This window comes from Cinclus cinclus, chromosome 13 (assembly GCF_963662255.1).
Source record: "Cinclus cinclus chromosome 13, bCinCin1.1, whole genome shotgun sequence".
NCBI classification, from domain to species: domain Eukaryota; kingdom Metazoa; phylum Chordata; class Aves; order Passeriformes; family Cinclidae; genus Cinclus; species Cinclus cinclus.
The window spans coordinates 12131737-12191256 of NC_085058.1; the positions used below are offsets into that span (position 1 = coordinate 12131737).

The 59520-nt window shown below is 43.2% G+C and overlaps 1 protein-coding gene across 1 annotated transcript; it reads right to left on the reverse strand.

Annotated features, from left to right (window-relative positions):
* Positions 1-3396: 3396 nt before the first annotated feature.
* On the reverse strand, positions 3397-44909 carry HOMER2 (homer scaffold protein 2). Its single transcript, XM_062501707.1, has 11 exons — positions 44880-44909; positions 40221-40258; positions 34803-34959; positions 18239-18370; positions 12102-12194; positions 10977-11003; positions 10694-10878; positions 9016-9172; positions 6742-6852; positions 4674-4754; positions 3397-3585 (listed from the first exon to the last, which is right to left on the reverse strand). The coding sequence occupies exons 1-11, from the start codon at positions 44907-44909 to the stop codon at positions 3397-3399; spliced, it is 1200 nt and encodes a 399-aa protein (XP_062357691.1).
* Between the last annotated feature and the right edge of the window lie 14611 nt (positions 44910-59520).

Sequence of the window (59520 nt, forward strand, 5' to 3'; positions counted from 1 at the left end):
GAAAGGTAACTCAGTCACCCAAGGTGAGGCACAGCTCCCTATAAACCTGTGCTCAGGCAGGTCAAAGTGGAGCACTGACCAAGGCATTGCTGACAGGCACAGGAAAACCAGCACAGCCTTGTGTAACAAATAAAGGCAAACTCTGCAGATCCTCTCTTGGACAGGGATGAGTATTTCTTGGTCCTGGCAGTGTTTAGTGCCATCCATAAGCAGGTGTCTGCCAGTTGAACTCCGGGTGCCCACAGTGACAGGCAAAATTCCATCTGTGCACACAAGGAGGCTCAGTGCATCATAGGATGGTGTGTGGGTTTTAGTGGGGGAAAGCTGGCTGCCCTGGTGCTCCCATCAGGACAGAGGAAACATTTCAGTGCTGGGATGAGTCTCAGAGGAGCAGTGTGAGGCTCTCAGTTTGGCACACAGGTTAGTGCTGGGCCACCAGAGAGTACCAAGGAATAAGCAGTGTGTGACACCATCGGTGCCCTGGGGAGGGGACAGGGACAGCTGGAGAGGGCAGCTGCAGTTGCTGCCCAAACACTCCTCAGAGCATGCACTGCCATGCTTCTTTTTTTCTCTTGAAGATGAAAAATCCAATGAAAGAGATGGAAAGCCTAAAAGAGATGGTGTTTTGGTAAGTTTAATGATTATACATAGAAGCTCTCAATTTACTGCTGTTGGGAAGGAAAAAGAAAGAAGGCAACTATAAAAAGACGTTGGAGGCTTGAAGGACAGGGTTTCCCACAGCATAAAGCTGTGTGCAGGCATCCCTAACAACTCAACATCAGAGCAATAGCAGATATGCAATACATACATCTGGGGCAAGATAGAAGAGGCAGGGCAGGGAATTCTTTAAAGACACTCCATTGTTCTTCTGGTGGGCACTAAGCACCCAGAAACGACTGCCTCTGTCAGAGCTATGCACTGCTTAATGTGCCACCATTAAACTCCATCTGTTTAATCAAAGCAATCCCAGGGAAACACTTCTCTTGCAATTTAAGAGTGGCTTAATACATTCCTAATGAACTGGATCTGAGATAGACCTGACTGAAGTACAAAACAAAGATCTGGATTAAGCCAAATAATGTAATTTTTTTCACAGAGTCTTCTGCATTCTTTGACTCAGCATCATTTTAAAAACACAATTTAGGTTAAAACAAAGAGAGAAGCCCTAAGATTACTCGGGAGGAAAAGGAAGACAGGGCAGGGTCCTTGGTGCAAGAGCAATGAACCACTGTGAGGAATGAGGGCCCTGACTGCCAGTATTGCTTGCAGCTCTTAATTGTGTTATCCTGTGCTTTCCAGCTGATGCAGGGACCAAAAAACAGCATGGGAGGAGAATAGAAGCAGGATGAGCTGCCTGCTAAATTATGGTGTATCTGACTTTCTATCAAATAAAAAGACTAAAAATGGAGACTACTTGTGCACAACCACACAGATTCTGACGTCATTTTCAATTTTGAGAAGTCTGATCTAACCCTACATTATGCAACTGTTGAATCTTCCATGCTGGCAAAGTCTAATTTTCATACGCCTACGTGCTATGTACCTGACTTTTATTTTTATTTTCAAATATCAACAGCCTAAAACAATTTTTTAAAAAAGATACTTAAATGGTCATAATGGTTATGAAAGGTCCTAGCTTTACATCCATTGTTTCAAACGTGCAAAACAAAAATACCCAAAGTTCATTCTAAAAACCAGGCAATGAAGATAATGAAACAGTAACAGATGAAATGAAAATTCAAGGGACAATTGAAGACAGATCCCATCTCCACCATGGGGATTATATATTCATCTGCAAAAAAGCATTCAATGCATGTTTCATCTACAACCCACCTTTCTTTTAAAGGTCACTTTAATAATCAAGATGTGCCAAAAAAAGAAAAAGGCCCTGAAATTCCAAGAAAAGCATGGCCATTTTATATCAGTCGCTGCTGGAAAGCACTAACACAGTGCTTAACCAAGCTGTCATCTGAATCAAGCAAATAACAATGTCGTGCACACACGAGTACCTTCCTGGATTAATTATCATTAAAACACTCTCAAAACAGATTATGGAGAAAGAAGATAAAGAAGTTGAAGGAAGTCCTAGGGGAAAGAGCAAATCTTGGGCTGGATTCTCCTCTCTGGCCCTTTTAACAACCCTGTCTGTGATAAACTGAACTTCCTTCTCACTGAAGGCCAGGGTATGACCTCACATTTCTCAAAACACTCTTAGAGCTGCTGAATAATCAGTTCAAGAATAAAAGCATTTCTGCCTCTCAGGTTGAGGGAGGTTTTTGGTACAATTTAACTTGGTGACTAACTCCTACCCTAGTGCCAGAGAATGCAGAAATCAAAGAAAATTACTTTGATTTCACATGGCTATTGCCCTGCCAGTCTCCTGGGCAGAAATTTGGGTGTTTGTCTCCTGGGTGTTTGCTTCTGAGCAACAACTTCCAGTGACATTATGATGCTCTTCAGACCCACGTCTCCTTCCTCATTGCTGCAGAAGTCAATCAACAACAATCAAACTACATGCAGAGGGATGCAAGTCCTGTAGAAACCAGCAACGTATCACTTTTAAAAATAAATACCCCAGACACAGGTGGGCATTTTTCAGAGATGCACATCATGATGGAACTACATGGGCTCAAAACTGAAGGCCAGAGAAGAGGTGATGCTGCTAGGCAAGAGAAGCTGTCCTCACTGACTGGTAAGACACATGACTTTAGGAGCTGAAACTCATTTCTGCATTGTTGACTTTGTGCTGTATAAGTCCAGGCAAGCACATGAAACCTCTATCAGAGGTTATCTGAAATCCACTGCTTTTTTTTTTTTTTTTTGGTGAATCAGGCCTGATGGGCATGGTCCCTAAAGATACTGGTAGCTGTGAGAAGTGACTCTCCTGACTGCAGCTCATCACAGGCACATTTTACAAACTGCAGGGGCTCCAACTAATCTCTCTGCTCCACCACAGAATAAAGTCAATTCTGCTAAGAGTGCTGACAGTCCGGACAAGAAAAAGATTTCTTTTCTGTTTCTATGGTTGCAACAGCCCTTGAGAAAGATATAAATTTCCCTGCAACAACTAACTGCATATTCATTTTAAGGTAGATCTAGTTCCAGATTCCTGAGACAGAACCCTTTACCTGTTCCCAACCCCACAAAGCCAGAGCAGCAATATAGAAAGTTTCTAATCTCAACAGAATTCAGTGAGCAGCACGATCGGTTTGGTAAATAAACAAACAACAAAAAAAGAAACCCACCAAAAAAACCCCACAGCAGATTTTCAGCCTCTATGTACAAAACCAATGCAAACAAGTGGAACATTCTAGTTGTATTTTGTAAAACACACGTTTGGGATCAACAAAACATCAAACATCCAGACCCTAGATTACAAAAAAGATCTATTGCCATCTAATTGTCAACCCCAAGTTTAGACAGTCCTTGTCGGAAATCATGTAATTCATCTATCTTCCCATCTAGTACATCTAAAAAATTCTTTAATTCAGTTTTAAGGTTGGTCTGCCTATGTTTGTTCTCTTCGACTTCTGTCCTTAGCGTTCTGACTTTCTCTTCAAGATCTTTGTTCTTTTTCTCAGCAGCCTTAAAGACAAAAGAGACAACAAGATGAATCATAGATAACGAGGATGAGCAGCATTTCATAGACTAAAGCAACAAATGGCAGTTGGGCTGTGAGAGTTTGCTCCAACTTCTGTAAACTGATTAACACAAGCACCTCTGAGAGCAACTGACATGAGCTTGTCAGATTAAATGCCCACGCAGGAAAGGACACAGATTAACTGGAAAAGATGCTTTGCATCAGACTTTGTCATTTGGTTGATATCTTCAAATTCAGCTGGATTTAAATTGTGCACTGTGCATACATTTCTGTCATTGCTACAGTTGCAGAATTAGATACTGTGCCATCAATTACATACAGAATTATCTACGGTGGTTTAACCTTGAAAAACAAACTTAGAAAATACTGTCTGAAGAATAAAGTTGCTGTATTCAGCACTTTGGGATTTATTGGTATTTTTATAAAGTTCTACTTTGCATGACAGATTATTTATTGATTGGATTTTACTTCATTGATGAGACTGCTCATTTTTGTTCTCTTTTCATATATTAATTTATTGCTTTTGCACAAGACCCGACTCAAGGAGGCAATGCCCAAAGTCCAGCTGCTGGCTGGGGCAGGGCTGGGGCACATGCCAGTGCTGCTGGAAAGGGATGACAGCACACAGACACATCTCAGGTGAGCTTTAACCCTGGTGGTGAGCAGCTATGCTCATTTGCTTCTTTCCCCAAAGCCTGCCCTGGTGCCACTGCAGCAATTAGCCCCAGGTCTTGGGGAGCTGACTGACACACATGGCAGTAGTGCAGCCCCACGAGCCCAGAGCAGCAGAAACATGGGATACAGGACAGCCTGGAACTGCAGGAGATGGATGCTACATGATCCCAGGCAAACCAATTTCTGTAATGGAGCTATTTCATCACTCTCATACTGGGAATGACACTGTGTATTTTGCATGTAATTAGCACTTTTTGTCTTTACAAACTGGTGCTCTTTTGCCTTGAAACACAGAGAAATGCATACATTGAACAGAGAAATGCATACAGCTATGAGAAAAAAAAAGTAAAGGAAAGGTACCAACTATTTTGAAACTAATTTCACTGCTAAACTGTACCTGTAATTGTTCAGATACAGATTCACATTCTGACATTAGCTCTGGTATAATTTCACCCTGCTTTCGGAGCTCTTCCAGTTCCTTTGAAAACATAAAAGAAAAAATATTAGTGAAAGCTTCAATTTAAAACATAATGGAAATTTGAAAAGGTGAAATGGCTTTGCATATTTTATTGTATTCCGCACAGTATTTGGATGGAAAATAATCAAAATAACCTGCCTGCATTTCAAAATTGCTAATTTTCTACAAGAATGCATTTTTCACTATATTTTTTACTTTGCATTTCTAAAACAGGTAATGTAATCCAATCTCTTGCATGAATTCCATGAATTATATTAATAAAATCTTAACCTAAACCATAGACCTATGCAAAAGATGTATTAAATACCAGAGAAATCTAAACAGCTGTAATGCTACAAGCAATTTATAGATGGTAGCAAAGAGCAAATGAGACAATTTCAGTGATGTACGACAGCAAAAAAAAAAGGCCAATGGCTTTACCAGCTGCACATGTAGAGACATCATTACAGAACACAGGTGTAATGGGCTTTCCTCATGGTACAGCTCTGAGAACCACCACCTACCCCCTCCCCCAAAATCTGTATTTGGTTCTTGCCTCACCACCCAAGTTGAGCAGACTTGACGAAGTGAGTTAATGGAAAGAGCAATAGCAGAAATGCCTCTGTTGGAAATCAAAATGACTTGAAAAAAAGTGCAAGATCCTCCTCCAGAAACTGCCCATGTAGGTGATGATCTCCAGATAATGCAGGGGCGTACCCCTGGACTACCTGGACTTGTGCAAAGCATCTGACACTGCTCCAGACAAAAGCCTTGTCTCAAAATCAGAGCAATGTGGATTGGGTGGAGGAACCACTTGGTGGACAAGCATCTCCTACATGAGGAGGGCATCAGGAGCTTCTCTTACATGGCACTGCCATGAGCAGACTTCATGTGGGTTTGGATTCCAGACCATGAAAGATTACTTCTGGGTAGTTTAGGGCTAATCGAGAAGATACTAATGTAAGCATGAATTTTTAAAACAAGTTAGTATATTTTCAGAGTAAATGGAAGACAGGCTTGTAAAACTCACAAGTCAATCAATTTTCTGGTTCATTTGGTACAGTAAAAATGTTAATCTTGAGGAGAATTCTGGGAGAGAATAAGGGTTGTTATATATGCTATTGTCACAGAAAGGTTGAGAAGACAGTGTTACATTTTCCTTTGAAATACAGGGCTGAAAAACACTACATTCATGACAGTGCATCAAAATCCATCTCCCTAAACTATTTCCTTGCACCACCACAAAACCCCTTAACATCAGTGCTTTTAAGAGCCCCAGCAGAGATGCTGTAATGGCACATGGCGAACTTTGCTGCACTGCTTTTTCTCTTCAGCCAGCACAGAGCATTTGATCACTGAGACATTATTTTCCCCACTGTTCTGGGGTTCCAAGCCATCAGCCTCCTTAGAAAAATTAACACCCTGTAATGTCAAAAATGACAAACTGGGGTACTCTAGATGAATGTGAATTTCTCACTCTTGGCATTAGTCTTGAGATCAGAGTGAAACCATAAGCCAGCAAGGCTGCAAACTATGAGCCATCCAGAAAAAAAACCAAAAAAAAAACCAACAAAAACCAGGACTTATTACACACATGCCAAATTATTTTGTAAATGATGTCTTTTTAACTGCAATCCTGATGTCTATGGGAAATTTCAGCATGGGGAGAGTCAAATGAATCTGTTCTCAGCACACATCTGCCTGCCACTGGGCATCACTGGGTACCTGGCTCTCCTAAAAGGGTAACTGTTGTGTACATAAAAGCATCCTTTTCTAACCCCTGCCAAATTACAGCGTGCAGCCACAGCTCGCAACACATCATGAAACTTGGATGGAAAAACACTACCAGACAAAGGACTGTACATGGAAAACCTAGAAATAGGCAAAACCCCAAGACACCAGGCTGCTTCTGGTGGTAGTGAGCCACTCCATAAATCTACACCCAAAGAGAGTAGCAGACAGCCCCACTCAAACATGAAAATGCTATTTCTATGTTCAGAGCACTCACCAGCTCTTTGTCCTGAAGTTCTGTTTCCAGTTCCTGCAGACGTCTACTCAACTGTGCATTTCTTTCCTTCTCTTTATTTATTTCATTGCACTGTTCCTCCAGTTCTTCAATCTTTAAGAAATGTCAGACATTAGGTGTAATTTTTCGGATTTCTGAAAATCTGGGGCAGAACACAGCTGATGAAATGGACACGGGATTTGTTTCCTAAATCACAGCATTTGATTCACTGCAACCAAATTATCACTTCTTTCCTTCAAATGAGTCAATTTACACATCCACTAGGAAACCCTGGGTCTGTATTTATTCTCTTATTAGTCTCTCTTATAACTACTCAGGAATGCACAAAACACTGAGCTGCTAAAATAAGTAGAACTGGGGATAAAATCTGCACTTCATTCCTATGAAGCCAAAACAAGTCTACACGGAATGGGTTTTCTTAAGACAACAAGGAGAAGAAATCTCTTGGGGGATGCTTATTATTCTAGCTGGTATATGAGGGACACAACATCAAAACTTTGGGGGGAGAACCAGTTCAGAGCAACATCTGCTGCTTTGTTCTCTCAAAGCCCAGGGATGCGCTTTGCTCTCTCCAAACCTCCTGCTGCCAGCTCTGGACTCATCTCCCAGGAGATGCACTTCCCACAGGCCAATGGACCAGCTCATTAAAGTATATACTTTAATTCTCAGTTTTGTGGTGCTTTGGGATTATAGCTTCCCTCATTTGAAGGTAGAGCGATATGCAAAAAATTGTGACCCAATTAATAAAGGAGAAGGAACTTCCCAGGGCACTGCAGTGGTGCAATGTGAGCACTGAGCAAGGAACCTACTTGGGGAAAACCTCAGAAAATCTCCCTGTATAGAGAAAGACATTATAAAGACAGCATTGCTGCACAGTCTGGCTGGTCACCAGCAGGGTGACTTTGAAGAGGCAGCAAGGTGGTATTTTAATAATCTCTTCTTCTCTAGTACAGCTACTGGGATACGGCATGCACTGATGAGAACAACTCTTCCCTGCAACAGTACAGAAAGGGATTTAACTACCCTGTAAATTATATGCTATGGGATCTTTTCCCATAACATACTGTTCCAGTCTGTCACTTTTCCCCTATCTCCAAGAGACTGGATATGGGAACCCAAATCAGGTAACAACTAACATTAATTTGTTAATGTAACATCAGTCAATACAGCTCTAGTTTGACCGCTGTGTTACCACTGTGCACCTATAAAACACAACTGAATAGACAGTGAGTATTAACCTCAGAAAAAAGGTTGTTCCACAAGGATTTTCAGTGTCAACAAACAACCCAAACCACCTCCAACACTGAAATACTACTTGCAGCCTGACACACAAAAAGACATGAAATTCCTTCCCTCTTCAAAAGCAAACACTAAACAAAAAGATATCCTCACCAGATCAATACAATCTGATCTCTTCTTCAAATGTCCCAGTGATCCATCTAAGCAGCAGGAAAAGAATCCAGCTTTTCCAAAAACATTTAGGATGAATAGTGTGAAAATATCCCTGCAAAAGCAGTGCTCCTGGAAAGCAGGATCCCTTGTGCCCATAGGGGCTGCTGCAGATAGCACAGTATTATCTGAGAGATGGCACTAACGACTACTCTAAACCAAGACTTCACAGATTTAAATTCCCCAGTTGTTCTCTGCTGTAGCCATTGCTAACCCTCCACCTTACACAACTGAGAAATGTACTCAGTAATGAAGGGGAGAAGGCTTTTGATGATGTCTGTTGGCTGGTTTCTGGATGAGATGTGCCAGGTGTTAGTGCTGGAGGACCTGGCTCACAGCTCACAGTGCTGAGGAAATAACTCGCATCTCATTCCCCTGCACACTGCTGGGGTCTGCTTCTAATACTGAGTGGTTCCCAGGCTGAGTTCCTGTGGATAACCAGGCCACAACCTTGCCTTCTGCTCATCTGTATCTGGCAGTATTTAAGTGAGCTTTGAAAGGGACATGCAATAGCAGCCCCACTTTTAGAACCTTTCTGGTTTCTCACCCCAGCCAGCAAGCCCTGCTGACACCAAGTCTCCCAAATCCCAAAGTAGGGAACTTCACGTGATATGGCAGCTCCTCTGCTCCCTCCCTGCCCGCTGTGTGCAGAAGGAAACAGCTGCCTGAACTCCCCATCCACCTCCCTTTCAAAGACAACTCCATCTCCCAGCACACACAGCGAGAAAGCTGCAGAGATCCCAGAGAAAGAGCAATGGAGGGAGCAGCCCACCGGAGGGGTGGCTCTCCTGTGGCATGTTCTGCTACCTTGCCCCTCAGCTGGTCGTTCTCCTCCTTGCAGGCTGAGAACTGCTTCTTCCAGTGCTCGATGCTGGCCGCAGACTCCTGCAGGGCTGTGGACAGCCGCGCGTTGCTCTCCCGCAGCGACTGCAGCTCCGTCTCCCACTTCTTCACGTTGGATGAACTGAGGAAAACAGGACACCATGAGGTGGTTTCACCTTGTATTCCTGCGAGTTCTTAGTCTTTACCCGTCTGCAAACTCCCCCACCGCTGTGTGTTCGCCATTAATTTGCAATAAGAAGAAGAGCACTCAGATGTGTGCAATTGCCTTTAGCCATTACATGCCTACAGAGAACAAAAGCCTTAATTTGACTGTCTCTGTCAAAACAAAGGGATCTACCAACTCCAGCAGCAGTGGCCTGTGTCTGGAACAAAAGCCCTGCAGTCAGAGCAGGCTGTAGGGTCCAGCTGCCCATTTGCACACAGGGGTCTCACCCTGGAAGTGCGTGGTCCCTGTCACCTCCTGAGCTGTGTGGCTGCAGCACCTGGGGCTGGGCACCTGGCACCCCTGCAACACAGCCACTCTGCACATCTACAGATGGCACAGCAATTCCAAATGGAAGATTTCAGGGGGTTGACATGATCTATATTTGAATTTATTTTAATGCTGAGTCTTAACTATAAAAGTGTTACATAATGCTGCAGAATTAAACTACTCATTCCCCAAAGCTTCGAGCTGTAGCACAGAGCACAAGATTAGAGGGTGAACAGGAGGAAGGCTTTGAAACTCCCTGTGTGCTACTTGCTGCCTGCCTGTGGAGGTGTCTTCAGCAAGAGGAACGAGCTAACACTACTGTTTAAAACAGGTTAAGCTATTGAAATGTCAATAAAGAGAGACGTTGTACTTCAAACATAATATATGCAACCTTGGAATTGTTCACTGGATAATGCTGCTTACATGATGCTTTGTTTTTTGAAATACCTTTTTAAGAGTAGCTTGATCTTGTTAGATTTTCTTTCCATTCACAGATACACATTCACATGCAAGAGGCAGAAAAGGCAAGATCCCAACAGAGAATTATTCTATTTTAATGTTGTAAGTTTGCATATTGCAACGCCTGTATTTTCACTACAGCTGCAAATTACTCTTCTCAGCATTTTCAAATTATTTATCAAAGCAAATAGCAAAAAATGTGATTTCAAGGGGCTCTGTCCACAATTTAGAAATATCCCCTAAGACTTTCAAACACTCTGATGAAATTATACTTCTCACTTCAACTTTGTATGGCTGAGTTCATTCCCTTTCATAATTTTAAATATCCATATCTATTTTCATCAAAGTAAGTGTAGCAACCTCAAAGAGGAAGAAAGATTGGCTTCACATGTTATCAGCAACAATTGCTCCCCTATGGCTTTAACATTATTTCTGTAGTTCTAAAACTTCGTGAAAGAAGATGGTTATAATAGCTGGCATCAGCAGAATAAAAGAGAGCTTATTTCTTCACAAACTACATCAGGAATAAATGAAATGGGAAACCTTTCTCAACTGGATACCAGGAGGTACTTGCTAAAATCTGTTCATTCATCCATTCTGTGGCACCATTTTAAATTAGTTACAATCTGAATAATTTCCGTGAATATCATTATCCATCAGATAATTACAGCACACTTTTCTAATGCAATTTAGGTTCTATAGGAACTTCACCTTTGGGCTAGAGCAATTTTTAATTTATCATTCTCAGATTTGAGATGTGCCTCAGCAGGGCCACCATGTGATGCCTTCTCGTCGTCTGTGCCATTCACACTTGAAGCTCGAGTGGAAGAGGGTGTTTCACGTCCAGACTCCTGCAGCACAACACACAAACGAACACTGGGTGTCTCCTGCATCTCCTGAAAGACCACAACACCAATTTCTTTGTAATCTTGATCCCACACCACTTGGCTGAGACCTCGGCTCTCCTGGCAGAACAGTGGTAACACACACATACCCTTTTCATCTTGGCTGCAAAGCTGGTCTGTTTAAAAAGAATGAAAAAATTACAATGATACACAAATGGAAGTTTAACGTGTTCAAAACTTTTAAAAAGTTTTTTTTTTTTTCCCTGATAAGGCTTGTATTTTCTAAGAGTTGTTTGGTTTTTTTAAGATAATGAAACAATACAATACACAAAGTACAAACAAACAAACAAATGAAAATAATACTGCTCCTCCAAAGACACACTATTCACACACTGCTTGGTGCTGAGAACCAACAGAGAACAAACAAAGTGAACTACAGAGACCATGACCAAAGTCTTTACAAAATGAATATCCAAAGTCAGCCACTCAGATTGATATATGCTGGCCCCACAAACAGGGGTGGTTGCAAGACTAAAACCATTCAGCAGCTTTTTCTGATCATTCATCCAAATTCCTCTCTGATCAAAATCTGTCTAACTTTCCTCCAAATATTAGCCCAGGCCAGGAACACCTGCTGAGCAGGGTTCACTCTTACCTAAAGCAATGCACACAGAAATACAGCCAGCCATGTAGAGAGACTAGGACAACACTCAGCTTCTTCAGTTTGTAGGAAAGCCAGAGCTGGCTGGACTGAGGCACTGGGTGGTACAAGGTGTGCTGCCTAGGAGAGTGTACTGTGCAGATAAACAACACAGGCTTCTTCCAGTCCCCTACAGCACTGCCCTGCTCCCACCACAGCTGCCCACCAGTCACTGCTCAGTCAGGCAAAACAAATGCCCACAGAAGTGGGTTGGACAGATGACAAAAAGAAAGATATCGATGAATCTCATTTACTGTCTGCCGAAGCACTTACTTTCCAGTGACTCAAACCATGTTTAACATTACAAATCAAAAGATGTATAGCTTTCCCTCTTATTAAAAGCATTCTAACAGCTCAAGGACTGCTGAAAAAAATTTAAATGAAAGTAAAGGGCAGGGAGGGATGAAAAATATTCCTCTGACAATGCTAATGTCCAGCAGCTGACAATTACCTTCAGCAATCTCCATTTTCTATACTTTAAGCTGGCTGCCAAAAGCTGGCACAGTCCACTTGAAAATTTAACTTTAAATTATTTATGCTGTCTGTGTACAGGTATTAAAGCTAAATTACAAACCTGTGAATGATTGCTTGAGGTCTCAATTTTCTCTTGAGATCTGTCTCTTGCAAGTTTGGCAGCTTCTTTTACTTCTTGGAACTTCTCTGCAAACTAGAAAAACATGAAAGATATTTATTAACATGATTTATCATCTATTAAACCATTAAGATTGCTATCTTCATATGGTATAGATGTCCAAAAGTGAACAACTAATCTTACTAATTTAGAATTTTTGGCAAGAAAAAAACATTAATTCTTTGGCAAGATGGTTCTTCCAAAAGAAATGGGGGTGATGTTTCTAAAAGAGGGACATCTCTGTAACTCTGGTAGTAAAACCACAGTAAAAGCCCATGGGAGAAAAGAACATTTGGTGTCTTCTGGTTTGATTTGGTCCTGTTTATTTCCTCCCTCTTCTCTGTTTCCCTTGGTGTTGACAGTGTATCAAAGACAAAAGTATCAAAGACATATGTTTGGATAAAAATATTATCAGTCTTCTATTTCTGAGAACAAGTGAATTCAATTAAAGAATGCAAATAAGTTCATCTGCAGGAGGTAAGCAAGGGATTATCGAGACATAGGAAAAAGGAGATGAAGGTAGATCTCAATATATGATGGAGTCATATGGAAACACAGCTTTTCTGCTCTAATTTTCTTATTACTTTCAAAAATAAAGGTAAAAGACTTCAGATAAAGGCTAGAATGCTTCCTGTAAGAGGGATATATCAAACTGGGGGAGGTGAGAGGAAGGAAAGATAAGGATTGAAGGTAACAATCCCAACCTCTGAGTTTCTGCAGGACATCTGCTCCAAAGCCAGCCTGGCATTTTTGAAATGCAAGTATTATCACAGCCAGCCAGGGTTGCAGGGCTTCAAACACTTTAAACAGTGTTTAAAATTTTAAAAGGAGGATTACAGAGATGGAAAAAAATGTATAATGCATAATTTATTTTTAAAATTATGATGGATCTGCTATAAGGATAGGCAACTTTATCTTTCAGCTAAAACTGCTTCGTCTTGCTTGCCTGTGTTTTGAGAAACTTGAAATGCTAGAAAGGCAAAACATTTTAAAAGTAAAAATATAAACAGACGTATTTATTGCACAGATTATGACAAAGGGATTGCCATTATACCCTTAGATAATTCAGAAAACTCGTGAAAAAACTGTAAACAAAAGCATGAAAAAACATCCAATTTTACAGTTGAAGAATAGAAAGAAACATTATTCACTTAGTAATCTTGCCTTCTAACTTCAGATTTACAGCAGGTATTTAGCATTCTCTCTCAGTAAAATGCTGGCACTGTAGAGTATGATTAAACAAATCTCCTTTTGGTCTATAAGAAACCTGGATTTACATGTGGAGGCACAGATGTTTCATGCAACACACACAAATGGTAGTTTCCAACAAACACACACACACACACACACACACACACACACATATCATGGCTAAATCCCAGGGCACATTCCAAAAGGAGACTGACATTCTGGGTGCCCCCTAGGACGTGTGGGGATGCTGGTGAGTGAGGATGGAGCTCTGGGATGCAGCTGCTCCCTGTACCACAGCAGACATTGCACATGCAGAGCGTGTGCCCTTGCATGGCAGCAGTTGCCATCTGATGGCATTGCAGTCACTACACGCACAAATGACTTGATTACCTCTCTAGCACTCCACAGATCGTTAAGAACAACCACATTACATTTGTGCCTTTAGTGATTTAACTCTAACTTTACACAAAGCGTCTCTCCCGCTGTGACAGAGCAGCTATAACCAGCTGATTATTTCTAAAATATTGTTTCAATGTTAAGTTCTACATTTGTGTTTCTTGTGGATAGTATAAGGCTGTTTCGAGTCTGTCTTTTATAATAAATCTTTCTCTTTTACAATAAATCTCTTCATCTTATGTATGAAAAATTTATGAGGGTTCTTCGTGGACGATATGAAATATGGACAAAGAATTGGAAGTGATCTATCAAATTTTATTTTGCAGCTATCTTTGTAAAGCACACAGGAGACTGCTGTGAAAAATTATGTGAGCTGGGAAGAAAAGGACATTTTTCCACATTTCCATAATAAAAAATCGCATATGATTGAGCAACGCTAATCTTCAATACTAACCCAGTGCTGACCCCATTGCAATGAATTATTTCAGTCGTGTCTCTAGTTCACCAACACATGTATTAAACACATTTGCATTTGGAAAGTGATTGCTGTTCTGAGAGGGGCAGTGCCAACTCCAGCTCTGCAGCATTGCAACATCCACTGCACAGGAGCAGAGCAGGAGGTTCTGGAGCCACCCAGAGCCCGAGGCTGCCTGAGAGTGTGGCACAGCCACTGAGCCAAATTACCAAGAGAAATCAGCTGATTTCTCTCCAGTAACCAACTGCTTCTGCTCCAAACACAAATAAATGACAAATAACTGGTACCACAAAATCATGTCCCACCTCCAAGGTCTAAGTTGACTTTGAGCCATCAAACCATTATGGCAAAAGGGAGTGTTTAACGAATGTCAAATTCCTAATGAAAAGGTGCATTCAGTAAATGAAAACTCAATAAGAATGGTCTTAAGGGGCAATGAAAATCTAAATACCCTAAACCAACTACAAGAATTCGCAATGTTTCTTCTCCTTAGCTCCATGCTTGCCCTCTGGCAAAGCTCCCAAAATCAGCAAAAAAAGCCCCAAACAAAACTGGAGAGATGCCAAGTGAATACCACTCCAACAGTCCATCATGGATTGTAGGACATGTCTTCCCACGCCCCAGGAAGCAGTGTGCCTAAGCTGCAATATGGAGAAGATTTGCTGCTACCAACACTTGTGAAGCCTTTTGGTCAGGCAGCTGCAGCCACAAGAACTGCCTGATTAGGAGTCTTGGCCAGTGGAATTTAATGGGGACTTGAGGATGCTACTGTGCATTGTACAAATTATTTAAAGGCTGTTCAAATCCACAGTCAGTTTGTCAACAGGAGAAATATAGATATATATATATACACACATATATATGTGTATATATATATATATTCAAATAGACCTCCTTAGCATTTTATACATTAAAAAGCATGATTTTGCATGCATACATTTTAAGCTCCTGGTCTGGCATTATATTTTACGTCTCCTACTGACAAATTGTGCCAGCATCAGATGAAACAGCTGCTCCCACCCAAAGCAGGCTCATAAATATTTCATTTCCCTCTCGGTTTGCAGGAGGCTGGGTGATGTGAGGGCCTGGGGAGCACGGCTGTGCTGTGACCCACAGCACACACACGCTTTTCCCGTGGTTCTCCCGGGATGAGCCCTCGGCACGGGGCAGATGGGCTCCCAAAAAGACTATTTACCCCAGAAAGTGCCCAGCAATTCGTTCTATCCCAGCCAGGGCGTGCCCAGCTCTGGTGCCAGCTGGACCAGTGGCGGTGCTGGGGCAGGGGCACACTCTGCTTGCTGCCCTGCAGTACAGTGACTGGCACACACAGCACACACCGTGTGCAGACAAATAAAGTCCAGGGCTTCCCAGGGGCCAGAGGCAGCTGCTTTATGATGTGCAAAGTCTGGCTTTACTGGGTTTCTCACCTGTATAAATCTTTGTCCCTATGCCCTTGACTACCTGCAGCTCCTCATATATAGCACGGCTGCCTCAAAGCACCCTGAACGACAGCAGAAATCTGCTTTAACCATTTGGTGTGCAAATTTCAGCACTACCTGTGCAGCACCAGCCCTGCCTTTTCACACCCACACTGTCAGTATCCTGTGATTCCTGCCTCTGCTTGGCTGAAGCAAGGTTGGAACAATGCCTTGAGACCTTTCTGAGGTACAGGGTAGGAAGGTGGAAAGGAGGGGTCAGCGAGTCCTGCAAAATGGGAAAAGGACCCTGAGTAGGACATCAGCTTTAAGCCCTGGGATTCTCCCAATCAATGTGAATGGTAATTAGGTTACTGGGTCATGGAATGCAGTTTTCATTAATGGCTCATGTTTAATTTGAACTGCTTTTCCCTACAGATATGGATTAATGCTTTAAGTATCTCAAGAGAAGCAAAGCATTAGAATGAGGCAGTATCTTTTATTAGGCCAAGCAATATACTTAAAAATGCAGGCATTTCTAGACATGCTAGCCTCTTCTCCTGCCTCATTATTTTCTGTTGCTTTCAACAGACATTTTTCAGCTTTATTTATTTATATTTATTTTAAGCCATGGCTATTGATTTCTGGTTTAGGGGAGTTTTAGTGTGCCCTTCCAATTCCTGACTAAGCACTTCAATTATTTCCCGTAAAATAGGCAAGCTTTAATTTATATTTTTTATAAGAGTGTAATGATATTAATATAAAATGAAACTTGATTTCACTATTCCCAATACACTTATATAGCTGTAATCTCACTCTCAACTCTGATCTTTCTTACTAATGGCTCAATAATTAAACTGAGAAGCATAGACAATAAAGGAGTACCTTTGTACCATTGCTTTGCATGGTGGTAATAAGCCAGGTTTTCTTATATTTTTCAACTTGGTAACTCTCAGAGGTTTTTTTGGGTTTTTTTGGTTTTTTTTTTCTTTTTTAAAAGATCATCTCAAACTATTTTCAGAAGTGCTCCTCTCACAATATTCTGACCAGAAAAGGTCTTTCTGCTGATTTGGAAAGCCTTTCATGCAAGCAGAAGTTTGTATTTTGGGCAGTGGGCTCTTCAGCAGTTCATGCAAACAAATGTGCAAAATTACCTGGAAAGAAACACTGCTGGTACCCCTGTACCCACCCAACATGCAACTGCTATCACAACATGGTATAAGAAGAGCTGATACCAGCAATGCATTTCTTCTGAGTATGTGTTTGATAAGGTCTGCAGAACATGGTAAAATTTCTCTGATTAGGGTGCAAGGTCCTCCAAATGTACCTCCCGCCTTACTATAGTGAACCCAGTGCCTTATTTTATTATTTACCTCTCTTCTTCTGAGCCAGACTCAGCACCACCTGCTCCAAGTGGTCCTTGGTCCATGTTCAGACCTAGACTGCCACTGAGGCACTGTGGGTCTCCTGCCATGTTGCAGAGGTGTAACTTGAATAATCCAGGATTAAAAATTCCTATCCAGAGGTGCTAATTCTCCCATTCAGCGTTCAAAGGTTGCATTATATCATGTTTATCTGTTACTCAAAACAAAATATTCCCCTAGGTCTAGGTTTTAATTCTCCCCTATTCCCACACATCTTATTAGCTACTATGAACACCTCTTTGCCCCAGGAGTGAAGAATATGCATAGGTGAAATGAGCAGTCCTGTACACCTGAGTAAGCATCATAAAACATTACCATCTCCAGCAACTCATTTTTAAACAAGCCTTGCACATCATGCCTTTATCGTCCTTAAAGAACTGATTAATGCCATGGCACTTTTATGGGCATCCCAAATCCAAAAATAATTTAACATATGAATAACTTTTACAAGAAACACTTGCAAAAATGCAATTCTCTGGAAATTGTGAAAATCTGTTAAGCCAGACTTAGCAAAATTAATTCCTATAACAACTAGCTTGACAGTGAAGTCCTTCAAGTGCAGTGCTCTGCCTTTGCTGCTTTAGACACCACAAGAAACACTTTCTCCTGACCCTCTTCTTATTAAAGCACAGGAGAGGACTGCAACATGAGAGAGAGGCTGTGGCATGCCCAAGGACACCCTGCTGAGGTCACTTATGAAGCCCGGTGGCAAGCAGCCAATGCTTCAGGAGTCAAGCGTGTGTTAGATAAGTAGGGCTTTTTACCACAGGAACAATCATCCCAGCTGCTTGATAAGCACTTGTCAAGACCACTACTCCAATGACAGAGCATTTCCAGGGCTGGTTATTCAGAACAAGATGCTGCTCTAGCCTTTACAAGCCTGCTGATGTACCCAGCCCCTAGTCCAGGGGAGTGTTTCATTAACACCAAACTCAGGATGAGGGGTTTGGTGCTAATGCAGAGGCAGTTTTGTCAGCCGAGCCTGACATCAGCCCGACCTGGCCACTCATCCCCTGCCACCTGCAGAACTCACTGCCACCCACAGACCACCACAGGCAATTCCAGAGTCGAGCGAGCTGCAGTGCTGGAGAGGACCTGCAGAGACACACAGGTTGGAGATGTGCTGCTCTGCATTAAGAAGGAACAAGACAATTGCAGCAATCCAGTGAGCTCTGGTACCTTTGTCAGCTGCTGCTCGGAGGGGAAGCCCAGCCCAAACACAGTGTTGGCTCTGCTGTCTGCCCACTGCCCAAACTTCTGCGACGTTTTCGTGAAGGTCATGTTGGGAGTGATGGTGCTGTTTATGATCACCTGGTCACAGACACAGCAAAAAAAAAAAAAAGTATTAAAATGTACAAGTCACGTCGGAAATGCATATCCTAGCAACGGTATCATCCAAAACAATTAGCAGTCTAAATTGGGAAATTGCTGTGTTCAGAAGATTTTTTTTCCCAAAACAGTTTTTTTCCCTGCCTTTATTCTTGCAGGAGTTCTGATGCTTTGTCTTGTTTTTCAAAGTACCATCACAGCCCTGCAGTTAAATGTGGCTGCTGGAACATCACTGAACTCAAAGCAGGGTCAGGAGCCACAAAACTACCCTGGCAGAAATGCAGATGCAAAATCCTCTTTCTTTATATTTTTTGCATTAGGAAGCCATACAGCCACTGCCCCAACAGGCATCTGCTCAGGGCCTCCAAGCAGGGCATCCACCAGTAACACCTGAACCCAGACCTGAAGGACAGAGACCTATTTCTGCATTTTTCCATTTGTCCTCAGGCCTCCACAAGTAGGATGCCAGAGACATATCAGAAGTTTAAAACAAAACCAGACAATAAAAAACAAGACAAGGAGAAGATGATAGCTTAACAGTGAGTTTAACTTGGGAGGGTGGTGAAGCACATCACCAGCAATGCATATGCAGTATCAAATTTGGGCCTCAGAACAAATATTTTGCCTCTTTACACGTGTTAACTAGTATCTGCTTCATCACCAGCAACCCTGAAAACAACAGTGTTTCTTGTAACTAAAGAAATAGCCAACAAGAGGAAGGCTGCTGGATGAAGTCTCTGAGGAACTTAGTGGAACAAATATAAAATGTAATCTTGCTAAAAGGAATGAGGTGTATGTCAGCTCATTATCAAAAATCTTAACTTTATTTTCAAGAGACATCATAATATGAGTCTGGTGACTTCTTCCCCTAGAAATTAATTCATGTACAATGTTCTTTCTGCTAGCAGAATAAGAGCTTTCTTTAGTAATGCATACCATCATTTCCAAAATGCAAATTATGCTGCAATTAAGCCCAATCTGTGGGACAGTTTAATTAACATGATCAGGAAGTATCCTGGCAACATCATTTACTATGTATTCCAAGCAGTTTTTTCCTAAACTATCATTTATATTTAGTGAAAAGTGTGAATTAAATTTACCAGAGGAAGATCCCTACTCGCTTCCACCCCCTCCCTGACTTTGGACCACTGTGATGACACTTTCATTTGCTTTCTTGAAAAGCACTCATTTCCCTCTTTTTTGCATCATCACTTTCAAATAAACCTATGATTTTCTGCCATTGCCCACCACTGGAAGTTTCACAAGAAGGATCAAGACAGAGGAGAGTCAGATGAGTGGTACCCCTGAAACTGCCCTTTGCAAGGGAAAAAACAGGGCAAGAAAGGAGGAGAGATGACCCTGCAACCAGCACAGGCCAACACACTCTGTGAAGACAACACAGGAGCTGTGGCTGCTCCATCCCTGGGGTGCTCAGGGCCAGGCTGGGTGGGGGGCTCTGAGCAGCACTGGTCTGGTGGAAGCTGCCCCTGCCCATGGCAGGGGGTTTGGAACTGGGTGATCCTTGAGGTCCCTTCCAACCCAAACCACTCTGTGATTCTGTGATCAGTTTTCAGAGTCAACACCTCTCCTTGAGAGGCTGGTGCACAGGCAGAGGTATGAGCAAAGCTGCCCAGATGTCTTCTCCTCCAGCTAAGTCGTGCCATAGGAACAGCCAACATAAAATCTAAGTGTCATTTCAGTGATGTAAATTAAAAGAAAATCAGAGATTTTATGTAGGGGTTTGACAATGCAAAGGGACTGTGATAATACAAGGACAGAGAGTCAAAAGAACAGGAGGAAAAGCTAGCACCAACCCCAAAATTCAGCATGCTTTCCAGAAACTTTAAAGAAAGTGTTATATGCATATTTTTGTTAAAAAAAAATAAATCATACATCGGACATATGAAGCATTTACAAATGTCTGGCTTCTCAAGTTAGAGAATTTATTTCAAAAAACTATAAAATTCCCAGAAATTTCAAGTCATAGAAAGTATTATTTCAGTCCTGCTGTGCCTATCAACTTAGGCATCTGGAGGAAAAAATAATAAAATGACCAGTTTGATTGAAAGGCAAAAGCTTCACTGACTGATAGCTGGCCCTGAGAAGAATAAAATTCCTCCATAGTGCCTACAATAATCATTAAGAAAATACAAACATATTAAAAAACATACTAAAGTTATCTTTTACAACACAGTTCAATGTTATGAGATGCGATAAAAGAAATAATGAAGGCTGCAAACTGTAAACCAAGGAACACCTTATTGAACAATGAAATGCACTACATTAGCTGAGCAACTTTGAAGTTAATTTTTTTCTACGGCCAGTGGAGAATCCAAGGAAAGGTTGTGGTGAGCACACACCTCCAAGAAACTGACAGTTCATCTGTTAAATTTATAATAAGCTGCTATTAGTGAAACTGCCTGGAAGCTGTCTCTACCTTTCCCCTTAAATCCTTGTCTGTCAGTCAGGCACTTCAGAAATGCTGCATTCCTACGGAGAAGTGAAAACCTAAGTAGGAGCTTAGAAGATTAAATCAGAGCTCATGTTTCTGTGAGTTCAGAGGAGATGGATGCTGCAGGTACATTGTGCTTATTCACCCCCTCTTCCTGTACACTCACTGCCCCACAGATCTGGCCATCATTTCAGAGCAGTGACACTCCACTGGCAAGGGAACAATCATGTTGGTTGTGTTTAGGTGAAAGAAAGGGTGCTATGATTTCAAAGAACAATGAACACTGAGACTTGCCAGGTAACCCAGCACAGCCCCACTCCTGTGATCGGCTCACTCTCAGCTATGTGAGACCAGGAGAGTGCTCCCCACCACTCCTCCGTCCTCTGGGCACATGGGCTCAGCTGGGGCAGGAGGCAGGAGGAAGCATTTGTGACCACCAAATGGGAAAAGTCAAATAAACTGTGATTTTTTTTATTTTTTTTTTTATTTTCAAATTTTAAAAGAAGGAGAGACATAAAAGGGCATTATTTTGCTGCAGGCAGGATGAGACCCCAGGCTCCCCTCCATTCCTACCTGCAAACCAGCATGATCATTCTATAAGAAAAGGCCACTCATCAATTCAAATGAGCCCTTATGAAACACTTTGCATTTGGCCCTCATTGATATAAGCACACATGGTGAAATTCCAGCTGCATCCTAAAATGAAATAAACTTGTGGACTTTCATCCAGAATAATGGATTCAGAAGACAAACTAGTCTCTAATCAAATGCAATCAATCCCTGAAGTGGTTAAAGAGTTCTCCCTAAAGACAAAGGCAAAGAGAAGTATAATATAATAAGCACCTTACAGAATAATAAACCCATTCATCATACTCAGTTGTCTACGTGTGGTTTAAAAAAATCTGCCTTTGCTCTCACCTACGTGCAAATGCATCAGATGGTAAACATTCCTGATACACCTGCATGAGCCAAGCAAAATCTCATACTAATTTTGCTTCCTTTGGGAGAAGATCAAACCTGAGAGATGTAAATTTTTATGTGAAGACGACACAGAAGTATGTTCACAGCACGGGCAGCATTACCTTACTCAGAAATTATTCCAGACATTCAGGAACAGACTGGCTACACTCATCAGATAAAAGTGAATGCAAATAAACTGGAGTGGAGCAGAACATTCATGGGCTCAAACACACCCATCCTGCTGCCTTCCCACAGAGAGAAACTGCCAAATAAATCAAGAAGGAAGAGGTCACAAGACGACCTGAGCGCGTAGAAGGAGCAAAACGCATTGGCAGCCCCTGGTGCTCATAATGGATGAGCAGAGCCCCAAAAGCGAACGCTGCCTCTTTGAGGGGGACACTTCCAGCATCCAAAGGGCTCCACTCCCGCACAGCCCGCACCACAGCAGTGCACAGAAGGGGAACAGCCGATGTGGCCCTGGAAACACTTTCCCAGGTGTATTGTCCTCCTTTACAGAAGGCGAACAGGAGCGCTGGCAGCTGGAGCGCACAGCGAGCGCGGCTTCGCCAGCTCGGCTCCCAGCGCGCATCCCGACCCCGCCGCCTCGGCTGCCAGGGTCACAGCAGGGAAAAGCAGCCAGGAGAGCGAGCTCAGCTCCAAGGGGAGGAGAGCAGCACTGCAGAGCGCCTTCGGCACAGCCCCGAGGAGGAGGAGGAGGAGGAGGATGCACACCGGCAGGAATGTGCCAGGACACGCACCCAAAGGGGTGATGAGCCACGTCAGCCAGCCCTGCCACCAGCTTCTCTGCCTAGGAAAAGACTGAAATAACAGCTATGAAATAGCTAATAAATGTATTGGCCAACGTGTTTTCAAACTGTGTTAAATTAAATCACCTTATTCTAGGACAAGAGCGCCAGATTAGGAATTATTCTGGATTTTCCCCTTTAAATTCACGTCACCTATTACTCTGAAATAACCACACCTCCAGAAAAGCCCCAAGGCTCCAAGCCATAAGATCTATTCCTTAAGACTACACTAAAATCTCCCCATTTCATTTTCACACCTCTTAATATGTGCTTCCAGTTTGCAGCCCTCGTGAAATTTAATTTCCTCAACCCACCAGGCTGCTAATCTTCAGTAAAGATGTATCCTAGTCTAAAAACAGAATTGCAGAGGGAAAGAAGCTGCTAATCCTCTGGCCACAGCTAACATAGGCTCAGCAGGTTCTTCCAGCTCATCAAGTCGACATGAATCAGAAGGGCTTGTGACACCGGATGTGAAGATGAGGAGTCAGAGGTGGATTTACAGAGAAATTCTTCCTTTATCCCAAATATTCAGCAAGACTTTTGTGGAATTAGCCCACCTACATTTCCATGATCTGTATTAGCCTTTGCACTATCTACCATCCTTCCTACCTCTGCTTCTAGACAGGATGTAACATCTTTTCACTGGTATGTCACTAGTGATCAACTTCTCATTTCTACTCCTAGAAAGCCAGTGTGCACACACACACATTGTTAATCAAGACAGTGTAATAAAGGGAAAAAAGAGAGTCCCTTGCTGAGACCACCATGCAGAGTAAAGCCAGGGAAGCACAAAGACATACAAAACCAAAAATAGCAACAGCACTTGTTCTAGCTTTGCTTTATCTGCCGCACCCGACACCTACATGGCACTTTCCCTGAGACAGGCTGAGGGTATGGAATAACTAGACTGGGAGCGCTGCAAGTGTGCATTAAGAAGAGCACTGGGTTTCTCCACTTTGCTCTCCCTCCTGCCCCACTACCCCTGGGTGCACAATGGGGGAACTGAGTACGGGGTAGGCACAGCTGGCAGGAGCCACTTCCAGGCTCTGCTCTGGTTACCCTTCCTTTATCCCTACAGTGCAGTGAGCCTGGCCTGCTGCTGCTGCTTTTCAAGAATTTCTGTTCTACACAGTTAACCAGGACAGCAGCTATTTCACCCATCACTGGACTCCAAAATCTTCCACAGCTACACCAGGTATTCCCGTGGGACGTGGGAGTGGAAGGGGAACAGCAGCAGTTCCTGCCAAGAGGGAGACATCAGGACATCCTGCAAGGCACACAGGACTTGCTCCAACCCTTGGTATTTACCTCCCATCCTGAGCTCCCTCTGCAGAGAGGAGACTCCTTGTATGGGTAAAGCCTCTCATGTGCTGCTGCTCCTTGTTTTATGGGGAAAAGGGCCATTTCCACAGCTGAACACAGTGCCTTTTTTTCTCTTAAATTGCCTTGCATCCCCAGGATAATTCCATGAATGATGAGGTTCATTTTTAACCCCAAAAGACAACAAATAAAAAAAAAAATCCCATACAATTCTTGTCCTCCTTCATAAAAAAAGATGTAAAAATAGCCCCCACCCCAATAAAAAGACTAATAACTGTTTTTCCTCTGATAAAATACCTCTGTTGTAAAGCCCTCACTAAAAACCTGTCTAAATGCAACAAAAGTGGGTTCATGATTGTGTGAATTCTATTAAGTAAATCTCCTGCTACACCTACTCCATTGCTCTCTTTTTCTTCCCAAGGTAATTAACATCTCTGCAGAGTTGGCTTCCCACCTCCTCCACCCAGTCTAAATCTCTAAAATCTCCTATTTTTGCTTTGACATCTGACTAGAATTTTTTTTTCCTTTTAGGCACAGCACACACATCCACCCACCCACACGATTCAAAGCACCAGCAGCTGTTTCATGAAGAAAATCTACAGCAAGGGTTTTCAAACCCTCTGGAACAAATTGTTACCCAGGAATTTCATGCAACAATTTACAAAATATATAAAGCAAGATGCTTTCGTATTATTTTCATGTGAGAAATAAGATCCCAAACTTATCACAGAAAGGGAGAAGGATACAGTGGAGATTCTGGTTTTTTCCTAGTGACTAATATTGGGGTGAGGTAGAAGGCTGCTTTGATTACAATTAGAAAAAATTATTGCATTTCCCATAGACATACCGTATTTTTGGAAGAATTAATAAAAGCATATCCATCTTTGTGTGCATATAACCACAGCCCTAAGTCAATTATTTAAGCACTGATAATTTTCTGCATTCTTCAAGTTTATGACAACGGCCTCACTGAAGCCTGAAGGTCCCCCTTGAAAGGCAGAAATGGCACAACCACACTGCATCATTGAAGACTCCTCTACTCTTTAGCAACCTACACACCCCAAGAGTGGTCAGCAGTAGGACAGCTTAGTTCTTCTCCAAAATCTGGAAAAACTGTCCCTTGGCATGAGCAATGGCCACGATGGACAGGTACATTATTTTTAGGAGGTAACAGGATGCCCAGGTTTTATTCACAATAACATCACATGGTTTAAAGACCTCTCTGGCACGTTCAGGTCCTGCACATCACACTCGAGTCTGGTGATCAGAAGCCACTCTGAGTGGCCAGCCAGTTACTGAAACACTAGTTCTGGAAGAGTTTTTCTGAGTAATTTTACAGAGGGTTTTTAAAAACCAGACCAGAGTTTCCCTACTTGCTGGTAAGTGGTTGTCCTGGTTTGAAAAGACAGGTGTGTGCTAGGGAAGAGCAGGACCTAGAAACTGAGCTAATAAATCCTTCCCTCTAAATTAGTGTAAGTTTGGAATTAAGGGGCTCTCAGGCAAAGATATGGGAATGGGAATAACAGTTCTTTACTAGCATATCTAACAAGACAAACAAAACAACAGCTACAAAATGAACACCAAAGAGAGCAGTAAGCCAGTTTTAGTCCTTTAGTCCTGTGCTGCAGGTACCAGTGGTGATGGGGCAGGTCCAGCACAGCTGCAGGAGGGCTGGGGGGACGGCAGCGGTGTCCGAGGTGGGAAAGGGATGGAGGAGAGACTTTTGTGTCTGCCCCGGTGCTCAGCAGGCTGAAGGGGGAAGGCAGCAGTGTGGGGTCCCACAGCAGAAAAAGGGCTCCTGGTGCTAGATGGAGGGGATGGAGGGGATGGAGGGGATGGAGGGGATGGAGGGGATGGAGGGGATGGAGGGGATGGAGGGGATGGAGGGGATGGAGGGGATGGAGGGGATGGAGGGAGCAGCAGCCACCGCCCTCCTCCGACTCCATGAGCAGCAAGTACCTCCCCCTCTCCTTTACCTGCTTCTGACCTCGAGGTTTTCCCCCCTTCCCCCTGTCACTAGCTATCTTCTTAGCATGTCAATCGGGAAAATTCCACAAAGAGGGAAGGGGAAAGAAACAAAAAAACCCCAAAACCAACCCCCAACAGCGGTGCAGCAAGAAATTCTTACCGGATTTATCTTTACAGGTATCCTTACAGGTATTTGTATCTTTTCTTTTTAGTGAGTAACAAATTTCATTTCTGGAAAGGTATTTGCAATCTCCTGGATTCAGCTGTGTGTGGTCTTTCCAGAGCCAGTGACACACACAACACACATACAAGCAGAAAAAATGAGCCAGATAGGAACAAACAGTGGCAGATGTGCTTCTGCTCTTCTGTCGAGGATACAGCTGTTGACAGCACTCTGGTATGCTTTCTCCTAAGCTTACTAACCAGCTTCTGAAGGATTTGCTTCCAGAAATAATCCAGGAAATGAACTGAGAATTTTTCGCATTTCAAAGTTAATAACTTGGAAAGAGATTAATATAGAAACATTTAGTGGTATGAGTTCTACAGCTCTAGACTTCAATTTTTTTTCTAAACCAGAACACAACCTCAGGAGATGATCATGGTTTCTGGTTGATTCAATCTTAAGTGACCCACCAAATTTCCTGGCATTTACTTTGCTCCCTTTCTCAGCTTTTGACAAGCTCTCTTTCTCACCTGGAGTTCTAGGTCTTTTTTAGTGCAAACATTTTTATCTTTTCCTTCTATTCTTGGCTCATCTTCACCAGTATTACTAGTTCTGAAAAATCTATTCCAGCTAAGCCCTAACCATTTTTTCTCATCCCCTGAATATTCAAAGACCTGTTCACACAAGTGTACCCAATATAACCAGCTCTACCAATCTAAACCTGTCTCAGCAACTGTTGGACAATTCTCCTGCAGACACAACTCCAGGCAATGAGTTGTCCTCCCAGTTATTAAATCCTGCCCATCCCCTCAGCCTAAATTTTTGAATACTTGATATCACCTTAAGCAAATAAAGGATGATGCAAGTGAGTAGTCTCATCCTTGGCTGACAGCTCTGCTTCTCCTTATTGCTGTATTTCTCCCTCACTAAATTCCAAAGAAAATGTTCTCAAGTTATTTGAATATTTAGAAAGAAACTAAAACTCAAGCAACTTTCATCAAGCCAAGTACACTCCTAACGCAGACACCACAAATATTTTCAGATCATCAGAGACTGTTGTTTTCCTTACTTTTATTCATTCTTACTTCAAAGATGTCCTTGAGAGGAATATGAACTCCTGCTCTATGGAGCAGAAGGATGCAGCACACACCTCAGTGTGTTCACCCCAGATACTAATCCTCACGTTAAAATGTTTATCTCCCTTCCTATTTGAGTCTGTCCTACTCCAGCTTCCCCTAACCCCAACATCCCCATTTGTCTTTAATACTTCATAGGACTTACACTCAGGGCACACTCCACACCTTTGAGGTGCCTGACCCAGCACCCCATGCAGACCCTCCTGCCCTGACCCCTGGCTGCAGGGCTGCTGCAGCCTCAGCACTGCTTCCCAGCCTGCCCCAGAGAAACAACCCCTGCCTAGGAGGCACCAGCATCACCCACCAATGGCAACTGCTCCTTAAACTGAGAGCTCTCTCTGAATCATCCCAACTGATGCTAAAAAATCTGGAAGCTGCCTCACCACACTCTTAACACCTTTAAATGAAATCAGAAAATAGCCACTAAAATATTAATTATTTACTGCAAGTTGTTTCACCTTCTGAGTGAAATACAGGTTCCAACATGGGTTAGGCTGGTAGGCTTTGCCTCAGTCCAGGACAGATGTTCTGCTCTCAACCTGATCATAATACAAAACGAAGAACTTCTCTACAAAAGGAGCAGCTGCATCTCAGAGAGCAGTTCTATCCAGTTTCATTACTTACAGAACAACATGACCAAAAGGCACCACAAAAAGCATCTTGGGATTATTCAAGCATCTTTTTACAAGTCTTTTGTTTAGCACTACTGGTATTAGAACATGTCTCCAGCAGATGAGCATCAATTCTCCAGCAAGGCCTGGGAAATCTGAACCAGGAAAAGTACAAAACACACCTGGTGAGACTGAGGAAATGACACAAAATTATTTCAAAGGCTTTAGTATGGACTAACAGTATATACACACTGATACTATTGTAGTTGTTGTGTCTCAATAGTATTTATCTATCCATTTCTTATATATTCTATTATCTATTTGTGGTGGTCCTGTGCAGAGCCAAGACTTGAAACTGATGTGTCTTGTGGGTTCCTTTCTAACACAAGATATTTTATAATTCTGTGATTAAATAATGCATACAGGAAATCATAAACCCACAACTACTGTTTTTACTTAATAGTCATCTCAGTAGCATAAAGGCAATGAGATGTTTATTGTAACATGCACACAAACTATGCATGCTAGAAGACAGGACCATGCACTAAAATTGTATTTTATACCATATTTTGTATTCCAAAAGATACAGTGTAACTTTTATATGGGGCATTAATTAGTTCCATCTGTTGACTCTGGTATCATCTACAGTGCTAAAAGGCACGTTGAAATTAACACCAATATTTCATGAAACAACACATGATGATAAAGAGGGGACAAAGGCCATCAAATACACTTAAATTTCTGTATTACAGTCATCAGCCAGGCCAGTACTGGAAATCTTTTACAACATATGCAGATATTGCCAAGAAGGCACAAATTTATCATATATATATATATATAAATACTGGATCAATGAAGTCAGACCTTCAGAGGTCCAAACCCAGACTCCTTTGCACTGGTTTGCCCTAATGCAGTGTCACCCTTAAGCTGGATGTGTCTTCTGGGCACGGTGTCACATGCTGCCTTTGAGGAAAGGTCATCAGAGTGTCACATGCTGCCTTTAGATGAAAGGTCCTTTCCATGCCAGTTCTGAGTGTCAGACATTTAAGTAATACTGAGCTCATAGTCCCCCCTCCCCCCAGTCCATGTTTTATGGCTGGCACAATTTCTGGAACCACCAGAAAAGATTTCCCACCCAGCCTGGAAGGCAGGCAAAAAAAACAAAGGCTCCTGGAGAGCAAAAACAGCATGGCAGAAGAAGGTGTAGAAAAAACAAAATTCTCTGTCTCAGTTATCCATTGGTAAAAAAAAAAGATTTGAGAAGATGGAGTAAAAAAATATTTGTATTTTAATCAGATTTTACTAGCAGGGACTCTCTGGAAATCATAGTCCTGCCAGTGCTGCAGTCAGCAGAATAATTTTCAGGGTGAGGAGTGGGGCCTCTTGGCATTTGAGCAGGCAAAGGGCATCTGGCTGGGACCCCAGTAGCACCACACTGCTCTGGGATACAGCACACAGCACTCCTGACAAGCAAGGGCCATAAATAAAACTAGGGCAGGCAAAACTAGAAATCAAAGAATCTCCCTCCCTTTGACAAAACATACAAATACCCTCACCCACACTTTTCAAAATCATAGCATTTCAGGATTTATCTATAGACATTAAAAGAAAAGCCAACATACCACTTTGTAAGATCACTTTTCATTTATTTTTACATCCCTCTATCTTTGACTACCCAAGGCTGAAAAACACCCTCTGTAGTTCCACTACAAAACTATTAAACCTGAAAAATCAGGAAGTTAAAAAACTTAGGTATTTAAGAAAAGGTAAGCATTTAAAAAGCAAAACACCCTACATCACTGCACCTAATTCATCGGGTGTGGGGTCTGGTGAACACACATGCTGACACTCTGAATGCCAAGTGAGAAGACAATATTTTGATTGTTGCTGCCACACGTTATCACAAATCATGCCCATGAGGTCTTAGAGGCAGAGTTAAATGCTGCCACACCAACGCAGACCCCTGGTGAGGTACACACTGCCAGAAGCCTTTTATAATTCAGTGCCAAAAATTTTGTAATATATGAATTACTTGGTAGGTTTTTTCCTGCAGAAGAGTTGCTATTGGTTTAATGGTTGAATTTACGTCAATGGAGGAAAAAAGAAGAATGAAAATATCTAGCCAGATGAAGGAATTTCATCTGTGCTACCATAGCCTGTAATTGTTTTCCTTTGAAAGAAAAGATTCAGAAATCTAAGAGTCACCTTTTGGCAAAATACTCCAGGATATTTTTAACAACTATGCCTTAAAATAATTCCTTTTCCATGGGCAAAGAAAAAGATCTGTTTTGAGCCTCTGAACACATCACTGGAAGAACTCAATTTTCTCTTTGTGTGCTGAGGACACCTGCCTCCAATCATGACAACAAGAAAAGCGTGGTCATAAAGAGGTGGGCAGCTATTAAATTAGGTAGCAATTAGTTCCCTGGTACAGGAACTGAGGAAGCCAGGAATATATCAACTATTAGCAGATTTTCATATCAGCCCTTCTTACCTCCCTCAGTATCTGCTGCCACAGGCTGCTGGGGCTGTGTCCCTGCCAGCTTCACTGTCCTCTGTAAATCACACTGTCCCCTCCATAGATGCCACTCGATCAAACAGCTTCATCACACCATACAATGTATTCACTTTGGGGAACACTCTGTGAATACTGATTGGCAAAATTTGGCCCATATTCTTATTCTTACTAATTGCAATTTACTTCAGAAACAGACCCAGATTCTGCTTTCCCAGCACAGCAATTTTTCTGGCTCTCTCTTCAGTACTTTCACACACTTATACCCAACTTAGCTGCTGATCTCCAATATTTGAGGTAATTATCAGGTAATAAACTTTTAAATTAACTAGTAACTGGGAATGAGTGTCAGCTGACATTTTTTCCTCTGAAACACAGTCTTTATTTCTGTATGATGTGTTTTCCACAATTACTCTTGCAATGTAGTAATCTTTTAAAGCCTGATTTTAATTTTTTTTCTAGTCATCTGTTTAAGCATCTCTCAGAGACAACTGGGGACTGGCATCTGTGATGACTCTTGCTGTGTCACTTTTCTTTGCTGCTGCCAACTCAGGATGTCTCACTATGCACTTTATTGCTGCCTATTAATTTTTAAGCTAGCTGTATGTCCCTCATTAACGGCTCATTTCTCAAAAGAGAAAAATGATGTTGTTGCAGTCACAAGTTTTATAGAAATACAACATGAACATCCGAAAAGAGGGCAGAGGCTTGTTTCTGAGGGATTATATTTCCATCTCAAATTCCTTTCCCTCTTCTCTGTACTGTTTGGATAACACATAATTCCAGTTTATAAAAAATAAATAAACCCACCAACCAGGGTACTACCATGCTTTAATCCTGAGGAAGACCAAGATCTGCATAATTTTCATACTGTCAGACTTTCTTTTTGCCTCCAAAAGGCAGGGCAATGTAGGTCACTTTTAATGAAGAGCCCTGTGTGTGTCTTTCCCCGTACACTGCACAGCAGTTGGACACTTACAAGTTCACGTCCTCCCTGCACCATCACCATATTTTGTCTTTTTTCAACAGGGTTGACTTCTGCACACAACACTGGGCACTTTCACATGGTGAAGTCTCTTGGCTGCCTCATTAACTCTGAATCAGTGTGTGCCCTTGCATTTTACTGTATCATTTCCTCCAGCATTCATTATGCTGCACTTAGCCTCTGGCTAGAAACTTCTTAAAACATGATGAAATGACTTGCTTGACAACATACAAGTCAATTATGTATGTAATTAAAATATATACTAATCTATTCCCTTGTTTGGTCATGGTATCTTGGTTAAGACCATCCAGTGCAATCTCATATGGTATCTGTGAAATATTTTGCTATAAATTGTAAGCTCCTGTCCACAGCACCTGTTTTTCTGTGAAAGACACAGTTCAGAAGAACAGTTGTCTTTAGCTTTGAAAACAGAAGGAAATAAAGTGGTACACACTGTTTCAAATCTAGGGTCTCCTCTCTGCAGTGCTTCATTCCCAGGTTTTTTTATGGGTTTGTTACTGGGATGGGACAATTTGAAAGAAACCTGGCACCTGCAGGAGTATGCTCTCTTCTGGCTGGTCTGCATATTGGACTCCTGAATGCTCCTCTGCAAGGGAAGAGTTAAGGTCCCTAGACTTCACTCTGCTTCCTATCTTTACCCTACTCTCTTTCTATTACATTTTTCTCACCACCTCCATGTGCAGCATCCAGACTCTCCCATCCTTCCCCAAGGGGTAAGGCAAAGGCAGTGGGCAGCAGAGCCAGGCAGCTCCTCTGCCAGCCAGGCTCACAAACTGAGTTACCAATATTTACACCTTTAAACACATGGGCTCAGCAGTTCCCTTAATCCCCACCTTAATCCCATTGCTAAATCCTTCTGCTCCCCTCTGCCCTGCACCCCAGGTGAGAGGGGACAAGGAGGAGACAGGGACAGGCTGTGCCTGCTGGGAGAAGAGAGGATGGGACTGAAGGACAGGGCACTGCAGAGGGCCTGGACCTCTGAGGACAGCAGCAGCTGCCTGAGGAAAGCACTCCTGCAAGGATCACAGCCCATCAGGTCAGTGCTGCATCAGGAGGAAAGGACTCATCGGGGTGACACTGCACAGCCTGCCCGTGCTCTGCTCCTGGGCTCCAGCAGCTCCAAGCTCCTCCACACACTGCAATTCAACACTGCCCAGGGTGACATGATGAATACTACAAGAAAAATCAAGCTTATGCAACCAGGTGATGACCAATATATAAGTGAAGTAACCCTGTACTATTGATTTCTTCAAAATATTTTTATCATTAGTATGTAATGTCAACATAAGGTAAAAAAAAGAATAAATAGAACCCCAAATGAATCCAGCATCTTCACACAAGTTGGATTTAACTGAAATTTCTCTGCAAGCCAATGTGAATCATATATGTTTGTCTAAAATAAACTGTTAGAACAGCCCCTTTGCAGAGCAGACAAAGATGAAAAATTGTAAGAGATACACATCCATCATCACTGCCTTCCTTCTAGGGCCAAGTCCCTTCATTTACTTGAGCTTCAGCTTTTTTGTCCTTAAAGCAGACATAACTTATGCCCACAGTGATGCTGTCACATTAATCCATCTGGTATTTGCCAACACACGGAAGACTATTCTAATGAGATGTACAGAAAGCAGGACACCATCATCTGAAGCTGTCTATATTCTTCCTTACAGTTCTACCCAGTTTCATTCTTGCTGGAAAAGTAGGTCAAAACACTAAACAATAGCTGTTTAAAGGGGAAAACGCAACTTTTAACTTCCTTTGGCAAAAACACTGGGTTTTTTGATTTTTTTTCCCAATTGTCTTAAAATGGACAGGCAGGGTCACAGGACTCTCCAGAGGTGAGCATGAAGGTAGCATCTATTCTTGACCTCTTCCTTAATCAGCAAAGATTCAATACAAGAGGAATAATTTATGTGGCCAGCAATTGATTCTCACTTGGGAAGCCCCAGGGGAGAATTCTAATCATGGAAAGCTCACCTTCTTCTGGAACATGTTAAAATGGGGGATGGGGGGAAAATGTTCCTTCTGAGTGTCTTTTGAGTAGGTGACAAAGCAAAGTTTGGGTGCCCAGCTCACTCCCAGCACACACTTTGCAGTTCTGGGCAGAACATCTGGCTGTGGCCATACGCTGCCCCTGCAGCTTCCCCCACCACATGCAGTAATTACTTTGTTTTCATTAATTGGTCTTAATGCATGCATGCACGCCCACAAATCAAGCGAGCCACTGCTGTGAGTGCAGAAGTTTTGGTTTGGAAGCTGCACTTGCCCGGGTTTGTAAAGCCACCAGCCTGCCCAGCAGCAGCCTCAGCACAAGCATCCATGGGGTGCAAGCAAATCCAGGGGTTCAGCTCCCCCAGCAGGTCACAGGGGCTGTGTGTGCCAGCTGCAAACCACACCATTCCTGGGAATGATTCCTGGGAATGAACACACTGGAGCAAACAGCATCGTGATGGGGAGATATTAATGCTGTACTGGTGTCAATGAAACATTACCATCAATTAAAGCATGCAGCATGGCTGATTTATAAGCCAATATATAACCAAATATAGCACAGGAGATGTTTGGAAAAACAAGTATGTGAAATAGGCATGACAAATGGAAAAGCTTTAATAACAGATGATTTCTGTGATCTCTATCTCCAAGAAGAGTGATATTTTAACATCCTTATCTGAACAGGAACACAGATAAACAAGCTGTAAACTCATCTTGTTACCCTGTGGTTTGTGCTCTGACAGAAATGACCGATGATTTTTGTACATGAGCAAAATCTTTTCATTTATACCTCTGACTGGGGTCTGCTAGGGGAAAGTGGTTACCCATCAAGCAACTTTGGAGGGACTAATCAGAGGGATAAATGTAGTTTGTAATAAAAACAGTTGTCTGAGCAATCTATTCAGACTGACTGATTTGGATTCTTACAGCAAACACTTGAGCACCTCTCTGGTAATTCAAAATAAATTAACAAAAAAGGTTGGGGGAAGAGCCTTCATCCCTAACTTGCCACCTAAGGCTGAGGAAATCCAGTGCAAAAGCTGAAGAAAATTAGTACTAAACTGTAAATAGTTCAGCCAGGCAAAAGTGAAAATGCAGCTGACATTTACATTAAAAGCTATAGTCTGCATGTATCTGACTCCTCATTCCTTTTAGAAAGAACATTTTTATCACCAAAACGGCCTCAGCCTTACCTACCCTAACATAGGTGGCTGTTTTAGATACCATGCTACTGACTCAATTTGGACACTTGTCCTTGGCTCACTTATCATAGTCAAATTCCTCAGAGATAAAATCGACTAAGCTGGGCAAAATGACTTTTAGGGTGCCCTGTGTTTTTCCAATTATCACTATAAGTCTCCTTAATGGATTATATGAAAAATGGAGTATTCACACTGCATTTAATGCAGCCCCTGTGTGTGCTCAGCCAGGGCTGCCAGTCCCACACCTCTCCACACAGAAACACCAGGCACCTCCAGCCCCTACCTTGGCTCCATCCACGCTGATAATCCGATAGCTGTTCCTGGTGCTGTCGTAGAAGTAGGAAACAGTAACAGCCTGCTTGCTTGCAGGAACCCAGTTCTTCTTCGTGCTGGGGTCAATTTGGAAGACATGGGCTCTGGTGGTGAAGATGGGCTGTTCTCTGGAATAGAGAGGGACAGGAGAAACGGATACATGAGTCTGTAGAAGGTGAAATGTCCCAGCAGCCCAGCCTTGACCAGGCATGTCGAAAGCACAAGGCAGAGAGCACCTGGCAATCCCCCAAATGAAAAGACAGAGCAGTGACACTGCTGAGCCATACACCAGCCTTGAAGCCTTTCCTTGACATCACTAAGTGACATTCAGCACCCTAAAGTTACTGCCATAGCCCAAGAACAAGTGGCTCTTTTCTCCCCATGTTAAACTACCCCAGCACCCGTCTATTCCTCAAAATATTTCTTTCCAGGAAAGGACATTCACATGCATTCTTCCTTTCCCAAAAGCCACAAACCCCCACAGCTGGATTTCCTCCTGCCAACTTTCCTGTGAACTGCTACCTCCAGCCAGGGCTCCTCTGTGGGTCCACCAAGGACTCCAGTGACACACAGGCAGGCTATAATTATTGAAATATTAATCTCTCTCCTCAGAATCCCACTGTTCTGTGCATGTGCATGAAAATTTCATTAGATGCAAACCAGTCAATCGCCCTGGGAAGTGAGGGGGGAAAGAAACAGAACCAAACTCCAGCGCTGATACAGATATTGCCTTTTCAGCTCTCAGTGGATGATGCAGCACCTCTGACATCCTGTTCCTACACACCAGCCCTCCCCGGATGCTCTTACTCCTCAAGAAGACTGTGCACACAATGGAGGCGTTTTGTTTTACCTTCAGTGTGTGACCAAGCAAATCACACAGAAAAGCAGAGAATACACAAGACCAAAAGAACCAAATGTAATCCACACGAAGTCATCTAGGTTAAAGATCAGAATTAAGCCTTTCTTAAATGCCATAAAACTAAATTCACTGCCATCTATACCTTTAATCCAAGCTGAGCAGTAGAAGTGAACCACAAAACAAGCTCTACTGAGTTGTCATGTGCATTTTCATGCTTTCGGTTTTCAAAAGCTACACTATATAATGTTTTACATTAATTCAAATATAAATTGTATTATTACCGGTATATTCTTGTCCCACACAAAAGATTACATCATGAATAGGTAATTGACAGAATTATGACAGGATTCAAAACCAATGGTACTACAATAGAACTACCACCCAGAAATTTAAATTAAAATTGAGGGGAATAAATTTGCAAATATCAAACAGATGAAGTGACTTAAGAGTACAGTTAGCTCAGGAAACATGGAGTAAACTTGCAAAGCCCAGCAAGGCTCCTTTAGGAGGGAGAAAATGAAAGAGTGGTTTTCTCCTTGCAAGACTTACACAAAGTTCTAAATTTTTCCAGGGGCTTGCAGGTTTCTGGACAGACAGCTGTGCTGAACCATGTAAAATACTTATTCAAAATAAATTGAAATGACAACAGGACTGCCATATTACAGCTGTCAAAGAGTAGCATTTGCTTCAGTTCTCCCTTATCAGTAACTTGCTGAGCCCAGCTCCCATTTCACAGACCAATATCAATGCCATCCTCAGCTGGGTGGAAAAAAGGGGCAGGCTTCCTTAACATTTTAAATACTTTCATTATCCATTACACAGGATTAGCACTGTAACACCTATAGAGGTCATGGAGTTTGCAACAACAAATTCAGGGAGGGGAAGTTTCCCCGAAGCTGTTTACTCTTTTAAGAAATGTACGCTCCCTGAGAGAAAAATTATTTTGAAATTTCTTTGCCTTTTACATAGTTCTTTCTTTTCAGTTGACTCTACTAAAAACAGGGTAATATGACCTAAATATTGTAATCTAAATGTTAGGAATTTTCCTCCATGCAAACCTATTACACAAACTACTTTAATTCTGTTACGTTATCTTAACTATGCCAGAAAACACTGCTAAAACTATGCCTGGCTGCTCTGCAGCAGGTGCAGTAAGCATATAAAGTAAATCTAAAGATAATAAAAGTAGAATGAAGGCAAGGCCCCACAGCTATCTATCTCCATTTGTTCAGCAATCTTGAAGCTGCTACTGTTGAAAGAGGAGCTGCATACATACATCCAAGTGGATAAATCAATGGGCAGTGAAGTGCAGGGCTGCAAATACCCATCTATCCATTCATTCTTTTATTAAGAAGTAAAGGCAAAACCTTTGTTTCTAATCCTATGATTACCAACAACAAAAAAGCCCACCTGCATTTTGTCTTTCTGTGTCACAGCGACAGCGTGCTAGTTGATAAATTATTAAAACTAAGGAAATTCAATGCGTAAACCTAAACACTTTAAATAACCTGAGGCAGCCCATCTGTTGACCTTTAGCTGGGACTCAGATTTGGAAGGGCCAGCTGGATGCTCCACGTGCCTCTGGCCTTCCTGCCATAGGTGGTTCTACAGGTCAGCAAAGCCCCCAGACTGATTTTTGACTCCCTGAAGAAGAGGAAGCACCCCCAGAACACAACCTCCTGGATTTCCTGGTGTAATTAAGAGAAGAAGATGCATTTCTGTGGCTGTGCGTGCCCTGCTGCAGTTCTGTGCTCAGCTCTTGCCCCAGAGAGCCCAGGATTCAGCACTGGGAGCTGGTGCCACCACGTCCCCACACCACAGCAGGATGGCAAAGCCAACTGCACTGACAAACTCCAGAGGCACAGCTTCAGCCCAGGGCAAACACGCACTGCATCCCAAACTCCTCTCACCACTGAAGCACTCACAGCCAGCTATGACACTGTGGCACTCGGTTTTCAGGTGAAATGCTAAATTAGATACTTTTAAAACCCTTCACCATGGCCCTACAGGGCTCTAAATTGAGAACGATTATTCTTACTCACTTCTAACTTTTCCACGTTCAAGAAAGCACTCTACTGGTAGAGGAATTACTTCATTTCCCAGGGTTCTTTTCCTTTTTATTTTATCAGAGATTTACCAGCTTTTATGATAAAACAAAGCAATGCTAACTTGAAGCTCTGGCAACACATCCTGCATGGTTTGAGCTCTGTGAGCTGGTTGTTCCATGGGGCTGCCAGTTTGCCAGGGGAGGCAGGAGCAGCAGCACTGCCAGCCAGGCTTGGACCCACACATGAAGGCAAAGAGAATTTATGAATATTTAAAATCTCATGAATTTTAACCAAAGTCGTTAATGATTGATTAAATGCTCTTTTAAAAACTCCAACTGTTTAAAAATCAATTTGACAGTAACATCCACTGGTTGAGTAAAGCTGCTTGAAAAGTCGAACACGAAAAGTAGAAAATCACACCTAATAATTTCATATTTGGTAATATAAGTTAAGACAGAAAATGTTTTCTTATTATTAAATAGGGCAAGCATGTTTTATAAATATAATTTCAATTTTCAAGTCACGGTTTTACACCTTTTAGTCAACCTTTAATTTCAGTCCTTGCTTTATATGAGAAAAAATTCAAGTAAAAAACAAACCCTCTCCTTCAATGTCATTAACCTTTCCTGAAGAATGTAAAAAGCGAACCACAAGCTTCTGGAGCTAACCAAGTGCTCCACAGCTGCGTGAGACACGGTATCACTTTCTGGTTAATATACAACCATGCCAAATTTTACAAGTGTGACTAGCTGCAAGCCATGTGTTTTGCATTACTCTCCCTAATCAAGGGGAATGAGCTCTCACTTAGGAAAAGTTCAAATTATTTAATTCAAATTTCCTTGTTTATCACTTGAATCATGAGCACAACCAGTGATTTAAATCACTTCAGCTGTAAAGAGTCCTTGCTGACTGGCAGCCAGCATCCTCCAGGCTGTGGGATGCTGGTGGCTGATGGAGCTGTGGCACAGGGAGCTCTGGGAGAGCCACGGGTCCTGGATCCATGTGTGGGGGGCCATGTGGAGCCAGCTCCAGGGGCACTGAGGAGTGAACACTTCTGTACTGCACCAATCCTTTTTGCTAGTAAATAAAAGTGGTGACTCACATGGGAGCCTGCAGGATCAGCACCCAGACACGTTTAAGTGCACATCAGGTGGATGCACTGACCATGAAGTAACTGGGACAAAATAATTTTTGTAGGATCTGGAACATCAAGTATATTTGTGACAGGAGCTCTGGTACTCCACTGGAGGCAAAACCACTAATTACATGTTTTAAAACTTTCACTAGCAGACTGCCTAAAATTTCTGGGATAAGGATTTCTAGTTTACAGCACAGGATTATTTGTGCTCTCCCCACGCTAACTGTAGACAACCTTGCATTAACTGTCTAATTTAGCAATTGAAATAAAAAATTTTTAAAAGCACATGTCTCCATGTATCTGCCATTTGGTGGAGGATGCACATGCCTGCAGACGTCAGCACAGAGATTTTGGAACGTGGTGCTTCCTGCTACAGCCCAGCATCATGCACACATTGAGTTTATAATACCTGACAGTGCCAGCAGATCTGCACTGATTTGCTGTAACAAGTATTAGATAATGAGGATCTCTCAAGAAAGAAGAGTAAATGCAAATGCAAAATCCTACTTTGTGACATATCCCCCATCACTGGTCACAATTCAAAAAATGGTATCTGCTAAACACAACATGATAAAATTGGTGCCAGTAGTTATTTGGACTGAACATTGCCACTACTGCCTGACAGCGGAATGAAAAGAATTAATCCTCTATGTACATACATTGTAGTTTGGAGTGCCATCTGTATTTATTTATATAATTGATGGAGATTTGTCTCCTATTTGAAATACTCATCTTGATGAAATTCCAGGCAAGTTACGATGCCTAAAAATTAACTGTGAAATAGTTTATCTACTTGTAACTTTACTCACTTGTGTACACATGCACATCTCAAGCTTTAAAAAACAACCAACCCCTCTACCTGAAACACCAAAAGTGAAGTAAAGCAGGCCTGTGATGAAGACATAAGTGCTGTGGGGAGAAGCTGCAGTTCATGGTGTCACACACAGCAATTAGCAGAGCAGTTGCAGTTCATACACAATATGAATCTTTGCTCCAAGCAAAAATTAGAGATCATTATCCTCCAACCTGTTACCTCTATGCATTCAACGCTTGTGCCACCTTGGATCAACTCTTCTCAGAAAAAAGAGAACCACACAAATTAGTTTCTTGATGACGGAGGATGAAGTTAAAGGATGCCTTCTGACCTCACTGTGCACACTCCAGACAAGACAAGTGCATCCCCCTGTGCTACAAAAACAGCAAATTCAGCTGTCTCAGCCCAGTGCCTGAGATACTGTCACCTCAACACCCATCACTGCCCAGCTCATGGCTGGGGTCAGGGACCAGGACAGTGGCCTGAGCCCACTCAGCACAGGCAACACGCAGAGCTGGGGAGAGGCAGACACTAAATCTGTGCATTGTTTGGACATGGCAGCAGCAAACTGGCATTATGAGAGCAGGCAGCTTGTTCCCTTCCCAAATTGCCATATGCTAATTAATCCAGGTCACTCAGACCTCATCAGCTGCCACAGGCAGGCTCTGCTGTCAGCTGCCAGTGCACACAACCAGCAGAGCGAATGAGAGCCTGTTTCAACTTGCAAGGGTGCAAAACTCAGCATGAGGAAAGCAGGTGGGTAATGGCTCCATTTTACACCTGAGGAAACAGCCATGGAGAGCGAGATGGCATCCCAGGATAACAGAGCCACTAGCCAGCCTGGAAATAAAAGTCATCCTCTCATTTCCTCTCTGCAGCTCTGCTATCACTGTCATTGCAGGGCACTTTTATACCACATCTACCCAGGGAAGTTTTTGACTATGTGAATTCAAAAGGCTAAATCGACAGCTGAATATTCACCACTCAACAAAAAAGAATTAATAGTCTGTAACAGAGCAGAGAGAAGCTCTCAGTGCATTTGACAGCTGCTCCTCCACACTGTGGAGGAAGGTGGGATGGGGTGCCTGCAAACCACCTGCCTGCAGCTCCCATTGGTCCTGCAGTGCAAGCAATCCTTCCTCCTCACACTTATTTCCACAGCAAAAATTACTTATAAGGATGGAGACGTAACCCGGAGCAATACAAGGCTGAGAGAGGGGGAGGATTTACTAATTTACTATCAGTTGCAAAAGGGGATGGGAAAACTGGCCTGGAGTGATGGGCTGGGCTAGCAGGTATAATTGCACCCAGGTTTTGCTGCCCGCCCCCCCCCCCTTTTTTTTTTTTAAACAGAGAATAAATCACACAGGCACCTCAAAGTGCCATTGTCAGTACTTGCTGGTGAAACCCTGGCTCCCAGGTGGCATTCACTTCCAAAAGGGCAGAAGGTACAGGGATTAACTTCTGGAAAACCTAGGCTGCTGGGACAAAAATTAAACTGCCCCTAAAAGAGAAAGAACAAGAAACAAACAGCTACTAATTTACTCAAAGTCCTTCTTTTCAGTCTTGAAATTCCTATTTTACAGGCAGACCAAGCTCCTCATTATGTGGTTGAAGTGCTGAATCTGGCAGCAGTGTTAATCAAGAGCAAGGTCATGCAACTCATTCAAATATCCAGTCATGATTCTCTGGTGCCCACTTGTTATTAGATTTGATACCAACTCACCTAAAGAAATATATGAAATTAGTGAAAAAAAATCCATATTTTCACAGGCATTATTATTTCAAAAGAATATAATTAGTAAAAGGGCTTCTTGGATTTTTAGGGAACATAATAGTTCCAGTTACTTAGGAAAAAAAAAAATTGAATAGTACTAGGTAGCTAAAGAATTGTCTGTTAAAAGCACAGACATCAATTAAACTCATTTTTTATTTGTAGCTCAGTAAATCCAAAAGAATAAATCTTCAGGACAAAAGCTCTCAGTATGAAAATCATTGTAACATCTGTGAGGTCTCTCAACACCACTGCGCCTTTACGAAGCCAATATCCAAACTAAAAGGCTTAACTTGGGCACTGAGGAAGCTCACACTTTATTTTGGGGCATCTCCAGAGGTCTATTAACCTTTCAAGACACTGTGAATAAACCTCCATATACAAGTGACAGGAACTGAACTAATCCTCCATAGGTAAGGTTACTTACTGGGAAAAAAAAAACAAAAAAACAAACAAGTTGAGGCACATGTGTGACAAAGTGGTTGTGTAACTGATAATTTCAGAATTATTTTTTTTAAAGACATTTAAAGGGGATCCATAAATCTACACCTCAGTAACATTATCATGGCCATTTGAATTCAGACTCTGCAAATTGGAAAAAAAATACCTGTACTCTGTGTACACCCAGCACCTCTCCCACCCTCGTGACAAATGAAGCTGGATCACATGTGAACAGCCCCCAAAGTCATCATATGGCTCTGGATTGGTTCAAGATTACATGCTCTGTGCTCACCCCAGCTCCACTGGAGTTAATGCTTTCAGCACAGCCTCCTCTGTGGCACAATGTTTGCATTGTAATATTTCAGGGAGAAATGTCATTGTAAACTGAAAGTGTAAACCCTGGAGTGGAGAGAGCGGGTCTGCAGGATCAGGAGCACATTCCCTCCCGCTGCCTTCCCTGCAGTCTCCATCCTGGCACAGACCAGGAGCACAAGGGGATGTCTCAGATGCCCAGCTCTGGACCATGGACATGCCAAAGTCTACTCCATGCAGCTGCCCTTGGGAAGGAATTTATTTTGCATTTATAAACAAGCAGAAAAGCCCTTCAATGCATTAATGGGATCTTTATTACTACTTTTAATGCTTTGTACTTCTGCAGAGCAAAAGGCTCGGGGTAATTTGAGGTTGTATGGGTTATTTCATGTCTATTTACAAAATGAAGAGACTAAATGTCAGAGGATATATGGTCAAAACACATGGTACCTACAAACAGAGGACTGGAGTGAAACACCACGTGTGTGCATGTAAAACCCACTGACACCACCAGGGCAGTATCTTTATGACTTTTTCTCCTCCCATGCTATAGGAATTTGCATGGCTGATGAGGGTATCTTCGCACAAAGCTATCTGAAAAGCTGATTTCAATCAGTGGCGTAATCAAAGCCTCACTATTGCAAAATAATATGATTAAACACTCCATTATTTCAAACGCCACAGCACTAAGCAGATCCTTGGAGGGGAGTGCTTTTGTTCACTAATCCATGCATGTAATTATCGATATGCTTTCCCATGCCCTATTCAAATGCTCTCCCCTGAGGCTTTTCTTCCACTTACACTAGGGGAGAAAAAAAAAAAAAGCCAATCAGTTCAGTTTAAAGAACAAGTTGTATAACTCTTTTTGATCTACTGCCTGAAGGATGAAATAAGGAATTCTACCAGCTGTAACATCAGAAGCCAAGGATAGGGTTCTGCTTGTCCTGGACACGGCTGTGCCCTGTGCTGGGACACACAGGGCTGCTGCCAGAGCACCTGGGGTAACAACAGCCTCAGCTCTGGCCACTCCAGGGGACTGCAAGGAAAAAGGCACCAACAGATGGTTTAATACAAGGCTGCATGTCTTTAATGAAACTTGAGGATGTAAAAATTAAAAGCAATTAAAGGATAGGCAATTTGCTCTGTAAGAGATTAGAAAGATGCAAAGCAATGCCCACACTGGGTTTTCAGTGCATGTACTGACTCACCTGTGCTGAGAACACCAGGCTGGCACAGCACCACCACGTTTAACTGGATTTCATCTTACCAGCCTCCTTCTAGAGCAAATCCAGGAGACAAAATCACCAAACATGGTCAAGAGCACCAAAGACAGTGTATTAAAAACAGGAAAGAGAAGTTCCAATGCAAGCACAGCCCCTGTGCTCACAGCCAGGGAACCCACAGATGGGCAAGGGCAAGGTGCTGGGCACAAAGAGGCACAGCTAAAGCCAGCCTCAGTCCCCACTCAATGCAGTTTATATTAGACAATCTGAAAAGAAGCAGATTCCCTTTTTCTGGTGATTTTAATAGACAAATAGAATCAACAGGCAGAGTGCCTTGACTGCTGCTTGCATGCAGGCAGCAGCTCTCAGGAACTGGAGGACACGATTCCTGGCACCCATGAATTTCCTAGTAGCCAATAAGATAACAGAATGACACATTTCTTCTGCTTCAAGCTAAAAATACAAAGGAAATTTCAAACATTTAGAAGCTAACATTATTCACTTTGATCTTTAAAAATATAACGCCATCTGTAGCAGTCAGATTTACAGTACAGATCTCAGAGATGTACATTATTTGTTGGTATAAAAAGCTGTCAGCAGCCCTGGTGCAAAAGTGAGGATCCTCTGGCAATCTCCAGAGTTTCAGAGAGAACTACTAACCTGAAAAACTTAACCAACAGGTTATTCATGAGCAACACAGAATCTACAAAACAAGAAAACCACCACTTCCCTTGCTACAAACCCCACAAAATTAAATCCCTGCAACCTGCTTACACTGCAGTGTGTACATATTTGCAGGTAAGATTGGGGGAAACTTAACCCAGAATTTCCTGAACCTCAATAGCCACTTATTTCTGATCCCTATGGACCTGGTCCCTGGCACTTCAATGGCGTATCAATGCCTCCAAGATTGTAGGTTATGTACAGGTTATACAAAGTGTGGGGTATGGAAGGATTTAATTACAAGTACCAGCATTTTTCAAGCTATGCAGGTTCCGTAACTACAGCTAAAAAGAAAATATGCCAAAAAAATTACGTTTTCCTGTCAGCAGAGTCTCAAAAATTAGCGTGGGCTGGCTGAAAATTTGTAGAATAAACAAAACATAGCACACATGCCTTTTGTAAACTTATTATGCAAGATGAATTCAGGCAATATGCAAAACCAAATAAGACATTCAAATTATTTTCTGGATACGCATTAGCTATTCCAAATCTAACCCCAGTTTTAAGGAGGTGACAGTCCTGAGGGGCCAGGCTAGGACACAGGCCAGGGGAGAGACTGGCAAGAACAGTCTAAAGTCAGAACCCTTATAATGTCAGATCATTAATAGCTTTAAAACCAAAAGGCCTTGACCTTTTAAAAAGATACATTCACTCTACTGAAAAACTCTTCTCACTTTTCTGAAGTCAAACAAGAAACCTTGGAAATAAATTCTTACCTGTACGATAATAAAGATGACTTTTCTCATGTTTGTAGTATTTAGCTTTTTGTGCCTTGGAAATTAATACAACAGAAGAGAACATTTTTTTTTTTTTTTCCCTGTGATATACTCTCTCCTGCTGGTATTTCTTTATTGAAAGACTGCACTTAAATCTGGCTTTGCCTTATGAAATGAAGGTCTACTAGACATTAAAAAAATCCAATTAGTGCTACAAAAATTAAGGCATACCATTTCCTCAGTCTCATTTACACTAATAGAGACTTTTTTCCCTTCTGTCAAGGGTGAAGGACACAGCTGAATGATGGGATTTTTTCCATCTCATTTATATATTGATGTAATAAGGGCAGACAGGTAGGCCCATGCAAGTGCTGATTCTGTCAGCAGCCCAAGTTGCCAGGACTGTGGATATTGTCACTTATAGATTGATAAATGGACTACATGGACTAATTGTATTCCAGCGTCTCTGGACAGATGGCAGATCTTACAGCCATATGGTGATTATTTCCACTGAGCTGAAAGTATATTAACACTTACCAAATGTTTAAAACGATGAGATGATCTAAAATATTTTTTCCATGGACGGAGATAAAAACCAAGGGCTCGGCTGGGCGGACAGGCTGGGGCTGGGCTGTGTCCCAGGACTCCCACTCCATGCAGGCTCCAGGGCCCGCGGGCAGTGTGGTTATTGATGGACCCTCAGCTGGAGCTCAGGGCTTTGTGAGCACAGGGTGCCTCATTTCTGCTGCCCTGCACGGCCCCTGCTCAGTGCCATTTGCTGCCAGCACTGAGACATGCACTTCCTTTTCCTGCTATTTCTCAATCCTTCTCTCCTCTCTGGTTGAAAAAGATACTGAATTTACTGTCTTACTTTTTTAAAGGTAGCCATATACCCAGCCCTGCTCCCTGAAAAATCTGAGTACTGCCCAAAACCTGAACACGGGATCTCTGGGGTAGGACTGACTCAGCGATGTGCACCTGCAGCCCAAAAAGCCAAACATATTCTGGGCTGCATCCCAAGAACAGGTCAAGGGAGGTGGTTCTCCCCCTCTGACCTGCTCTCGTGAGACCCACCTGGATTACTGCATCCAGGTCTGGTTCCCCCAGTGAAGCTGTTGGAGTGAGTCCAGAGCAGGACACACAGATGATTAGAGGGATAGAGCTCCTCTCATCTGGAGATGGGCTGGGAGAGTTGGGGTTTCAGCCTTCCAGTACCTTAAGGGACTACAGGAGAGCTGGAGAAGGGTTTTTTACAGGGATATGTAGTGAAAGAATAAGGGGGAATGGCTTTAAACTGAAAAAGGGCAAGCTTAGATTAGATAGGAAGAAATTCTTCCCTGTGAGGTTGGTGAGGCATTGGCATAGGTTGTCCTGAGAGGTCATGGATACCCCATCCCTGAAAGTGTTCAAGGCCAGGTTGGATGGAGCTTTCAGCAACCTTGTCTAGTGGAAGCTGTCTCTGCCAATGACAGAGGTTAGAACTAGATGATCTGGAAGTGTCTTCCAACCCAAACCATTCTATGACTATACATGCACAAAATGCATTTTGCTATCCCCATGTCTGCTCCCAAAAGAGAAATCAACTGGGAAGGGAAAGAACTATGCCCCAGCAATCCTGTGAAACAAATAAAAGAGCTGAACAGTGACCAGAGGCTCACCCTGCTCACTGCCAGCCCTGTAACAATTGTGAAGTTCTGCAGTGCTGCTTCAGCACAGAGCAGGTGGCTCAGCATGTTCACAACTGCACGTGGAACACATCAGGCTGATACATCCCTTTTGTGAGATTTATGCACCAGCAAATTCACCCTCCAGAACAATGGGAGAATACACACAGGAGACCTGATCCTCTTCTGCTCTAAGTTACTGCTTATTTATACCAAACAAATGTAAGCAAAATCAGCTCAAATTTTTCACAGATGCTTATGCTAGAATAATAAACCCATGTCACACAAGCTAAATGATTTTTTGCTTCGCTTTCAGAAGAAAATTCTGAACATTTGTTTGTTTTAAAATAGGATTGAAAATAATGTTTGTGTTCTGAAGTAATTTGTTTTGCATGCACTTTCATGGTAGGAAAGTCCTTGCTAGTGGAAACAGCCACCTCCCTTGTTGGGGGTGAAAAAAGTACACGTATCAGTTTCCCCAGTTTTCCATAAGTAAAATAACAGCAAGTCAAGAGCTGGAAACTGCACTCTTCATAGTCCCTGGGATCTAAAATTAATGCCTGGTGTTGGTATTCAGAATGGATCAAGTACTTGCTCAGCCACTGAGGACAAGGTGCCAACTGGTGACAAATCCTTACTATGCTTTTCACACATTCACACTTTAGCACCCAAAGTATTAAACCAAGGCCTCTTTTTGCAGGTCTCTCTAAATACTGTTTTGGGTTTTTTGGTTTTTTTTTTTAGGAAGCTTTACTACCCCTGAAAGGCAGCAAAAGAACATAGCAGTTGCCCATTTCTCCCTAGACAACGCAAACTATCCCTGTGTTTTTCCATGCGCCTCCCAGTCAACAGCGACCCAGGTCTGGAGCTGCTGCCACCCTGGGCTCTGGCCAGGCTGTCCCCCCAGGCAGCAGCAGCAACTCCAGCATCACTGCAGGGAAAGAAGTGCCAAAAAGGAGATGGAAAAAGAAAATAAAAGAAAGAGGGGAGAAATAACTTAATTCTGAAGTCTGGACCACCTGTCTTAACTCACAGAAATCAGGTGTTCTTTTATGGAATAGCAGACAGCACAGAACTATCCCAAATCATTCCCAGTGGTTGCATGTCTATTTTTTCTTCTGGCCAATAATTCAGAGGTCATCCTTCAAAGCAGCTGATGAACATAAACTCTTTCCAGTACAACCTCATGTCACCTGTGCTAATTTAACAGTTATTGGGAAGGGTGTTGGAGATCACTGCAATATTACTTTGGTATTTCACAAGAGAAGCTATATAGAGTTGCACAATATTGCTCTCCCCCCAAAGGACAAGGATGCCAATTCATAAGGCAGGGAGGAAAGACCAAGCAGGGAATGCAAAGTGGATTAGATATTTTGATTCCTTTCCAAACGCTAAGCTTAAAATATAAAAAAATTTGGCAACTTCTCCCCCGTAGAATTTGAAATGCTAATTTCTCACTCAATGGAGAAAAGTTCTTGCAAAGATCTGAACAATACGGTATGTAGGATTATTACTCTGCAGCTGAAAAAATTTGAGAACAGACCTTCCCTGTAGAGGGAAAAGCAGGTAACCACAACCACAGGAGAGGTGTTTACCCCAGGTTTAGGTCTAGCTGATGAAGGAAGTTGTCCCTACAGCCCTCTGCAAAACCACAGGCTTTGCAGACAAGTCTGGGGAGGAAAAGAAGGGCAAGAGAGATTGCTAGGAGTGTCAGGCTGCACACTACCACGTCTTTGAAAGCTGATATATCTCCCATAATATGCAATTTTTAAGGTCTCAGAAAACACATGCTCAGAACCTTCTGTTTGGGGGAAGTCTTGGAGGATCACATGGAAACTTTAAAGAAATTATTCATCCTTCAGCGCTCTCAAAAGACAAAGTGGAATTTCACATTGTGCACAAACACCCATTCCCTTGTCTCAAAGCACACAGGAAGGTGAAAGAGGCACAGGGAGGAAAGAAAAGTTCCCCAGGGAAACATGGACACAGACACACTTCTGGATCTGCCTGGGAGATGAGCAGCCTCCCCATCTACCCCAAATAACTCCTAAACCAACAATTCCCTCACTGGAGCGTGGGATCTGGTCCTTGCTTCACAGCTATTGTGTTTCATTCTAACTGAGATTACAGACTCAAGCTTTCAGCTCCATTCCCTTGACTTTGGGTGGGTGTAGTGAAGCGACAGATTCCTGTTCTCAGTCAAGCCAGTTTCTGTTCTTCTTGAAAAGGACCACAAACCAAATTAGATAGGTTTTTATGAATGAGCATTTTAAGAAGACACTTTGAAGTTTATGAGGAACATCTCCAAAAACAACAGGCAACAGAAAATTATCTATCTCCTGTAATGGACTAGGCAAATGACAAACAGCTGTCAAACAAATTAATAATGAAAAGAGAGTTCTCACTCACCTGTGTGCTGTAAAGTTTTAGGCAACTAAATCTCCTTTATTATTTCATAAAAGAATAAATGTGTCCCTATCACAGCTGGAGGAGATGGGATTATTATGATAATCACCAAATTTAACACGAACTCAGTGCAGAGATACTTTTATCTCCTCCTTGTACTCCCAAGGGCAGCAGCTGTGCCCTTGCCCATGAGCACTGCCCACTTTCTGTAATGTCTGGGCAGAAACCTCCTGGCAAGTTAGGGATGAGTATTTCAGCTTTTGGGGGGTTTTTATCAGGGGTTTGGACCACATGAGGATGTAAGAAGTAGGGACTTTACCTGGAAGGGGAGTGCTTAGGTATATCCCATGTACAGATCACACAGGATACAGACTCAGCACAGGTAATATTAAGGGGGGGTGAGAGTTGGAAAGTGAAAAAAGGGAACTACATATATACTATGTTAGTGTTTAAAAGAGTGGGTGAAGCGGCTAGACCTCATCTTTTGTATAAAGGTGGAAGGAGATTAAACTGGCCTCCTTGTGGCTCTCAAGTTGTGAAATCCCACTTCCACGTCAGGACATGCTGCACAGTGGAAGAATAATCTGAACTGACAGCTCTGGGAGAAAGTTAATAGGGACTGACGACATCACCTTCAGGATTGGTATCACATCATCCTGCATGACAGAAACTGCTCCATCCCAAAAGGTAGGATCCTCCAAGGGCAAATGTCATCAACTCTCCGCAAGCCAAATCTGCCATTTGGAGGCATGGACCAAGTTTTAAACCTGTAATTCATACAAACTCATCTATATGATTTGCAGGACTTGAGGTGGTTGGGGAGACAGGGACAACTATGCTGTTGCCATCTTTGCACCAGTGTCTGAACTACCCACCAGAACAGAGCTCCTGCCTTGTCTTCAGACACCACCATCTGCAAAGTAACTGACAAAAAGGTGTCAGACTCTTCCCCCATTTCCCACCATGCTCCAAATAGCTCGGTGCCCCACAAAAGCCCTGAGTGCTGGCTGGGGACATTCTGCATTTCTCATATCAGAGAACTTCTCCACCTTTTATCAAATGTTCTTATTGAACATTTTCAGTATCACAAAACATTGTATGCTCCACAAACAACTGCAGAGAGACATTTTAGATGTGTGCCACAGATTCATAGTGGGAAGCATAAAATACAAAAGCCTGATAAAACCAGGGAATGAAACAAAAGCAACAACAAAGTGTTGCTGGTACAGATTACAGAACAGCAGAGAACTTGAGACAGTCATTGCAACACACTTAATGTGAGGGGAGACTGTGCACCTTGAAATACTACCTTTCAAAAGGAAAAGCTTTGAGTACTCCCCAGCTCTGGCTACACTGTCCTTCTTCCAGGGATGAAACAATAAGTAACTGAATACTAAATATAAAATGCTCACACTTTCACATATAACATTAAGATTTCCCTTCAGGGCCAAGCAAGATTAAATGTTGGGGTCTTTTCCCCCAATAAATACGATGGTTCCATATCTGAAGAGAATCTACTGCAAAGCATTAATCAAACAAGTATTTATTCAGTAAGCACTCATACAGCACCATTTCACATTTCCACAAGGAAGGATCCCCAGTACTAGCAGAAGTAGCTTTAGGAAAAAAATATTTTACAAGCTGGCTACACATTTTAAAATGTATTCCACAGAGGCCTTTGCTGTCTTGCTGCACCAAGGTACTAAATGTTGCCTGATAAGAATGCAGTTGCAGGATTATTATTATTATTATAATGAAAATGCTAATGGGGAACAACACTGGCAGCTCTGAAGGGCTCTCCCAGGCTTCTTGATGCATAGGCAGAAAAGTGCAACTGCTACAGAAATTTTCTTTCTGAATTGCAGAAGGGCTTTGAGTTTCTAAATCCTGTAGGCTGCAGTGAAACTTCCAGATGGAAAGGAAACAGTTGGTCCCTTCAGGAATTCTTACAATCTAGCATTTTGAGAAGCCGCATCAAGTAAATAAAATCAGATCGGTGCATGGAGGAGGCAGGAAAGGAGGATGTGGTACCACTGAAGGGAACAGGTTTGCACAGTAAGCAGCACTCACTGCTGCTCACACCTCCATCACTCTCTTTTCCCTCATTCCCCTGTCTCAAATCTGCATGCTCTTGCTCCATGATAAAGCCACTGTTGTTTTGCAGCTAAAACTCTTGCTAGCCCTGATACATGAAGCCCACAAATCCTAGAACACCTACACAGCAGAGCCTCCTGCTCCCCTATGAGTCATTAAGCAGGCTGTCCCGCTTGCTGATGTCAGCCAGCAGCATCCATTTTTTTTAAACAAATCCTAAAACGCCTCGAGCATCAATTATTTAAAATATTATCTTCATTTTAATCCTGACCCCAGCGGCAAAATTACCATTACGAAGCAATTCCAAGTGATGCAGAGGGTCCAACAGCCTCTAATAGCTGCTACGTCAATGAGGAGTAAGCAGGCAGCTCCTCGTGTCACACATGAGCTCAGCACAGAGCATCCAAGCCAGCAGCAGTGGGCAAATCTGTCTTACAAACAGGCAGAGAGCAGCTAGGATGTGTCACCAAAAATACAATCAAAGATCAACTGCATCATCCAATCTCATCTTGTACATTTTGCATGAGTGTGTATTACACAAGCACTACTCACCCCATCCCCTAACCTGTGCTGGGTGGTGCATGGCTGTGGCGCAGCCGCAACCTTCCCAGCTACTAACTGTCTATTCCCTGCCTAATTGGTCTTGCCATTAAAAGGGCTTCTTTAATGCTCAAGCTTAAACACTTCCTGTCTTCCTTTGAAGGCAGTGCCCTTGTCACATTCTGAGGTTTAAGAACAGGATCATCAGCTATTTACAGAGTACAGCTGAATTATCAGAGAAACATAGCTGAAATACGTTCCTCTGAGCACAGTTACATCCTAAAGAGCCGTGACCAAATCACAGGATAAACAAGGCACACGCTGTATTTGCAGTGCACAGAGTGCAAAAGGCAGTGGAGAGCATTCAAGGTGAAAGCACACAGAGATTTGACCATGTAGCTCCCTTGAGGAATAAGGACTTTCCCACTCTGCACACACCCTATCACAAAGTCAACAGGAAAGCCAACAGCTGATTCAAAACGCTTACGCGTCCCTAAGTGTACGTTCGTGGGTGAGGCTATTTATCTTAGGCACTGCAATAACAGAGCCAAATGAATGAATAAAATGAATACACAGCACTGCAGAAAATCTAGTTGCAAAACCAGGCTGATGCCCTTGCTCTTGCATTCTCAGCAAACTCACTGTCCTCTGCCTGGTTCAGTCACGCTGGGAATATGTTTGAACAGTTTGAGACACTTGATCACATCCTGGCTCAGTTAAAAAAGTTTTAGTTTAAAGGAACTGAACATCAAATAATTCTTTTTAACATTTCAAATTACGCCTTTGTTATCAGGAGACCTACTCACCATTCTCTTTCCAAACAGAAAGAAGGGCTTGAGGGACATCCCAGCTTTGTGGAGAATATTTTATTTATAAGCTTTTTCTCAAGTGATAATTAAATTAACAGCAATAATTAACTAGGTTAGCAGCTGAAAGCAACTTAACTATGATGACTCTTGGCATCAAGTTTGCTTTCTGTCCACTCTTTCTATGGCATAATCTATGTAAGCAAATTTCTCAGAAATTTGCAGCAGAACACTCAAACTAGTTGTGGTACTGGCAGATTTCTCCTCTTGTAATTTGGTGAATTTATCTCTAGCAGACCTTACAAATTCAGCCATGTATATGTGTCTGCAGCACTGTGAACTCCTCACACAGCTGTGAGAGGCAAAGTCACTTGGACAAAACACCGTTACAGGTTTGTTCATTTACCCCAACACAGCCACACCAAAACTCTGAGCACACACTAATCATTACAAGGACCTAGCAATTTTGGTCTTTTTTGTTTCTCTTCCACCCACCCCACCAAGCTCCCTGCCTCTCCAACCTTACATAAATGAGTTCAACATAAGCAAGGGACTACACGCTATTGAGGTCAACGGAGTTTCCCCCATCATTTCAGTGAACCCAACTATTGCTCCAGAACACAAAGTCCTCTGGACCTGACTTTTCCTCTGATTTTTGTACAGACACCTGTATTTGTACATAGACACAGAATTCCCCAAGTCAAAATAACATCCATTTATATCTACCCTGCACAATGGAAAGAGCTATGTCAGGAACCAAGGCTGTGAAGAATCAAGCACCCCCAACCAGCTGCTTCAAAAACCAGAAGATGAACAGCTTCAGCATCTATCAGATCTCAGTCCCTTTCCTTGACCACCAAAACCACCAGCAGCTGGATATAATCTGCCCCCCTGAGCCATGCTGGGAACCAAACTGAAGCTGCTGACCTTAAAATCTCAGAGAAAGAGTCCCTGAGCTCACAGTACCAACTCAGCTGTGCTCAGGCACACTCTTGTCCCAGTCCTGCTTTGAGTGACCCCAGTGACAGCCAGGTGCCACTCTCTGCCTGCCCCTCCCAGGGTCTCCCTTCCCCTGGTACACAGATGGCCTGGCCAAACTTTAGAGGGAGCGGGTGAGAGACTCCCGTGGATTTCAGCAGGAGCTGGACAAAAGCCAAGGTGAACTTCCTCTGCAAAAACACTATTCCCTGCCATAGAGCTTCTCAGGCAAAGCTTATCACCATGGTTTCTAAAGTACTCCTGGTACCAGAAAGTGAACACCCTCCAAAATTACTGTCTTTCTATAACACAAGCTTCATCACATCTTCTGCTTCCTTTATCTTTCATTCCTCACCCTCACATTAGTTTTTGCCTTTTACTCCCCAAATAAAGGCACGTGTTGGCTGATGGACATTCGTACTGCCAACAGCAGAAGGGAGGAGAGCAAGGCAGACTTTCCTGATCTCTTAAATGTCAGTGCATAATAAAACCATCACATGTGGCTGCCCTCAGTAATACAGCCCCATGCACCTTTCCACAAATATATCACAGGGGAAATAGTTTTGTTCAAGAGACCAATCTGCTTAAGATGAGGTTACTTCATTTCCTAATACAGGCTTGGAAACTCGCCTTTTCCAAACTTCCTGGTGCTTGGCTCAAAGCTCACCTGCAGAGGTATGGATGGATCCCAGCTGGAGGTGACTAAATTACACCACTAGCCCGTGAGAAAGCAGCAAAGAGAAGACATCTCATGTCAGCCAAAAGAATGGTGTGCTGTGAGCTAGTTCACCATTAACCTGTACAGCACACACTCCTGCATGGTTGTGCAGCTTCTGTAACAATTTTTAACACTCAGGGGCCTGACTGTCATTTTGATATGATTTATAAAACAGAATTAAAATACAATTTTAATGCTAGAGGATATTTAAATTGGTTGAGTTTTAATCCAACACACAATATAAATAACAGCTTCAGCAGTGAAGAGATTTATAGGTCTAATCCAAACTGGATACTTGTCACACACCTCATGACAGAAATTATTTGTAATGGATAGATAAGGAAATATAAAGATACTAAAGAAATGAAAGTAATAAAAGAATTTAGGCACAGATGAAACAGCTATCCAACATCTTCTTTAATAAGCTAATACCAAAACCTCAAGCATCTTTATAACTGTAAATTTAACTTGGACTGCTTAAACTGAGGTCACATTGAGTCAGACCACAGCTATTAGATGAGTAGGTACAGCCCACTAACATCAGAGACACTTCCTTGATTGTGTCAGCCCTTGGCTTGCAACTACAGGAGACAAAGCAGGAGATATTTTCAGACACAAATTTCTAGAGCTGGAAATGTGTTACATTGTGGTTTTCAAATAGCTGAAGTTTAAGCTCTGAAAGGATTGAGGTAACAGCAGCTATCAGATATGCTGGATAGAAGAAAGAAGTGATTTGGGAAAATATTCATTCCCTTTAAAGCAGACGTTTGTCCTGTGAGATTCTTAACAGTGGCTTGACCAAAATACACTGGTTTTCAGTCAGCAGCAACTTTCACATTGACTTTTATGACACTGGAGCAGATTTTTTTCCCCGGTCACTTTTTTACAATGTTGTTTTGATATCCCCTGTGTTACAGGCATTAGGTTTTCTCAAAAAACATGTAAATTGCTTTTGTAAAACTTGAAACTACCTGGCTGCCTAGTAAGTTGAACTAAACCAACAGTTTAAATAGCTCAGCTCACAGCTAATAAGCAATTTAAATAGCTTTGCTTTGCTAAGCTCAAGTAGCTGTATCAGGTTTCATAGCACCATCAGTCACTGCCAAATCCATAGGCAGTATTTAAATGAATCATTAGAATGGGTTACCCCCAGGAAAAAGAAAAAAGGAAAGTAAAAAAAAAAAAATTTTGAAGGCTAAGAATCAAGTCATTGTCACAATTTCTGAGTACATGCCCCATATGTGACACCAAATTGTGCCCAGGAAGCACATCCCACTCGAATGCCTGGGCCCAAATATATTTGTCCAAGTAAGAACAAATGAGCTCTGTGTTCTGACCACAACCTGCTTCACAAAGACACGTGAGTACAGAGAGGCCCATTTCACAGAAGGAAAACCTCGAGCATGCAGAGGTGAGGGATTTGCAGCACAGACAGAACCAGAAGAAAACTGGGAGGTTGCTCCTGTGTCATGTATGCTAAGCCACAGCTGCAGTAATGCTACCACAAAGGTACTTCCAAGTTCCCTGGATCAGAAAGGTGAATGGCAAGATAATGATGTGAGAGACTGGAAAAAATGCATATTCACCAAACACCTTGTCTGAACTCTGTACAGAGTGCAAGAGAAGGTACAGCCCACGCTGAAAACCGGGGAATGAATGGCACTGGGAGCTTGATCTCACATGCACCAGTGTAAGACTGAAATGAATGAGAAACACATTAAATCAGGGTATTGAACTAGACTAGTGAACGTGCCTGCTCCCTGTAGAAGTCTGCATGATCTGCAACTGCATGTAGCAGCACAGACAGGAGCACAGCCAAAGCCTTCGCTGCCAAAGTCCTTTGCAGCTTGAAAATCCCCAGAGGCAGAGCAAGACCACGCCAAGCCCAGAACTACAGCTGACTGACACAAAGGGTGGGGGACCACTGCGACCTCCCACTCAGTTCTCTCCAAGCAACACCTAAACTGATCTACCAGTATGGAAATGGTTAAAAATGACAGCAGCTAAAACATTTGCCTTTAGAGACACCCAGGTAGAGCGACAGAAGCAGGTTTCCCATGGATGGATGTTTCTGATCATCCTGGACTCTGCGGGGCAGTGCTGCTCCAGACAGGTTTTGATACTTCTTTTTCCAACCCCAAGGACAGTTTCTCTTTTAGGTTTCAGTGAAACTTTGCATAATTACGAAGCAGGTGAGCCCCCTGTAATCCTGAGGAGAAACATGGGGAGATACTCAGATCCTATTTCTTCCTCTTCCCCTGTACTTCTATTCAGTACTCCTGAGTATCAAATTCGGACACATGCATGTGATTTTAATTCATTATTTATCCATATACTCTCAAATTATATCACTTTGACAACAATCAACAAATCTGTAGTGGGAATTTGAACATTTGAAAGCAGCAGAAGCTCAGGAACTGGAGAACGATTCCTTACCACAGGGGGGTGAGGACAGGCAAGGAGACGGTGTAAGAGAACATAACAGGATAAAAATAAAGTAAATTAAATGTGTGGGTTTGGAATCCCCCAAGACACTCTGGTCGAGAGGATCTCAAACCTATATATAGATCAAGCCAAAGGCACAATTTTAACCTCTGTTCCCTGATATTCAGTTCACAAATTGCCCTAATGCCAGCATTTGGCTTTTGTCCTCTCATGTAAGTTAGAGGATAGCAAAAATGCAGGACTAATTTTTGGAAAGACCAAATTGAATTATCCAAGAAGTCATCACATGTGGACAGAGACTTCTGGCATGTTAAAAAAAAAAATTAAAAGGGAAAAACAGTCACACAAATTAGGGACCAGCTGGCACAATTCAGGCAAGTTGACCGTGTGCCTCCAGCACCCAGAGCTCTCGCTGAACCAGCGCGTGAAACATCTGACAATGAACTCTCTGCACATCCCGCAGCTCACCGGCCAGGGACCGGACCCCCGCACCAGCCCCCGCTCCGCGACATCCCGAGCTCCTCCCCACTCATTCCAGCGCGGATTTTGCCGCCGGTGCTCTCCCTCCGCGGCGTGCCCGCTCCGCCGGCGGCTCCCGAGCGGGCGTCAATGATTAATTACGTTATAAAACGCCGGTTCTGGGGAGCGCTCACGGGGCGGCCGCGCTCTCCCCGCTCCGCACCTGCGGCGGGGCCGGGGTGGGACGCGGTGCCCAGGCACGGGTCGGGCCGGGGTGGGACGCGGTGCCCACGCGGTGCCGGGGCCCGGCGGACTCACCCCATGTCTCGGCACCTTTCGGCGGCGGCACCCCCGGCCGGCTCCCCGCGCTCGGCGCCCAGCGGCGGCCGCGTCCCCACTTCGCACATGCGGCCGCCCCGGCCCCGGCTGGCTGCGGCTGCACGGCGGCGAGAGCCGTCCTGCTCCTCCTCCCACCGCCTCCCTCCCCCCTTACATAACCTCCCTCCCGGGCGGCGGCGGCACCGAGCAGCTCCCGCGGCACCCGCCGCCCTGCCAGGCGGCAGCGCGGGGGCGGCGGGCGGGGCGGGGCGGAGCGGAGCGGAGCGGTGGGCGCGCCCGGGGCCGCTCCGCTCCCCGCTCCCCGCTCCGCTCCCCGCTCCCCGCTCCGCTCCCCGCCCCGGGCCCGGGCCGCCGGCGGTGGGCGGGCTGTGCCCCGCTGGGCGGCGAGCAGCCGCGCCGGGAGGCTGCAGGGTCTCGTCCTTACGGTGCCCTCGCCGGGGGCCGGCGACGCGCCGAATGGGGACGAGGCGGCAAGAAAACTTCGGGTGAAGTTGTGGGGTGTCTGTCGGTGAGAGGGGGGGAGCCCACCCCGGGGACTGGCTGCCCGGGACCGGCTGTCCGGGCACGGCGCGCTCCGAGCGCGGATCCCAGGATGCGCTTCCGACCGGAGGCGATGCCGCGCCGAGGGACGCCCGGTAAAACACGAGTGGGCGATTCTCTCCCGCTGTCACGCCCTCGCCGCGTCTTTTCACGCCCGAATCCGCGGGCCGTGTGTGCGGAGCCCGCGAGCCCCGGGGCCGTATCAGCCCCGTGTGGCCACCGGCCCTGGCAGTGCCAGCCAGCGCCCGACTGCTCTGCCCAGAAATGTGGATCCCGTCGGGAGGACTGAATCTCCTTTTGCCTTCTCAGCCTTGCTACAAATCTGTGCCACGTAGGGTCCCAAAATTATGTAGGTTTCGTGAAAATAGAAAGAGAGACGATTTCCAGCTAGGGAAGGGAAAATTGGACTAGTGTAGAAGAGCCGGGTAACAGCTACCCAGCCACGAGGGTGACACTGGCATCTGACCGGCAATCACAGGACACAGATCCAAGCAGAGCTGTGGACCTGCTCGTTCGGGTGTTCATAGGACTGTGTACACAAACACACTTACTCTTTCGTGGAGAAAAAACGCCCAATTCACACATGAGACAGGCTTTTAATTTCACCCACACGAAGTTATAATTAATACTCTGCCATCAAGAGTGATTATTTTCATCCCTTTAAAAAAAAATCTCATATTGATTTATATTTTCTTTCCAAGGAAGTTTAGAAGTTCTGGGAAAGGCTTAATGTTTGCTTGCTTTAACTTCATGTGTAATAACTAGGGATACCTTGGGGATACCTGGGATTACCTTGGAATATTACCACGGAAATCCTGAAAGGAAAATTTAGCCAGCAACCAAACACTTCCAGCTGTGGACAGTGGAACCCCTTTCCTGACAGACAATTATTTCCTGATGTCTAGAACACCAAAATGGAATTTCAATCCCATACACTCAAAGTCCATATCACTGGGGGGAAAAAGGAGCAGGGTGAATTACACAGACATTTTCACAAGGCTGTGGGACGACACCTCTCCAATGTACCTGCTCTCTTACCATGGTCAGAGGGTACTGTGGGTGTCGAAGGACACTTAAATCCTTACCTAATGACTGATGTCAAAAGTTCCTATGTCCTGTTCTGCCAGCTGAAGGTGAGCTATTCCCTCTGAGATAGCCATTGCAAAAAGTGACAAACCTTTCATGTTCATGATGACCTGTGTCCTTGAATATTGCTTTGATGTGACCATTCCTCTCTTCTAGGGGAAACAGTGAGGGTAACAGTCTCTGAGGGTAAAAACAGCAGCCTAGAAATCTTGTGGGAAAAACTCTCACCATGAATCTGAGCATTTTATAACACTGTTTTTACACCATTTACCTCATTTTGTTAAATTACATACTCCATTCATCAGAGAGAAATTGTCTTGGTTCTCTCTGATTAATTAGCTCATTTTGGTCAGTATCCAAAAGCTGTGTTTTATGAACCAGTGCTTCATGAGACTTACAAGTATCTAATGGAATTGGATCAAAATGGGGTAATGCACTCACTATGTGTGTCATGATAAGATGAGAATTGGAAATTGGAATTGCTGTCGCCTTAGCATTTTCTAATTTTTTAATCTTTTCCAATCTTGCATTCAAGACTGTGCTTTCATCCCCATTTATAAAAATAA

What these genes read in the sequence shown, in the direction of transcription:
- HOMER2 (XM_062501707.1), bottom strand. Translation starts at nt 44,909, where the DNA reads ATGAGAAAAGTCATCTTTATTATCGTACAG. An exon ending in TCAGCGTGGATGGAGCCAAG is followed by an intron (nt 18,371 to 34,802) that starts GTAGGGGCTGGA and finishes GTCTGTGACCAG; the next exon opens with GTGATCATAAACAGCACCAT. An exon ending in CCTCAAGCAATCATTCACAG is followed by an intron (nt 11,004 to 12,101) that starts GTTTGTAATTTA and finishes CTTTTTAAACAG; the next exon opens with ACCAGCTTTGCAGCCAAGAT.